This window comes from Lactuca serriola, chromosome 1, assembly GCF_051521515.1.
Source record: "Lactuca serriola cultivar US96UC23 chromosome 1, Lser_US96UC23_V15, whole genome shotgun sequence".
Taxonomy (NCBI): domain Eukaryota; kingdom Viridiplantae; phylum Streptophyta; class Magnoliopsida; order Asterales; family Asteraceae; genus Lactuca; species Lactuca serriola.
In genome coordinates, this window is record NC_136408.1 from 140,729,611 (window position 1) to 140,801,699 (window position 72,089).

At 35.1% G+C, this 72,089-nt stretch overlaps 1 protein-coding gene across 2 annotated transcripts; it reads left to right on the top strand.

The window, feature by feature from the left end:
- Positions 1 to 24,745: 24,745 nt before the first annotated feature.
- On the top strand, positions 24,746 to 36,508 carry LOC145071185 (3-oxoacyl-[acyl-carrier-protein] synthase I, chloroplastic-like). 2 transcript variants are annotated; one of them, XM_079018109.1, is made up of 7 exons: positions 24,746 to 25,382; positions 25,466 to 25,897; positions 26,052 to 26,225; positions 35,825 to 35,938; positions 36,015 to 36,116; positions 36,194 to 36,260; positions 36,365 to 36,508. In XM_079018109.1, exons 1-7 carry the CDS (start codon positions 24,918 to 24,920, stop codon positions 36,430 to 36,432), a joined length of 1,422 nt encoding a protein of 473 aa, XP_078874235.1. In that variant the 5' UTR covers positions 24,746 to 24,917; the 3' UTR covers positions 36,433 to 36,508. The 2 variants fall into 2 exon arrangements, 1 of the variants encoding a protein (XP_078874235.1); XR_013690294.1 differs by lacking the exon at positions 36,365 to 36,508 and having other exon boundaries at positions 36,025 to 36,116.
- Positions 36,509 to 72,089: the final 35,581 nt, after the last annotated feature.

Below are 72,089 nucleotides of genomic sequence, written 5' to 3' on the forward strand. Positions count from 1 at the left end.
CCTGGGGGGGACCTTCAAGGAACTATACATAATGGAATATCCTTTACAAGATCTAGGTCTTCTGATGTCACAGAAAACCTACGTTTTAATTGTACTAAATTTGCTTTTGACTTATCATCCATAGAATCCTAGTATCCTGTGCAAGTTAAAAAAATATATAAATATATATAATATATCATGTTTAACAAAAACAAGGGTTTTCATTGATGTTGAAATAAATAGTAATACCTCCTGATGGTTTAATTGGAGCTGACAAACTATTTCCTAAAGCTCGGTTTGGAATGTTTGAACAGTAGGATCAGTAGAGGTGGTACCACTACATATTAGATCAATTGAAAAGAAAGTTCATCAGATTCAGTAACTAAATAAAGGAAATAAACTGGAATTCAACGAAACTTGAATATTTTAGGGTAAAATAAACAATGCCTGACCGAGTTTGACGATGCAACGAACTGGAGTTTTCAATTTAATATCAGTTTGCTTCGTCTCCATTATACCGCTAACTGTTTCCTGTTACTGACTTGCTTTAGCTCTGTTAAAATAAAAAACCAAGGCTACCGGAAAGTTGCAAATTACAACAAGGTAAAACAGAAAAATAAGAGAAAAACAACTAATACAACACCATATAATAACTCCAAGGAGAACTACGGAATTACAAACTCCACACAGGAGATAGGCCCCAAATGAGATGCCATTAGGAGCACCACTAGATAATATTAAAGGGGAAATATCACTCCAACAAAGCTCTAAATGCTAAATCAATAACAAACTAGGCCCAAACAACTTTCAAAAAATGTAACGACCCAATTTTCACGACCAAAAATTTTGTTTTAAAAACATTACTTTAGAAAATATTAATAACTAAAACATCGTTTGATCAACCATAACATAAAGTGAACCATGTCTGAAACCCAAAACATACAACTAATCAAATATCAGAGTATCAATCCCAGAGAATCTCATAAATGCGGAAACCAGAGAGTGTGTGTGTGACATGCTGCTACCGCGCCGGCTCCTTTCCTCTAGCTGAGGAGGTACCTGAAACCAAAACTGAAAACCGTAAGCACAAAACTTAGTGAGTTCCCCCGTAATACTCCATACCATACAAACATATAACAAACAATGTTCAGCTAGGAGTTACGGGCCTTGCCCACACTCGGGAAGATACGGGCCCTGCCCACACTTCGCTAGCCGAGAGATACGGGCCTCGCCCACACTTGAGAAGATACGGGCCCTACCCACACTTCGCTATCTGGGAAATACGGGCCTCGCCCACACTTGAGAAGATACGGGCCCTACCCACACTTCGCTATCTGGGAGATACGGGCCTAGCCCACACTCCAACCTCGGAGAGATACGGGCCCTGCCCACACTCAACCGCTAACCCATAACATACAAGTATCACACAGACAACAAGTATAAGCAACTCTATCATATTAACACATATATCATACTTGACTAAACCTAGAGATACGGGCTCGACCCACACTCTAGTACTAGCATCTCGTCTACACGGGTCGGCCTTGGTGCCTTAGACCCGTTCCTACTGGAAAGGAAACTCACCTCGAAATAGGCTGCTGGTTTGTGTGGGAATTGGCTGTCTACTGCTGCTGCTGCTGCTAACGTCCCTCGACTGTAATTCCCACAAAAACGATCAGTCAAACACGCTAGATGTTCTTAGGGTAAAATGACCCTTTTACCCCTCACCAAGTCAAAGACCAGGTCAAAGTCAACTTCCAGTTGCCTGGACTCGCCGAGTCCAGAGAGCAACTCGCCGAGTCCATCTCTCACTGATCCGGTCCCTCTCACCAGGTCCCTTTTTCACTCACTGAGTCACCCCTGACTCGCTATCCGGGACTTTGGGGCCAACTCGAGTACCAACTCGCCGAGTTCCTCGAGCAGGTGCTCTGCTTGCTTCCAATCCACACCAAAACACCGCATTCGAGGGTTTGGGGGTTTCGGGACTACGATATACGGTTAATTTCGTGCACAGGTACGAAGGGTTGAGCCTTCGACGCCTAAACCCCTCGTTTTCTGTGGATGTTCATATTACTCGCCGAGTTCGAAGAACTACTCGGCGAGTTCCAGGCAATCTTCATAGGACTCGTCGAGTTTGTTCATCCAACTCGCCGAGACGACGACCATCTTCATAGAACTCGCCGAGTTCCACCTTGGGACTCGCCGAGTCCTTCGACCCACTTCCTGAGTAGGCCAGATCTAGGACATGCAACACTTCCAGACCACAGATCCATGGTCCTAGGGTTCATTTACCACGTAAAGTTGTAAACTTTACGTGCATGCATGGCCCTATGAGCTCAAACATGCACTTCCAAGCTATACAAAAGGTCCTATGCTCATTGGGGACTTCCACTACCTCAACCACAGAGACTTTATGCTACCATGAAGTCCAAAAGGTCCACATTCGAAGTTCTTGCAGAACATTAGCCATAAACACATAGAGATTTAGGTTTTTAGGGCTTAAAACCTATTTTCTTAGGGACAAAAGGGGACTAACGAGCTAAAGATCAAGTTAGGGTCTTTTCTACCTGAATAGAGGCCTTTCACAGAGTAGATTCTGGATCTCCTTCCCTTCTTGCACTCTTCAATCTTCTCCTTCTTCTCTTAAGCCCCAAATCACCTTCAAAATGTTAACAATCACCCACAAGGGCACAAAGGAGGCTAGGGTTTCGTTCTATAGGTCTCTGGGAGTGCTAAGGGAAGTGGAGGCTGGGTTAGGTCGATTAAATAGGGTGCAAATACCCGGGTTAGGGTTTAAGTCCAAACAGGGTCTACTCACCGAGTCCATCGGACCTACTCGCCGAGTAGACCGAGTAAATCCCGTGTCTAGTCCCGCTTCTACTCGGCGAGTCTGTCCCTCAACTCGCCGAGTCCAAGGCTAATTATGCAAAATAAAGAGATTTAATAACCACGAATACATACCAGAAATCAGGTGCTACAAATCTCCCCCACTTATTTTAGACTTCGTCCTCGAAGTCTGCTGCTCGATCCTGAAACAGCTCGGTATATTGCTCCATCATCTCGTCCACCGGCTCCCAAGTCCATTCCGAACCCTTGCGGTGCTGCCATTGCACCTTCACTAGCTCCACCCTCTTGTTACTCAAATCCTTTGACTTCCTGTCGAGGATTGCGACTGGGCGCTCGATGTAATTCAGACTGTCATCAACCTGAATATCCTCCAACGGCACTACCGCTGAATCGTCCACCAAGCACTTTCGCAGCTGAGAGACATGGAAAGTGATGTGGATCTGGCTGAGCTCGGCTGGCAGATCCAACCTATACGCCACCTTGCCCACCTGGGCTACAACCCTGAACGGTCCGATGAACCTCGGGCCCAATTTGCCCCGCTTCCTGAATTGGATGACGCCTTTCCAAGGCGACAGCTTCAGGAGAACCATATCCCCGACTCGAAACTCCAAGTCGGATTGACGCTTGTCGGCGTAACTTTTCTGCCGACTCTGAGCTGTCTGAAGCCTGCTCCGGACCTGCTGAATCCTCTCGGTCGTCTTGAGCACCACTTCGGTGCTCCCCATGACTCTCTGGCCAACTTCACCCCAGCATATCAGGGTCCTGCACCTTCGTCCGTACAACAACTCAAATGGAGGACGATCAATACTCGCGTGGTAGCTGTTGTTGTATGAGAACTCGGCTAGGGGAAGATAGGTATCCCAGCTACCACCGAAGTCTAGCACGCACACCCGCAGCATATCCTCCAGAGTCTGGATGGTCTGCTCGCTCTGACCATCCGTCTGTGGGTGAAAGGCAGTGCTAAAATGCAGACGAGTGCCCAACTCGTCATGGAATCTCTTCCAAAATCTGGAAGTAAAACGCACATCCCTGTCCGAGATCACCGATACTGGTACCCGATGTCGTGCCACAATCTCCCTGATATAGATGTCGGCCAATTTCTTGGCCGATATGCCCTCTTGAATCGGAATAAAGTGAGCACTCTTGGTCAATCTATCCACGATGACCCAAATCGAATCCACTCCACGTGCAGTCCTAGGAAGCTTCGTGATAAAATCCATCGTGATATCTTCCCATTTCCACAGTGGAATATCCAACGGCTGCATCTTGCCATGCGGTCTCTGATGTTCGGCCTTGACCTTCCTGCAGGTCAAACACCGTTCGACGTACCATGCCACATCCCGCTTCATGCAGGGCCACCAGTAATCCAGACGAAGATCCCTATACATCTTCGTCGCCCCGGGATGAATAGAGAATCGGGACTTGTGCGCCTCCTCCATCAAAGTCTGGCGCACACCCCCGTGATACGGCACCCATACCCTACGGTGCAATGTCAATAATCCTCGGCTATCATAGTCAAAGGAGGAAACCTGACCCACCACACGCTCGCTCTTCCGATGTTCCTCCTTGATAGCCTCCTGCTGAGCCTCCCGAATTTGCTCCAACAGGGGAGTCACCACGGTCATCCTCAAGCAGACGTCCCTGATCGGCACCGCCTTGCGGCTGAGCGCATCGGCCACCACGTTGGCCTTTCCCGAGTGGTAAAGGATCTCGCAATCATAATCCTTCACCACATCCAACCACCGATGCTGCCTCATGTTCAGATTTGGCTGATCCATGAGGTACCTCAAACTCTTGTGGTCCGTGTAGATGGTACATCAAACCCCGTAGAGGTAATGTCGCCAAATCTTGAGGGCAAAAACCACCGCCCCCAACTCCAAATCATGCGTCGGGTAGTTCGCCTCGTGAGGCTTGAGCTGCCTCGAAGCGTAGGCAATAACATGCCCCCTCTGCATCAGTACCGCGCCCAACCCAGAAATGGATGCATCAAAATAAACCACAAAATCGTCCACGCCCTCTGGCAGGGGTAAGATTGGCGCCTTGCACAATCTCTGTCTCAGCGTCTCAAATGCAACCTGCTGCTCGGGCCCCCACCGAAAGACCACGGCTTTCTTCGTCAGCCGCGTCAGGGGCACGGCTATCTTGGAGAAATCCTGAATAAATCTCCGATAGTAGCCTGCTAATCCTAGGAAACTCCGAATGTCAGATGGAGACTTCGGAACCTCCCATCTCATCACGGCCTCGACCATAGCGCGTCCGAAACGCGGTCTTCTGCATATCCTCCTCCCTGACCCTCATCTGATGATAACCCGAACGCAAATCAATCTTGGAGAACCAAGATGCTCCCTGAAGCTGGTCAAAGAGGTCACCAATCCTCGGAAGCGGGTAACGGTTCTTCACCGTTACCTTGTTCAGCTCCCGATAATCTATACACATCCGGTGCGACCCATCCTTCTTCTTCACAAACAGAATCGGGGCTCCCCAGGGTGAACTGCTCGGACGAATAAACCCCTTGTCTAGCAGCTCCTGCAGCTGCGTAGACAACTCCTGCATCTCGGGAGGAGCCAACCGATACGGTGCCTTGGCTATCGAAGCCGCACCAGGAACGAGGTCAATCCGGAACTCCACCTGTCGCTCCGGAGGTATCCCAGGAAGCTCCTCTAGGAAAACATCTACAAAGTCTCGGACCACCGGAACCTCACTCACTGTCGCCTTACCCGCCTCCCGGGTATCCATCACATACGCGACATATCCTGCGCATCCCTGCTGAAGGTAGCGCCTAGCACTCGCTGCTGAAGATACAGCGGGTCCATACTGGGGCCTCTCACCATGAATCACTAACTCTCCCCCGCTTGGGGTCCTGACCCGCACTAGCTGCTGCGCGCAATCTATCACAGCCCCATTAGGGCTCAGCCAATCCATGCCTATAATCACCTTGTTCCCACGCAACGGTATGGGAACCAAATCTACCAAATAGCACTCCTCGAATAAACGCAGCACGCAATCTCGAAATACCATCGATGCTCGCACCGATCGATCATCAGCAATCTCCACCTCCAAAGGGCAATCTAACTTGCTTGATGGCTCATGAAACTTCTTGCTAAGCGCAAGGGAAACGAATGATCGGGATGCACCCGAATCAAATAACACCTGAACTGGGAGGCCGTTCACATGGAACGATCCTAATGCATACATATACATACAGAGCACATATCAATAACATAACATCATAAAAATAAGATAGAGGGAAAGAGTCATACCCGTCACCACATCGGGTGCGGCGCGTGCCTCCTCAGTAGTCAGCTGGAATGCTCGGCTCCTCACCACTGGAGCCTCTGCCTTGCCCTGCCGGCCATCCGTGATCCGCAGGGTCGCTGGAGCTGGCGCCTTCACCGGCGCTGAAACTATCAACTGGGGGCAATTGGCCTTCTTGTGGCCCCTCTAGTTGCAGTGAAAACACAGCAACTCCGATGTCTGAATAACTGAAACTGGAGTAGTACAATCCCTGCTAAAGTGCCCTGACTTGCCGCACTTGTAGCAGCCTACTGATCCCATCCTACATGCCCCCACGTGCGTCCTGCCGCATTTCCCGCAGCGGCTCGGTCCTGACTGGCCTTTCGGCCTACTATCTGATCCCTTGGGCTTCTTCCCCGAAGCCCCTCCTGCCTGACCCTCCTCTAACTTCTGTTTCCGGATGTGCTCCAAATCTATCTCCCTCTCCCTTGCCCTGGCAATCATGGAATCCAAGGTAGAGCAAGCCGAAAAGCTAACGTGCTCCCGGATGTCAGCTCGTAGCATATCATGATAACGAGTCCTACTCATGTCCTCGTCACCAGCATACTGGGGCACCAACAAATCCCTCTCCCGGAACTTGACGGTGATCTCCGCCACAGTCTCCGTCGTCTGCCTCATGTCTAGAAACTCCCTGGCCAGCTGCTGAAGCTCGACAGCCGGCGCAAACTCTGCCCTGAACCTGGTCACAAAGTCCGACCAGGCCATCGCCTCGATAGCTGAGGCTCCCAACGAGTCACCCATGGACTCCCACCAATCCCGGGCTCGGTCCCGTAAACATCCTGCTGCATACCTCACCTTCGACCCCTCGGGGCAGAAGCTAGTCAACTGGGCAGACTCGATGTCTGCAATCCATCGCCTGGCAGCAATGGGGTCCTTCACCCCATGGAAATCCGGCGCACCACTTCCCCTGAAGTCCTTAAAGGACAGTGTGCGAGATCCCGACTGGCCAGATGCCATGTCGCTCCTGAACGCCCTGAGGCGATCCTCCATCAACTCGATGATCCCTTCCTTGATCGACCCGAAGATAATGGGAGTCGACTCAAGAATACCCCTGGTGATCTCTGACGCGATGAACTCGCGTAGTCCCTCATCAACCGGCTCGGAACCTGATCCCAAACCTGACCCCTCTCCTGAACCGCCATCTACCGGCCTCGATCGAAGTACCACCATTCTGCAATACATAAATGTCAATCATTAGTGATACTAACACTCCTTGAGGGATCGCATCTACCACAAGTTCCCTGGTCTCATCTTGGCCTCCCTTGGTTCGGGTACGGATCCTCTGCTTTCAGTAGTACGGGCCCATACTACCTTCCACATCTATCCGTACCTTTTCCAAGGTATGCCTTGACTCTACCAGATCCCCCTCACTATTGCTGATCACTGCTATACTCATCCTAGGCTTGCCCTAGGGAAATCTCTAATTCCACCCTAGCCAGTCCTCAGCTGCTGCAGGCCTCCTTGTAATGCTAATTAGCCATTACCCGAGTACCATCACATGTGACGAGGCTCAGATAATCCTTCGAGTACCCGACTCGTCCCTACAACGGTTGGACTCAAACAAGAGCTGCGCAGTAGGATCAAATCTGGCACTCTAAGATTATTCAACCCTGATCACATGTGACGTGACGCATTCGCCTAATGGCTAACTCCCATTATTCAGAGTCCCACGTAGAACAAAGCAAGCATCATTCAGATAAGGGTAACAAGCTCAATCAACTCTATCTGCTTTCAAGAACTGAGCTAGCATAAAGTGCTAAGCTCATACTACCAGGCATAACCTAATCAGGCTATCCTACTTACTGTCTACTCAATAACTAGCATGCAATTTCTCATACAACTGAAACACCAAAAAGCAGGCACATAAGGCATCACCCCTAGATCCTTGGTCCTATTCTAGCATGCTGTTCTACAAAAGCTGATAAACACAACATAAACTTGTATGGGTACTTTGGGGAATACTTACTTGAGCTCGGCCGGTCGCGCACATCACACACTCCGTTCTTTCTCAAAACTCTTTTCTCAATTTTAGAAAACATTTTCTTTTTAGAAAATCTTCTAATCGCTCGATTTGAGTTCAGACACTCCCGAAGGTGTGTCCGAATCCCTCAAACCAGGGCTCTGATACCAACTTGTAACGACCCAATTTTCACGATCAAAAATTTTGTTTTAAAAACATTACTTTAGAAAATATTAATAACTAAAACATTGTTTGATCAACCATAACATAAAGTGAACCATGTCTGAAACCCAAAACATACAACTAATCAAATATCAGAGTATCAATCCCAGAGAATCTCATAAATGCGGAAACCAGAGAGTGTGTGTGTGACATGCTGCTACCGCGCCAGCTCCTTTCCTCTAGCTGAGGAGGTACCTGAAACCAAAACTGAAAACCGTAAGCACAAAACTTAGTGAGTTCCCCCGTAATACTCCATACCATACAAACATATAACAACCAATGTTCAGCTAGGAGTTACGGGCCTTGCCCACACTCGGGAAGATACGGGCCCTGCCCACACTTTGCTAGCCGAGAGATACGGGCCTCGCCCACACTTGAGAAGATACGGGCCCTACCCACACTTCGCTATCTGGGAGATACGGGCCTAGCCCACACTCCAACCTCGGAGAGATACGGGCCCTGCTCACACTCAACCGCTAACCCATAAAATACAAGTATCACGCAGACAACAAGTATAAGCAACTCTATCATATTAACACATATATCATACTTGACTAAACCTAGAGATACGGGCTCGACCCACACGCTAGTACTAGCATCTCGTCTACACGGGTCGGCCTTGGTGCCTTAGACCCGTTCCTACTGGAAAGGAAACTCACCTCGAAAATAGGCTGCTGGTCTGTGTGGGAATTGGCTGTCTACTGCTGCTGCTGCTGCTAACGTCCCTCGACTGTAATTCCCACAAAAACGATCAGTCAAACACGCTAGATGTTCTTAGGGTAAAATGACCCTTTTACCCCTCACCAAGTCAAAGACCAGGTGAAAGTCAACTTCCAGTTGGCTGGACTCACCGAGTCCAGAGAGCAACTCGCCGAGTCCATCTCTCACTGATCCGGTCCCTCTCACCAGGTCCCTGTTTCACTCACTGAGTCACCCCTGACTCGCTATCCGGGACTTTGGGGCCGACTCGAGTACCAACTCGCCGAGTTCCTCGAGCAGGTGCTCTGCTTGCTTCCAATCCACACCAAAACACCCCATTCGAGGGTTTGGGGGTTTCGGGACTACGATATACGGTTAATTTCGTGCACAGGTACGAAGGGTTGAGCCTTCGACGCCTAAACCCCTTGTTTTCTGTGGATGTTCATATTACTCGCCGAGTTCGAAGAACTACTCGGCGAGTTCCAGACAATCTTCATAGGACTCGCCGAGTTTGTTCATCCAACTCGCCGAGTCGACAACCATCTTCATAGAACTCGCCGAGTTCCACCTTAGGACTCGCCGAGTCCTTCGACCCACTTCCTGAGTAGGCCAGATCTAGGACATGCAACACTTCCAGACCACAGATCCATGGTCCTAGGGTTCATTTACCACGTAAAGTTGTAAACTTTACGTGCATGCATGGCCCTATGAGCTCAAACATGCACTTCCAAGCTATACAAAAGGTCCTATGCTCATTGGGGACTTCCACTACCTCAACCACAGAGACTTTATGCTACCATGAAGTCCAAAAGGTCCACATTCGAAGTTCTTGCAGAACATTAGCCATAAACACATAGAGATTTAGGTTTTTAGGGCTTAAAACCTCTTTTCTTAGGGACAAAAGGGGACTAACGAGCTAAAGATCAAGTTAGGGTCTTTTGTACCTGAATAGAGGCCTTTCACAGAGTAGATTCTGGATCTCCTTCCCTTCTTGCACTCTTCAATCTTCTCCTTCTTCTCTTAAGCCCCAAATCACCTTCAAAATGTTAACAATCACCCACAAGGGCACAAAGGAGGCTAGGGTTTCGTTCTACAGGTCTCTGGGAGTGCTAAGGGAAGTGGAGGCTGGGTTAGGTCGATTAAATAGGGTGCAAATACCCGGGTTAGGGTTTAAGTCCAAACAGGGTCTACTCGCCGAGTCCATCGGACCTACTCGCCAAGTAGACCGAGTAAATCCCGTGTCTAGTCCCGCTTCTACTCGACGAGTCTGTCCCTCAACTCGCCGAGTCCAAGGCTAATTATGCAAAATAAAGAGATTTAATAACCACGAATACATACCAGGAATCAGGTGCTACAAAAAAGCTCCAGGGGCAAAAATGTCATAAAATGGCAAGAGACAGCAGGGTGCAATGTATGAACTGGGAAATAAACACAAAATCTTTGAAGCTAGCACCTGGAGACGATATCCATAAATAGAAATATCCATGAAGCTTATCAAATAAAGATGTAACAGAGGCAAACACAGATGATGTATAAGAACTCCAAGTTCTTGTTTGATTAGAAATAGAAGCATCAATATCATGCGGGTCAGAATTTGGAATGAGAAGAACAGAAAAGATTTTGTGTCCACTAAAACATATTTCAACATCTAGATGAAACATTAGTTTCAAAAGTTGAAGAAGAAGATCCTCAGGGATCTCCAAGTGGAACCATCTTCTATTGCAAGTTCTGCAACTTACAAAGCATAATAATCAATTATAAATAAAATAAAGGCTTACAGCTCCTATAAAAGGTTCAGATTAGAAAATGAAGGTGGTATTGAACCATCAAAAGAATTCCCCTCAAACCTCCTATAGGAACATCAAACATAAATTATATTTAAAAAGTTCATAGTGAAAGCATGTAAATAATCTAAATGCTTGCTTACAAGGGTACAAATGACCTAATTTTTTTAAAAGAACTCTAGAACTGATACGTACAGTGTAATAAACAAAGTACCGTTGAAGGCCCTCCATCATCTTCCACTGCCCTTACTTCCTCCGGTGACAATTTCGAACATAACCTAAAGATTCCTGAAAAAACAGAAGAATTAAAACCCTAAATCATACAATCGAAGTTTAGGGTTTACAAAATTCGTCGGCTGTAAATCACCCAAAAAAACTGTAAAATAACATGCAGCTTAAGAAGCAATTAGCGTTAATTTTGAATTGGGGAAACAAACCTTAGTTCTTTTTTCTTCGCCATGGAAAAGCACACAAACGGAAGGATGTGTATGATGTTTTCCTTCAAGATCTTCGCCTTCATGGATTATAACAGCAATCAAGCCGCCGCCCTCCCGAGTTCCCACCGGAGCTTTCTGCATCACACTAACTTCTTCAACGCCAGTCAGCATCTGGTCTTCTCCGAAGGGTTTGTACATGAATTCAACCACGATTTGACCTCGTGATTTATCATATGCAAATCATTGAGATCCATGTTCTTGAGTAGATTGTGAGTCAGGGTTTTCGGTTCTTCGAGAGTTAGATCTTTCAAAGGTACACGATTCATCCCCATTATATCATGCTTCCCTACTGATTCCTAATCGAAAACCATGATTTCTAGAGCTTGAACTTCAAGAGGGGGAAGGAAGGAAGCATCATAACTAGGGCAAGAGGGTAACAAAAATGGAGGATAAAAAAGAAGGCGGGTTTTCAAAATTTTGGGGATTTCATTTACCCCAGTATCTACTAAAACCCTGGCCTAGCACGTGCTAGAGAGAAGGGAGGTGGTGATGGCTTAGGGTTTACAGAGAGACGAGAGGTAGAGAATGAAGGGAGATCTAGAGGAGAGAGTATCAGAGAGAGGAGAGTGGATTGCAAGGATGAAAGATAGATAGAAGATAGAAAAAACAAGGCGGGTTTTCAAAATTTTGGGGATTTCGTTTCCCCCTTGTCTACTAAAAGCGTGTTTCATTAAAATTATAAAGCGACAGGTAAAGACGACGCACGTTTAAGATAAAGCGCCCTCCGTGTTTTTAATTTTTTTTCTTGAGACACTAAATTAAGGGCACGCAGTAATGCGTGATGTAAATCCTAAAATTTTTTGAAGAGATGACACTATTTTAAGGGCATGTCCTTTTGCGTATCATTAATCAGCGCGTGTCGTAAAAAGCACGTCATTAAAGTTCTATTTTTTAGTAGTGCAAAAGCATAAAGCTAACGATGGATACGACTAGTCCGAGTCATGGTGGGATGTGCCAGGGGGTGGTGCTGAGGAAGTGGATGCTGCCTGAAACCTATCGCTCCGTGTCTCAGAGTCGAGTCTCCTACCTCACCTGGCTCATGTGGAACTCTCGGATAACCTCTCGCGTTTCCTGCTCCACCCGCTCAACCCTAGGCCGCATCTGGTGCATCTGATCGGCGGTGCTCTGAGCCAGATCGCTAGTATCCCGCAATCGTCTCACCACGACTGGAAGTGCGCGATCAGCCGGTCCTCCCTCCCTCTAGTCATAGAACTCACGTGCCACGCCAAACGGGGTTCGCTGTCCCTGTTGCCTACTCCACCTCCAAATGTCGATACCCCAAGGAGGTGTAGGGCCACTTAGACCCATTCGGTGAGCCGGCACCCTCACTGGGTATGGTGGGTTGATGACTTCGGACTCTGCGTCCGAATCATCATTGATGTCGTCACCAGACTCTACTTCACCATCATCTGCCGCAGGTTTTGCAGGTTCCTCAATTTCTTCTTCCTCTTCCTCAAGGTCCTCTTCAGGTTCTTCTTCAGGATCCTCTTCAGGGTCCTCGTAAGATTCTTCTAGCCATCCATTATTTCCCTGATTGGGTAAGTATGGATCTCTAAGGTAGTGGAAACCGACCATACGGACTACACAAGAGTGCATATATAAGTCATATTTTAATTACTCTCATAGTATTTTTAGTTATTTGTGTTTGGATCCCTAGAGTTTTTTTATTTTATTTTGGAGAGTGGGGTAGGCTTTTGGATTCATTTCCTACTATGATTATTCCCGAACACATGTTGGTCACATTCTGAATAAATATAGTTGATCAAGCTATATTTATCCCTAATATAACTACATAATTGCCCAGGTTAAATCATAGTGTTCAATTTCCTCTAGAAGCTTTTATTAAGTATTGTTAGGTTATTATCCTAATATACGCACATAAGTGTGAAATTTTTGTTTTGTTCAAAGTTATTTAGTTCCATAAACATTGCTCTGATACCAACCTGTCACACCCCTGAACCAGACGGCGAAAACGTCCGAGGGCTCGGGTGACTTAAATTGAAATATCATCACAATGAATATACATAAAACATAACATAAACATCACCCTGCATTAATACATTACAACTGACCTTGTTCACATGAAGTACATTGTTTAGATGACATATTTCAAAACATAAATTGTCTTGGTAACTAACATTTCACAAAAGAAATTTCCCGAGACACAATTGGAGGTTCTTCAGTCTAACGATTTCCTGAGAATACAAGTTATTTTGAAAACATCAGCATATATAATGTTGGTGAGTTCATAAGCATGTTTGATATAAAACTAGTTTGTATTGTTTGTAAAACCCAGAAAATCTGATATTTTCTGTAACAAAAACTGTTTGCGAAAAAGATGTGATGATCCCATAAGTGCATATGTATGTGATTTTCTAAACATGTAAAAGTGATTGTTCTTCAAAATTGATTCTTGTATTATAGTTGTTGTATGTAGAAGTGAATAATGTCGTTTCACCAGAAAACCCGATGTTTTGCAATTTAAATGGTATGATGGTTTTGTACTATTGTATGAATCACTTTGCATCGTCATCGTATATGAATATGATTTCCCATGAATACTAAAATGGTAATGGATCTCTATGTGAGTCGTTATAACCATGCATAATAATGACTAATTCGCCTGTCTTAGCATTTTTCCAAACGCCGGTTTTGATCAAAATTTTGTCACCCTAGACTGGCCGAGTCTAACTGTAGCGAACAGCTCAGGTGTGGGGGAGTCACCCCCGTATAGCTCTATACACAAACTCTCGCTCTCCCTCCAGGAGACTCTTGTTATAACTACAGACTACGACCGACACTTATTGGTGCCACCCATTATTTCTCACTAAATCCCATGAAATTGAATAATCCTTGTTTTACAACCCGAATGATGTTTACGTGAATATGAAGTAAGCCTAACAGACATGAAAGAGGACAACGGTGGCCCACTAATCATGTATGTTATTATAGGCCGTCAAGTATGCGATAGACACGTTATCCCATCAAGCATATGATTGATTTGGACCATACTAGCAATGCAATTGGGCCTCTAAGGCCCAATAGCATGTAAAAGCCATTGAGGGTCCATTAGGCATGTAATTGGGTCACCGGAAGCCCAATAAACATGTATTATTTATGTCGTTTACCCGTTTTGTATGTTAATAATGTCGTAAGATTTGTTTAACACGAAGCTTTTAATCATAAAGTTATAACATTCGTCAATCATTTTATAACGATATTATAGATTTATAAAAGTATGCATTTTTAAATCCATAAGTTATAAAATTTTATATTTATGGCCCAATTGTTTTAATAATAGCATACCTGACCCAAAAATATTTGTTTGACCAATTCAGCCCCTTTTTCACATAATATTACGATTTCAGCCATTTTTAGCAAAATGACATTTTAGGTCGTTAAATTATTTTTCTTGACATTTTCGGCCCAAACACAAATTAAATTGTAATTTCAGCTCATAATATAATCTTCAGGCAGTTTCAGTCCCTTATATGGAAATATTTGCATTTATGGTCCAAATTTCCGCAAATTTCATAATCTTGGCCCAAAATCAAAAAACTTTGCATTATTAGTCCAATTTGGCAATAAAATCATTTTCAAACCCTGAAATTTATTTATTTATGTTTTAGACTCATACTTTTATGAATTTACAATTTCCGCCCTAAAACTCTTCATTTTCGCAAGTTTGGACCTAAAAATCCGTGAGGCCCAAATATAAGCCCATTAAGTAAAATATTATATTTTTGGTCATTTGAAAAGTATTATTTTTATAAAAATCAGCTTTTATATAAATAAATACTTTATAGCCCTCATAAAACCGAAAATTATGAACTTTCAACCCAATCTTTGTTATTTTTGCAAAAATGACACTTGTAAAGATCTTGGTCTTTGATTTTCACTTATTAAACTTAAGGACACTTAGATTTATGTTGTATGTTGTTTATTATATTTTTTTTATGGATCTTTCACATTTTAGCAATAGATCTCGAAATATCTTAAATATTAACACATTATCACAACATAAACCAAAGAAATCACATATAACATGCAAATACACATAGATCAACACGTAACACTTGTATTCTCCCCCAAAAAACAAGTAAAATCCAAAAACAAGGAGGTATGAACTCACCTTTGCTTGTTGTTCTCGATTTTTGAAGAAGAATGGAAGAAGATGGTGTTGTTTTTGGTTCTAGCAAGCTCCTTGAGTGGATTTCGAACTTAGATGGGTTCTAGGGAGCATGATCACGAAATTAAGGCGGTAAAAAGAATGAATGAGTTCAAAAAGAAAGTATGTTACTTAGATTTGTAAGATCTTACCACTAGAGTGTAACTTGAACTGATTTTTGGTTGAAACCTCCTTAAAATGCTTCTAAGTCTCGAAGTTTCTTGATGAAAGAGGAGATGTGTTCTTGAATGTATACTTAGAAGGAGTTTGATAAAATGTCTGTGTGTGTGTGTTGATTCTCGGCCGAGAGCGATAAAGAGAGAGAGATGGGAGGATTTCCAAGTGGGTTATTGCATGATGGATTAGGATCATAATCTAGATACATGAGGTATAATTAGTATGGAAATACCATATGTAAAAATGAGGTGTCAACCTCTTTCCCATGCAAATTTCTCTTTTTTTTACACATGGGCCGAAATGGGCTAATTAAGGAAAGAGGTGAAATTGGTTTGGCCCAATCCTCTCTTCAGTTGGAAATTATGAAGCACATAAATAAAATTTTCGGCCCATTTGGCCTTTAAGGTAGTTCACAAGTCAATTGTATAGAAGAATGGGGTTTATAGTCCTTTAGGGTTTGTGTAAATCAATTATAGCCTAATAAGGCCCATTAGGGTAAACCATTTCATTTTAGGCCCATGATGGCCCAAAAGGTTAGGTTTTATGAGTGTGCATCCAATTAGATCCCAATTAAGAGTTCTAAGCCCAAAACAGTCGAATTGGAAGCTTATTGGCCCATTAAGCACAATAAGAAAATCCTCGTCCATAATGGACTTAAACCGGGATTTTTAGGGTTTTCAATTTGTAGTTGACTATTTGAAGTGTTTGTATAGAGTTTTTGGGCTTTTCAGTTGTATTCTGATGGAAGTTTGTTTTCATTGAATAAACATCACACTTGTTTTCAAGTCATGGTTACAATTGTTGCCATGGTTAATGTTTACAAAAACATAGAATTTCCTGGTTGTGACAATCATCAAACGAAACTTCGAAATTAAGGTTAGAAAAACATCAAATAATTTTTAAAATTTTTTATTCATATAATTCTCTATCAATCTACTATTTTTTTAGTTTTAAATAATCAAAGTATCATTTTTTAGCATTTTAAAAAAAAAGCTATCTTGTATGCACTACAACTGTTTGATGAAATGCATAAACTAAATTACCACGTTATATTCACATATGAATATGTTTTCGAACCTAAATCAATATATGATTATTAAAACACAAAACAGATATGCAAGTCTGTTTTGTGAATACACATTGTAATATTCATATGTGAATATATTGTCTAATATTCATATATGAATATACCATATAATATTCATAAGTGAATATATCATCTAATATTTGTAAGTTAATATACTATGTAATAGTCGCATGTGATATACTATGTAATACTATGTAATATTCACATATGAAGATACCATCTAATATTCATAAGTGAATATATCATTTAATATTCTCAAGTAAATATACTATGTAATATTCACAAGTGAATGCATCGTTTAATATTTTAATATGAATATATACTGTATCATATTCACAAGTTTATATATTATATATAATTCATATGTGAATATACTATGTAAATCTCTATTATTATGAACTAACAATATATTTTTAACATTTTTGATGTTTATTTAGATGTTTTTCCAAACATGGTTATAACTCAATGAATGAATAATATTTCAATCAATGGTTAGTTCATAATCTCATTGGTTAACGATCGCTTGACGTAATTGAGAATACATCATTGATAAAGACCATATATTTTTATATTAATGTATAAATGTTATACAATTTAATATATTCTTCATTTTGATCGTATTAAATTCAAATGTGAATGATATTCATTAACCAATACAATGTTATTTGTCTTAGTATAATGTTGAATTTACATTTAAAATAATATTGTTACAATATACAAAAAAACTATTCACAAACCAATTCTTATAGTGTATTACTAGATTATGACCCACGTTAAACGCGGAGAACATAAATTAAATACATATTACATCAATAAGTGACATTATCTTAGGTGAAATTTTAATAAAAAAAATGTTCGATTATTTTTAGACTTTTTGAACCAAACTTATTAAATAAAAATATTTAATATCTATATTAGAGTAATTTAGTTTTTTAATACAATAATTTCTAACATAAATGATCCATGTGATGCGACTTATTGATTAAAACATATTGTGTAGTAGCGTTATGAATTGACTTTGTCAGGTGTACCAATTTCCATGGAGGCTTACATGACTCTTTTCATATTGGCCATAATAAGTTATTATATGTACCATCAACATTAAATTCTGTAAAGAATTTCGATAAAGATTACAGTTTAAGTGTATTGTCATAACCATAAACATCAAATTCAGATATTTTAATTTGGTAAAATTATAAAGTACTGTTTCCTTATAAGAATTAAAATATGATTTTTCAGGCTACACCCGATCACATATACATATCTTGTAATCAAAGAAATTATTACAAAAAAAACATGTTATGAACAAAAATATAATATTAGTTTCATAATTTACCAAATGTTAACACTAATAAATAATAATGGCTTTTCACAAATTTTGCATTTTGATCACTGCATCCAACTAACAAATGAAATTCAGTTTAGAGGATTGATTCAAGAAGTGCATCCATGACTTTTTGTAGCCAAATTTGAGGAAATGCTAAGACCTACCAAGATATGAAGGAACAGTCTATGAGGCTACAAATGGTTTCTGGAGGGAAATAGAAATTCAAAATCGTTAGCACATATTTTTCATACCTGCTTCAATTATTAAATTTAGATCAAACTTGTCAAAATCAAATTACAAAAAAAAAAAAACCCTGAAATATAACCTAGCAATCAAACAACATATTTTTCATACAAATAAATATCACAAATCCACAATTTATACTTTATATAATATTCTTAAATTATATCTTACCTTTTCATCTTTAATGGTTACTAACACCTCTTTCTGTCTTATTGTTGTGACACACATGTATATCAAAAATAAGAGAAAGAAATTTAGAGAACGAATGTTGATAGAGTGATCATTCATTGAAAACGCAACATAATTATTCATAGAGACGCTAGGATTCTTCTATAGACCGCTAGAAGATCTATATAGTGACAACCTATATGACTTCTATGAGAACGCACCATTTAAAGTAACAGATTTGATTAATGTAAATGAAAAATCATTTGGAATACTTACCAATTGTGATTGTTTCTACTTGAATGTGAACATTAACATTCCTGTAGAGAAATAGAATTTCAAATTAATCCTATATAGTCAAATCAACAAACATGACAACACAAAAAGAAACCTAAATTGATATATAACCAATTAGGTTTTGTTGAACAACTTTTTCAATTTATCAAAATTTTATTTTATTACAAACCTACATGAGTAATCAATAATCTTAAGCAAGTGAAGGAAGTAATTGTTAATTTAAAGCTAGTAAAAAATACAATATTGTGAAATTGCTTATAATTTGCATGTTTGTTTATTGTCCTGGAGGTACCCAACCACTTGGACATGTATTATTGTTTGATTAATTAGTGCATTAATTACATTATAGAATATGAAATTTAACAATTGTTCAAATTCATTTACACTTGATTTATTAATAGAAAATTGACAAATTTATAGTCATAAAAGTATGCTTAATTCAATAAGTTTTTATCAAAATTAGTAGAAAACCGAGTTTCTTGAATAAACAAATCAAATACACAAAAACGATATAAATAAAAAACAAAGAATTGAGCAAAGAACATTTGAAGATCATGTCAGAGAGGTATGACCAATATGATCTTTTTGACACTTTTCAATATAGTCATGGTTAATGTTTTCTTATCTTCAAGATGATAAGTACAAGTGAGTAGAGAAAACAAATTTATAAGCATAAAAATATGCTTAATTCAACAAATTTGTTATCAAAGTTAATGGAAAATATTTTTCTTTTCAAAATACTCAATTATTAAGTATGTAGGATATTACTACTAAGGTATTTAGAGTTTTGCATCCTCCTCTAGCTTCAATACAAACATCAACTAATGCTCATCATTTTCAAGTAAAATTCTCTGCAATTTAAACTTAAATATAGTAAATATAATCAATAACATTATAAAAAAGGGTAATTTAAGAATAAATACATACAATTATTGAGTTAGATAGTTGGAAATCGAGCAATTGTAATTTAACATATATCAAACCGATTATTACTTTCAAAACTTGAGGTATTTACTATATTAATAAGATTTAAATTCAAGATGACTGTTTTTCCCTTGATGAATTTTGGTACCATCGATCTACATTGAAAATGAAATAGAATAATTATGAAGATATATCATGTTGATTTGCAAACATATAGGATGGTCAGTGCATAAATTACAACTTTAAATTTGGAGAGGATTTGAATTTTAAATTTTATTTTAGGGATAAAGGAAATTGGTGAAGGTTTGAGCGGAAACGTTAATAGACAACGTGTTTGACCAAACATTGGTTAATATGACATAAAAAATTTGATCTAAAGGTGGAAAATGTATAAGTAAAACACAATCAAAAGTCTTTATTGTTTTAGATGATGGAATAAAGTTTCTCTTTTAAACATAGATGTCAATCTTCTATTTAGTAAATGTAAACCTCTTAGTGTTCGTCTCTCTCTAGCATCATTGTAATGAGTTTTATTATTTAATTATATAAAATTGTATGATATCATTAATATATAAAAATAATTATATTTCAATGGTAAATATTACTAATAAATTTATAAATAATTTCACAAGAAATATAAATAATTGTTTTATAACGGTGAAAAGATTTATAAAAGTTTACAATTTTCTAAAAAGTGGTAGTTTTCTAATATTTATATTGAGGTTGTAATGAATAACATTGTAGCAATGCTGAAATATTCACATTCAAATGAAATAATAGAGTAAAATATGATTAAATATCTCAATTCATCTGAGTTTAAACTTAAAAGGAAAATAGATGAATAATTCAGCATTTCATAAAACCCAAAATATATTCAACTGATCAAAATTCTAACCCAAAAACGAATAGTATGAAATAAAGTCATCAAAAATCAAACCCCAGAACCAAATAGTATGTAAACAAAATATGAAATGATTAATATTCAAATCACTCAACTACTCAAACAAAATCATGAAAATAAGATATTATTTATCTTGCTTTGGAATTAACAGTTTTGGCTTGCCTTCTCTAGAAGTACGATTTGTCATTGATGTTGATGGTCATTTATTTGAGGACATGGTTGTCAGATTATCAACATCGTAAACATCTTACCAGTTGTGTTTTAATTCTTCATGTCCATATATTTTTTTAAAGGATGTCCACTTAGTTAATGGACTTGTTGTAGTGTTTTTATCAAGATTCGAAGCGGGTCTGGCATTATCACCAGTAAACGAAATAACATCCTAAATGTAGAAAATAAATTCATATGTCAATCTAAAAGTTAATAATATTTGAAGGTTTTTAAAATATTAGATTTAGTTATATTATATTTTGAAACCTTCGAATTTAATCTGTCTTGAGATCCGACTTTTGCCAATAAAACATTAAACAAATTGGAGTTTGGCGCCTACATTTGTAGTACATAGAAATATGTTAGTTGGTCAACTGAAATATAAAAAACAAAATTTAATAAGTGTAATGTTTGTAATATTCTTCGTAAAAGAATGTTTCCTGTTCGATGTTAATTTTTTTTCCAATTCAACAATGATTGTATTATCAACAATAAAGTTTGAGATCGTATAATCATCAACTTTGTTCTTCAAATCATAATGTGAAATTTGAATTTGAACACCAACTTTTTATCGAAAAATACATTTAAAGCAAATGGATAAATTTCCATATTACCCTCCTAAAAATAAAAAAAAATGGTTATAAAAATAGATAGACAAAAGGTAAAAAATTAGTTTTATATAAATGAAGTTAATATCGATATCCTCATTAAAGTTTTGAAGCAACTCTTGTGCAGTTTTTCTAGAAGTTTCTTTGTTTCACGATAAAATAATATAAGTGACACCACACCGGTAAAGTCTTGTACTTGAATGTCGATTTTGAAACTAAAGCCATTGATATAAACAAATACAGTAATATAAAATTAGAAAATTCAACTAAAGAGTATAATAATATGTATAAAAGAATTATTGAAAAACTTAGAACAAGATATATGTATTTGTTTATGCAAGTTGAAGTGTAACAACAAAAAACTTATTTATCTTGCTTTTGGTCCGTTCCACGAGTTTTGCCATCATACGTTAAAATGACTTTTATGGCTTTCTCTTGACAAACATGAGTCAACATATTAAAAAAAATTAATATAAATGATATAATTTTGTTTCTATAACTAAATGAATGAAACTAATATACTAAAAGTATATTAATTAATTTTTTTATGAGCTCTCAACAGGAATATAGTAATAACAGGTAATAAGAATAAAGTAATATAAGAAATTGTAGAAGAAGGAGAAAAGAGTAAAGAAAGAACCTATAAAAAATTATAGAATAAGACCGTTAAAGAAGAGCACTGTAAATCATACGATTCAATTCAAAATCGTAAGAAGAACAACTTCAATTTAATCGTATATATAGGTTGTTTTTCAATAAGGAAATCATTATCTTCCAAAAAAAAATGGGATCCTAAAATATCATCTTGGAGATTTTCGGTTATTCATCTAGAAAAAAATGATATGATTTATATTGAATCAAAATTTCAAATTAATTGACTTGCTTAATTAATGAGTTTTAAATTCAAAACCATTATCTCAAATTGATTTATTTTACGTGGGATATACCGGGAGATAAACTATAAATAATATTGACATTATTTTTTACTCTTAAATATTTTGCTAATTTAATAGGATTAGATTAGATTTTATAGGTTAATGACCAAATTAATGATATGCTTATTTAATGAGTTTTTTCAAAAAAAATAAATAAAAATTAAACGGGTTTGAATTTTGAAGCCAGGAGCTATAAATAAGAGAGTTAAATTAAGAACAATATTAGTTAGAGAAACTAATATCTCATATATAAATAGAATTATATGGTATAATTGATAATGTAATTATTGAATTTAAAGATTCTATAATTAAATGTAATTGTGTTTGAATTTTATTTGAAGAAGATGATGTCATCAATCTAATCTAATGGTGGAAAACATAGAATTGAAATTGAATCAAGGGTTCTGATTGCTTTATTGATGAATTAAGGGTTCTGTTTTAGTAATATTTAGAGATTTATTTTTATATATAAAGGTTGTATGTACAAAATAAATAAATGAACATGTATAGTTTAGTCACATAAATAAAAATAACAGATTATAATTATAGTTTTACTAGCTGGATTGAAGTTAGTAACATCATCAATAAATATGTCGTAATGATTTTTAAACTTTATTCATATATGAATAAATAACATGTCATGATGATGCCATCACTAGTAGGAATGAAAATTTAGTGACATCATCAAAAAAAAATTTCCGCAATGAAGTTTAGCCTCAGAATTGGACAAAATTCGCATATTTGATTTAAAATGGTGCGATTTACAGAATTCACAGCTTTGCTGTGACATACGGTGTTTTTCGGCCATTCGGGACTGTTTAGGGCCTCAAAATGACGTTTTTCTATTTTTATAGTTTTCTGAAAAAAGTTGTCATTTATTCACAAATGAATATAACATTAATAAAAAAAAATATGCTTATATGATTATTTTATTAACCTAAAAGATTAGTTGTATGTGAATAAATATATATTCTTATCAAATACTTTTTTTTATCTTTAATTTTATATATTTTGTAGTTCTCATTTTTATTGACAGTTTTATTCATTTGTGAATAATACACACACACACACACACACACACACATATATATATATATATATATATATATATATATATATATATATATATATATATATATATATATATATATATTCATTTGTGAATATTACATATGTTCACATGTGGATATAATTATTATATGTTATTTACATATAAATTACAAATTTTCTTACGACCTCAAAACGACATATTTTTTATTTTCCAAAAAAATACTTTATCCTTTATGAATATTACATATATTCATTTGTGAATATTACATGTATTCACATTTGAAAATAATTTTTTATATGTTATTCACATTTGAATTACATAGTTGCTCTGTGTTTTTAAAAGACATACATTGATTCTCGTGTAAAGACATATACATTTGTGAATATTACGTGACATATTTAGTTTATGCATTTCCTCGAACATTTGGCATGCAAATAAATTAACTTATATAATTATGATAATAAAAATTATCAATTGAAGCCAATAATTACAACACAAATCAAATCCTATCAAAATCGATCAATAATCAGTAGGTTTAGATCAAAAATTTGAAAAACAATCTATAAAAAATAAAGTTTTTCAAGCCTGACAATCGATTTTTAATAAATTCTTCAAATATATGGTTATGTTGATGTATTTTCGATTGCTATCTGTTGTTTGATATTGGTAAATCTTCGATTGATGAAGTTTCAATGACTGGTGATCGCTAAATAATGTGACATTGATAAATATGGATTATGTTTAACAATTTTGCTTTACATCAACGAAACTGGACAAGATTAAATCACGACTTACACTTAATAGTACAAATAAACGTTTATGATGATGAATCACTACATTTTGATGAAATAACGAAGATTTTTGATAAAGAATTTGATGTTTTTATGAAGTGTCGATGTTTTTTTATGATGAGCGGATGACGTTGATATTTTTTTTTACGAAGAACAGATGACGTTGATGAAAAAAAGATGATGTTGATGGAAAACATATGATGTTGTTGAAGAACAGAGGAACGATCCAGATTAATGAATAACATATGGTGTTTATGAAGAAAAGATGAACGATTCAGAAGAACAGTGTATCCTTAATGACTTAATCTAAATGTGTTTACATATATAAAAATGATTAGCTGAGAATGATTCCCTCATTCTCAAACTTTTATATATATATATATATATATATATATATATATATATATATATATATATATATATATATATATATATATATATATATATATATATATATATATATATAAAATGAACGTGTTCATATGTTTTTGTTTTAAAATTGGTTTGGGCCCCTACTCTTAGTGGTCGTATAAATCCGTAGTAGATGATCTTATGCTGTTACAAATATATGACTTTTCATCTTAAGTTGATTCTCTCTCTCACTTTTTCTCTTTCTCTCTATTTATATATACACAAACCAACAAACACGCATAGCGATACCACACTCTGAAGTTCTTGAAACCTGATTTAAAATTCTCGGATCATTTTAACAATTTAACCATCTTGATCATACATCAAGCTCTATACAGTTATGGAAGCTCATGCTCTTCTCCAGACATCACCTTCTCCGTGGGTGTCCCTAACTGGCCCACCAAGAAAGCAATCTCTTTTCATTATTGACAGATTACCAGCACGTACCACTGCTATACGTACCCATCTATTATCTAACCATGCTTCTATAACAGCTCCTAAACGGGAAAAAGATCCAAAAAAACGGGTAGTTATAACGGGTATGGGTCTTGTCTCTGTGTTTGGGAACGACGTTGATACATACTATGAAAGATTATTAGCTGGAGAGAGTGGAATCAGTTTAATTGATCGATTCGATACCTCCAATCTCCCCACACGTATTGGTGGCCAAATTCGAGGATTCCAAACACATGACTTCATTGATCGCAAAGTTGACCTCGGACTTGATGATTGTCAACGATATTGCATTGTTGCAGGGAAAAAAGCTCTTGAAAATGCTGCTCTTGGAGTCAATAAACGCTCAAAGGTTCTTCATTCATCAAAATTTCTATGTCGTCAAATATAAAGTCCAATGGTTAATTTAATGACGATGTTTTCTGACATGTACAGATTGATAAGGAGCGTGCTGGGGTGCTTATTGGATCAGGAATGGGAGGTGTTAGTGTATTTTCTGACGCTGTAGAGTCTCTAATAGATGGAGGTTATGAAAAAATATCACCTTTATTTACACCTTATTACATAACAAACATGGGTTCAGCGTTACTTGCGATTGATCTTGGATATATGGGACCAAGCTACTCCATTTCAGCTGCTTGTGCGACATCTAATTTTTGCTTCTATGCGGCTGCTAATCATATCCGTGAAGGTGATGCTGATTTGATGATAGCTGGTGGCGTCGAAGCTTCTTGTATTCCAGTTGGATTTGGAGGTTTTGCTGCATGTAATGCTTTGTCTAAGAGAAATAATGATCCCAAGACTGCTTCTAGACCATGGGATATGGATAGAGATGGAATCGTGATGGGTGAAGGTGCTGGTGTTTTGGTAAACTTACCACCCATGTTGGACTTCACTGTCTATAAATTGTATTAAGACCACAATCATAATGATGATGGAGAAAAGCAAAACTTTTTTTTTCTAGCTGTTTCTACTTGAAGATCAATCTGGTTTTATATATATTTTATATTTCTTTTCTTAGGTGATGGAGAGTTTAGAACATGCAATGAAAAGGGATGCTCCGATACTTGCTGAATACTTGGGAGGTGCAGTAAATTGTGATGCTTATCATGTAACTAATCCACGATCTGATGGGCTTTGTCTTTCGTATTGCATACAAAGCTGCCTTATTAATGCTGGTGTGTCGGCAGAAGAGGTATGTTTCACTTAATTCCTCCGAGTTTGTTTGTTTGTTAATTTGTTTGTTTTTTTTTTGTCGAACAAGTCATATTTTAGGGAAATTTAAATTAACTAAGAGCACCCACTATGCCATTTTCTCAAATGTCCATAAAAACCGTGAACGGATGAACCGCTTCACAAATTTCAATACTCATAGTAGAATGCTTATGGTTATGTGGCATAAAATGTACTAAAGGGTGTTTGGACAGAAAAAAAGTGTTTATTGTTTATGGTTTATTCCTAAGTGTAATTGTTTGGATAGATATCCTTAAAAGTCAGGTGGTTATTGTTGTAATAATAAGCTAAATAAGTTGATTTTAATAAGCAGTTTCAATTAAAAAATCAAAGAATATTTTATAAATAGTTAAAAAAAATAAATTGTAGTGATAAATGCAAAAATTAAATTGTAATATCTATTTAACTAAAATATTTCCTAAAAATATTTTTATAATCGTTAAAAATTTTCAAATAAGTAGCTTAAAATAACCTACAATAATAATAGTTAAAAATAACTCTATATAAATGATTATATTGTTAATTTTAAAATAAAAAAATAATGTTTGATGTTTTAAATAATTATAATTATAGAAATTAAAACATTATGAAAAAAAATTTTTAAAAATTAATTAACAATAAAAAAAGTATAAATAACATTAAACAATATATTATATTTAATTTTATTAATGTGTAGCTCGTGGATAAAAGTTATTCAAACGATTGAGATAATGCAGTTATAATAGATGTATATATTATCATATAATTCAAAATAAATAATATATTATATTAATTTAGTATATGAATTATTATATCAAGTTTAACAACAACGTTATTGTTATATTTAAAAAAACATATATTTTTAAAGACTTCAACAATATGAGTGTTTTTGCGCAACGTGTGGGCATTCGCCTACTATACTTATAAAAGATGCATTTTTACTTACACCACATTTATTTGAAACTTCCATGACTTTTCAATTTTTTTCTAATAATAATTATAAATTGGTTATTAATGTTAAATTAATGTAAAAACTAAATTCTAATCATATATTAACTAAAGTACAATATTACAAAAATCACATTTTACTTCTATTTATGACATTATGACTTTAACTTTTTAATGTATTGTACTTAACTTATTAGCTTAAATAGGTTGTCTTATATGAGTAGTTATCATTTTAAAGTCACAAATTTTATATAATTTATGATTTTATACAAAATAGTTAAATTTTAATTCTAATATAATGTCAAACAGTTAACTTAAATCAATATTTCAGTTCAATTTGAAAAAAATCATGAGAAAAATTTATTAATAGTTAAAAGTTATAAGGTAGAATGCTAGACCTAAATTGTAATCCTAAATAAACAAAAAAAAACCATTAAACTATTTTTTGTAATCATTAAGAGTTTTTAAATAAATAGCTTAAAAATAACATAAAATAATAATAGTTAAAATTAATATTATATAAAAAATTATAATGTTATCTTTAAAAATACAAAAAATATTTGTTGTTTTAGATAATTATAATCAAAGAAACTAACAATATTCATCAAATAAATTTTAAAAAATTTAAATTTCTAAAACCAATTAAAATAATTAAGAGTTTACAAATACATTATTTTATATAACATACAACAATAATAGTTAAAAGTAACATTATATACAAAATTTATATTGTCACCTTTAAAAATAATAACAATGTTTATGTTTTAAATAATTACAATGATAAAAATTAAAATCTTAAGCAAATAAACATTTAAAAATTAATTAATTATAACAAAACTATAAATATCATAAAACCATATGTTATAGTTAATTTTATTCATGAGTAGCCGATAGATAGAGACCATTGAGACAATCAAGATTATATAATTTTAAAAAATGTCTACACTATCATTTAATTTAAAACAAATAATGTTTATACCAATTTATTATAAGATTTATTATATAAGATCTAACAACATCCTTCATATATTAAAAAAAATATTTGTAAATATTTCAAATACATTCTTGTAATTTGCGCAATACGCGGGTGTTCGCCTAGTATACTTATAAAGAAAACATTTTTTCCTTTCACCACATTTATTTGAAAGTCCAATTACTTTTCAATTTCTCTTTAATAATGATTATAAGTTGGTTAATAAGTTTAAATATATATCTAAGATAAAATGTAATCATATATAAACTAAATTTTAATATTAAAATAATATATTTACTTTTACTTATAAAGTTATGTTTTTAACATTAACATATAATACTTAATATATTAGTTTTAAAATGTTGTATATAAAACATTATCATTTTAAAATATTGTTACTTTTAAAAACAAAAAACAATGTCTAGTGTTTTAAATAATTATAATGATAGAAATTAAAACGTTAAGTTAACAAATTTTAAAAAATTAATTAACAATAACAACAAGTATATATAACATTAAACTATATATCATTTTTTATTTTTATACATGAGTAACCGGCAGGTAGATGTCATTGAAACGATTGAGATTATACAGTTTTAGTATATGTATATATTATCGTATAATTCAAAATAATCAATATATAATAGCAACTTAACATACGAATTAGTATATCAAATTTAACAATAACATTATTGTTATATTTAAGAAAACATATATTTGTAAAGATTTCAACTATATAAGCGTTTTTGCGCAACGCGCGGACACTTGCCTAGTTATTAAGAAATTTACACAAATGGTCCTTAAAACATACAACACGAACCCTTACCTTATAGACTAAATTATACTTATATCGTTTTGTATTTTGTATTTATATATTTCGTCTTTACCAAATTTGTATATGCACTTAGACATACATGTATCACTAACAGACAGTTTCGAAGCTAAAAGATTATTAGCGGCGACTGTGACTGGATTGTGAGTCGAAAAACTCTTCTTGCTAATTGTGAGCGACGGATTTAGTGACAGATTAGCTATGACACAAATTACCCAAAAAATATTTGAGAACGTTTGGATTTCATTGCTAATTTCCGCAGTTAATCTGTTGGCGATTAGCTCATGCAACTAGTAAATTTCGTAGTTAATCCACAATTAATTATGTGTAAGTGAGAGACAATCTATTCCATTGAATATGTTGCTATTCTATAAGCAAAATTCAAAAATGAAATTCAATGTTTATACCCCCAAAATCAAATGATTATTTATGACTATGAAATAAATATTAATATTCAACTAACAAACAATTTCAAGTATCAAAACCAAATCATAAAAATCAAAATTTTCAAATTCTAATTAGATGGGTAAGTTATTTCCTTGGATACTCTTTAAGATTTCGGTATGCATCTTGGTGAATTCTTGTTTTTTGACCTCAGTTTTTTCACGTTCCAGCTTCGGCTCTTCCTTCGTCTACTCACTGACCAATAAGCTACAAATATGAAAACAAAACACTATAAACATATAGTAGCTACTATTAAAAAATATTAATAAAAAGTCCTAAAGAAACTATATGATATAAAACTATCATTCTGGCATAAAATCATATAGCAACATGGAGAAATGTTTACCGGGTTATGTAAAACATGACACATGCACGATCCACAAAGATTGGGACTGGTTATTCTGTATTTTGTAGAATTATCAACAATAATAATTGTAAGAGACACATGATTTGAAAAACACAAATATATGACTTATAACTAGGATTTACATATGCAGATTCCAAAGAGGGCAAAACTTACCCTCCAAAAGATGTCATGATAAAAATATATAGTTTTTTTAGTATATCTTATTAAATTATTTTTCAAAATCAAACATGTCACGATAAAATAATGGGGTTAAGTGCAAGAAATGACAACCGACTATTATTAATTTTTTTTTTATCATAGATAGAGCGACCACATGTGAAAATGTGGGATATTGGATGGAGAATTTCAACCTAAACCTATTTGAAAACAAAAATTGTAAAATTCATGAATAAATGGAACACTAATTACCACTCCTTCATTAGACCCGTAGAAAGCTAACCAGCATCAAGCAAAATCAATTTGAAAGTACATTTATGATTAAAAAAGTAGTTATATATTATCAAAAAGTTCCAAACTTATATATAAAACGAACCAATTTGAGGCTTAAAAATCATTGAACAGAAGTTGATTGGGATCTTAGATAAGTACCCATGTTCCGATATAAAACATGAACAAAAACCCAAAATTACTTGACTAAGCATTAAAAATAGGAGTTTCTAGTAGAGATTGAGGTGGTGAAGTTAGTAGAAAATGATGGTAAGGTCCTTCATGAACTTACACTATAAACATATAAATACAAATCAAACAGGAGAGATAACACTATGAACATATACAAATACAAATAAAAAAGGAAAGTTAATTTTTCGTTAATTCTCTAATGGATGGATTAGGCCTGTTTATTATACTGATTAGAATCCCTATTAATTAGGGTTGTAAAGGAACTGAAAATTCAACGAACTGTTCACGAAGTGTTCATGAACAGTACGACAAGAAGTTCGTTTTATTTAATATATGAAAGAACATGGACACAAATTCTTGCTCACTTAGTTAAATCAATGAACATGAACATCGGTCCCATTCGTTTGATTATGTTTGTGAACGATCGTTTATGCCCGTTCATATAAGTTCCTTTTATGTTTATATATGCTTAATTGTGTTTAATTACATTACTATATTATATGTTCATATATATATATATATATATATATATATATATACATATATATATATATATATATATATATATATATATATATATTCAGTTATGTTTGTTTATATTCGTTCTTTTATATGTTCGTTCGTTTAGCATATTCATGAACAAGAACGAATAAACATGAACAATGTAATTTGTTAAACAAAGGAACATGAACAAAAAAACTCGTTCATTTATCAGTTTGTGTTTGTTCATTTTATTCGACTAACTTAAAAAAACGAACATGAATAAGAACTCGTTCGTCTTTGTTTGGTTCGTTTATAGCCATACTACTTATTTAAATATCAAACACTTACACATGGTATAAACTCATATATTCCATAAATTTCTATTTTGAGTTGAGTCTTCTAGTATTATAAAAAATTTGTTGTTGTATAGTAAATCTGAGCAATGTAAGAGTTGTTTTCAACAACTTTGTTTTTTTTTTCAACATTCCAATGGGTATACCCATCATGTGTCAAGTTCTTATTTAGCTTCACCAAGGCTGTGAAAAGAAAGAATAATCTAGTTTCATATCATTGACCATCTTGCTTTTGAATAAAAGCATTCAAATTCACTCAAATTACCTAAGTAGGTGGTGGTTGTTTAAACTAATAAAACAATTCCTCTATCTTCTATAAGATAATAAATGAAATTGAACTAGTAGGAAGAATAGACATTTTGAGAAAAAATAAATTCATAAAATGCCACTTTTTATTGATTTGTGATTACAAGATGTAGCTGGGAGAGAGGTTTATGATTATGAGAAAAAATAATTTCATACTCTGGATAAAGAAAGAAATAATCATACTTATAGTGAAGACGACCAAAATCATAATTACAAATAAGAGATATATGGTTATGAGCGCAAAGAGCTTATCAAACTTATCATGTAATGATGTCGTTCAAGCCCACATTAACGAAATCAACTCGCCTAGATGACTTAATCACTTTCAATCAAAAGAGAGCATTGGATTTGTCGAACCTTGAATCTCATACCAACACGACCTTGAACACACAATTGTACTCGTCTTTTGGTAACCTAGACATCTCCTTCTCTCTCAATCTACATTCACACAAAGGTAATTATTGTTACCTATAGAACTAAAAAACATGAAGAAACAAAAAATAGACCAGATATTGAGAGCAGTTCCAAATCTTAGACAAAAAAAACTTAATATCAAACAATTAGAATAGAAAACTCCTAAAAGTAATAAAAAAAATACATGTTTCGTCATCCAACTTGTTGGATCCATACTTTTCTTGTAACTAGAGAGCAAGAATCCCATTCCATTAAAAATTATTGAAAATATCCAATAATGTCCATTTATAAATATATAAATCACAATAGAGGAAACCACATATCAACAAAAGAAATAAAATCAGAAAAAGAAAGGGTGAATATGTGTGCGAATAGGCTGAAATCGACAATAATGGTAGTAGAGGTAGTCATTATCGATGGGCAGCTGGAATCGATGATGATGGAGTTGGGGAGGCCATAGTTAATGGTCTGGCGGGGTGCTAACTGAAATTAGGTTAAGAATATAGCTATTTCAGAGTTGAGGAGGCCACAGTTAATGCTAGTATTGAATATTAATTATCACAATTATAATTACATAAAAGTATAAACACGTAATTCACATCAAATTATTAAAATTCATAAATTATAGTACAAATTAAATATGGAATTACAAGATTAACTATAAATGAAATTACAAAACAATAAAACAAAAACATAGCCTACGTCATGTTGAATATTGATTGAAAATCTGAACAATGTATTATACTATGAATCGGATGGTGGCATGGTCCACTTCTATAAGCTTCAAAAAGATGAAAGTGCCCATTTTCTTGTGAATTTGGTTTGAATGCCTCTAACAACAATGGGCTAAAGGTTTTGAAACGTCTCATCTCATCGTTCAATTTAAAACCAATGAATAATTAACTTGGGGAAGTGGTACAAATCCAACATTATATTATTGTTTGTATGTTATAGTGGTGTACATGTAATTGACAATGGAAATAAATAATCTTCTATATGTTGAAAATTTGAAAAGACATGTGAACATGGAAATCATTCCATTTACCACTTACTACATGTGTATATACATTGAAAATGATGGACAACATAGGTACTTTATGTGGTTGTATCAAGGTTTGAAGCTTTGCAATGCTCTAACAAGATCGTTTTGAAACAATAAAAGACATTTACGAACACTTCACAAACACACACACACACACACACACACACATATATATATATATATATATATATATATATATATATATATATATATATAGAAAACATCATAATGGTCCCTGTGGTTACCCAAAATCTGAAGTTTAGTCCACGTGGTTTAGAAACCTCATAGATGGTCCCTGTGTGTTTCAAAACTTTTGATGCTTGGTCCTTTTTGTTAACTCCGTTAAGTTTGTCCATTAACTGAAGGGTATTTTTGTCATTTAACAACAACTGGGACCATTTATCATGTTTTCATGTATTTTTTTAAAAAAGAAAAAATTAAACATAATTAAATATATAAAAGGTCTCTCTCTCTCTCTCTCTCTCTCTCTCTCCAAACACATACATACACTAGATCCCCACTCATATTCTTCCCCTACCTAACCATTCACCTTCATCGATCCTTGCTTCCTAATCTAATCATCCATCGATTGACTGTTGGTGAACCAAACCTCCCACCATTGGCGTTACTGATTCCCACCTCCTCCGATAGCTCTATCGCCTCTGATGTCCAGTGGCCCCGTCTAAAAGCTTCATCGCTTCCCCGTCATTGCTCGTCGGATATCATAGCATCACCGGAAATCTTTCTTCATCCTCATCGGATTTCAAGTCGGAAGCCTCTCTTCATTCCACTAGATTTCAATTTCAAAACCAATTAATCTTTCTTCATCCCCACTAGAAAAACCTCCTAAGATACCAATGTTGTTGTGGCGGTTGTTCTGTCTGGTGGAGTTGTGAATTTGATGGCTAATTGCATCGCTGGTGGAGGGTTTATGGTTGTTCGATCTGTGTAAATGTTGGAAACCCTAGCATTTGATTTCAGAGAAACTGCTTTGGCGGCTTCCAAAATAGGTTTAATCGATTTCATTAATTGGGGGTTTTGCCTAATTTCGTTTTCGACTTGTTGAAGCAATGATCTCCGATTTTTTACTGTTTTTGCATCTGATAGTTTTGAAGGTCTAAGTTCTAGTGTAGTATGAACTTTTGATTGGTTTAATGAATGAGATGGTTGTTTTTGCTCATTATTGATTGGGTACTCACATGGGAGAAAAAAATGAACAATTTCAATGAAGAAGATGAAGAATACGGTATTAGTAAAGATAATGGCGGTGGTGAAGGTTATGTGGTGGTTTGGTAGGTGGAAGTAACGATGGCTATGGTGTTTTGTAGTGTTGGAATTGAGAAATAAGGGTGGTGATTTTGGTCTAATGATGACAGTGGTGATGGTGGACGGTGGTGGCGATGGTGGTGGTAATGGCAGACAAAGAGTAGGATAAGGTGGGGGTATGGCTATGGTGTATGTATGAGAGAGAAAGAGAGAGGGAGGGGGGGGAGAGAGACCTTGGATATTAAATTTAATTTCAAAAAAAATAAAAGAAACGAAAACCTCATCAAAGGTCCCTAGATAGTTAAATGACAGAAATACCCTTCATTTAACGGTGAAAAGCTAACAGAGTTAGCAAAAAAGGACCAGACATCAAAAGTTTTGAAAGCACAAGAATCATCTATGAGGTTTTTAAACCACGAGGAATAAATTTCAGATTTTGGGAAACTACAGGGACCATTTATGATGTTTTTTCATATATATATATATATATATATATATATATATATATATATATATATCCTTATTTTAATAAAGAAATAAGTTGATTGTCCTTTTGGCATGTATTACCTTATTAGGCCTTATATTAATGTCATGTCACATGTCAATTTATTGATTATAATTTATCAATTTCAAATTTCAAAATTTAAATTGTCCACTTTAATTACATTAAATTAAATAACATTAAAATAAAAGTTAAAATTAAATTAAATAAAATTAATACAGATTATAAGGTCACGTACTTATTTAAATCAATGACTATAACTTTATATAACTACAAAAATAATATCTTTTAATTAATAATTGACTAATAATTTTGAGTTTTTACTATGAAAGTTTAATTAATTTTGTAACCGTGATATATATATATATATATATATATATATATATATATATTAGGATTTTAATCCTGCAAAGCAATATATGTAGGAGATAGACCATAGTGTTAGTGCCTCTTTGAATTACAACTTACTTTTAAATTATATTCGTAACCTAATTTTGGTTTATGTTTCATTCCAAAGATTTATATATTATAAGTTTCTTCATTAGATCTTCTATGTCATTGTCTCCAACATTACAATACATTCATCGATTAGTTCATAACTAGCGTGTCACACACATAATCATTCTAATCTTCTTCAAAACTGCCTAATGAATTAATAATAAACCTTGAGATGGTATAATATGCTTGTAGAGAAAATTAGTAAAGAAGAAGATGAAAGACTAGATGTAAATATTAAAAAGATTTAAGAATAGTGGATATAAAAAATATTGTTATAAATCTAGTTTTTCTATAAAATAAAAAAGTTGAACTTGTTCTTGGTATCTTATTTGAAATATAAATTAAAAAATAAGAATGCGAGACCAATTTATAATCTTTGAAAAAATATTATGGATAATGAGGTTAAGTTTATGAATCTTAAAGGTATATATATGATATGGCTTGCTACAAAAACCAATGGTAGTGTTGTGAAGCTCTATATGAGTTCTAACATTGGTGATGTTCAAATATCTCAAGAAACTAAATAATTTTTGCAGGTAAACTACGTTAATGCACATGCCACTTCATCTGTGGTTGGTGATCCCATTGAATTAAAATCGCTTATGAACGTATTCAAGAACACTTCATGGACAAAAATCAATGCCACCAAGGTAAACACAATGATCGTCTAAGTTATCTCTATAACATGAAGTCTATATTGAAATTATCTTCTTATATGTTGTTCAGTCAATGATAGGTCATTGCATGGGCGCAGCTGGAAGTCTAGAAGCCATTGCTACAATTAAAGCTATTCAAACAGGATGGTTACATCCTACCATCAATCAATTTGTATGTGATACCAATATTCTAATCGTTATACACTGCTCTTTTATTCTTAAATTCTTGTGTTTTGGTTGCAAATGTAGAACCTAGAACCAAGGGTGGAGTTTGACACTGTTGCAAATCAAAAGCAACAACATGAGATTAACGTTGGTGAGTTTTTTTTTTTTTTTTTTTTTTTTTTTTTTAAATTTACCTTGCGTTTGGAATATTCCACGATTTTTTAATTTCACTAAATCAATGTTTTGGATATGCAGCTATTTCAAATTCAATGGGTTTTGGTGGACACAACTCTGTTGTAGCGTTTACTGCATTCAAATCTTGATAAAATCATTGAGAATATCTCCATTATCAATAAAGAATAGTTTATGGTGTTTAAGGCATGTATCGATTTGTCAAAATATGCAATAGAATTATAAAATAATATAAAATTTAAATAAGTAATAAGAGTTCAAAGCCATATTCTTTTTAGCATTTTAAACTAATACCATTTTTTTTTTTTTTTTTTTTTTAAATGGCAAACCACCCATGTCTCCACCGAGACTTGAACCCCTGACCTCTCATATGAGATGATCACTCTATACCGCTAGGTCATTGACCATTTGGTATCATTATAAATTATGTATTTTATGAACAAAGTTTAATATATTGAGAGAAAACACATCTTAGAGATTGGAAACATGACGTTTAATACAAATAGAAAAAAAAACAAACCTAAACAATACAAATGAAAAAAAAAATATAAAATATGAGCATATAATAAAATCTTCAAAAACATAAAAAAACTAAAACAAAAAAAAAGTAATTATAATAGCATGAAATTTAGAGAGATTTGACTTTTAGTCAAATATTGATCAAAAGGAAAAATGGTCATTAATGAGAATTTAGTAAGTTTATGAAGTTTTGAGTACATGAAAATAACCAAGATGAGTTTATGTCACTAATATGAGGTTAAAAGAGTAAGTTGAAGAGAAGGAATGCATAAGAAGATGAATTTTGGCCAAAAAGGATAAAATGAGAAATTTTATGTTTTAGGGACAACTTTATGACTTAATAGGTGAAGACCCGTATTAAGTCAGTAAGAAATGAATTATCAGATTTGTAGATCATATGAACACTTTTGTATGGATATAAAGATCATGGAAAGCGTGTTAGAAACGAAGAAGTTCTGCGTGTTAGAAGATGGGATAAAAGTTGATCCCAAAGTTGGAATGAAATCAACAATGTAGTTTGTTGGCCTCCACGGTGTGGTGGATAACTTGCCACGGTGTGGCGGCATATATACGTTACAATTTATCTCAAATTCAAATGGCCATCACGACGTGGTGAGGCCTTTCATCACAACACAATGTCAAAAAAAATTAAACACTTGATACACCTTCCTTCTCACCAAAATACTCCCTCTCTGTTATAAAAAGGAGATCCAAAGATTTTGAGGAAACGGGATGATCAAGTGGCATGAAAAAGTGCTATAAGAAAGGATTTAACATCAAAAGCCCCTAAGGTAATCATCTCCTCCATTTTCAAGCTAGTAGAGCTCTAATGGCGATTTATAGAATTGAACTACAAATGAGATTGCTCTAAGGAAGCTTGTTATTGATGTCATTAAAAGTGTTTAAGAGCTTTCAACAAGTTTTATATGTGATTTCTAAGGTGTAATCTGTATAAAGGGACAACAAAAGCAACAATTTTAATCCTTAATAGGCCCAGAAATCGAATCTATACACAACCTGTCAGTCACAACCCTTGTAGATCTTAGACACCCTTGTAGATCTTTGATTGATTGATCAGAGCTTAAGAGTGCAATGTATCACTCCTCTTTTGTAGTCACACCCAAGGAACTCAGATCAACAACATCCAATAACAACCCATATAACAAACACCATGAATGAAGTCTCCGAAATCCAGATATGTTGGAATAGCAGATACCACTTCTTGGTAATGAGGATACCATAATTTGGTGTCATGATTTTGAGGGTTTTAGGAATGAAGAGGTATGACCGAATTTTTATTAGGGTTTTGAGTAAAACTCATCATCATAATTCGTCCAAGGAGCCCTCTATTTTTAGGGAAGGATAGATAACCCTAATAGATAATTATCTAGTAAACTAATAATTATCCATATAAATGATAATTATTTTATTGCTTAATTATCCTCCAGAACATTCCATAACTTCTACATTTCATCTAATTAACTGAAGACTATTAATTAATTAACCAATGAAGTCCCTATATTTTTCCATGTCATTTGTTTCTTATTTATGTCCTTGTGTGTAACCCAAAAGGACTCTAATATTAATAGTAATATTACCAATTCTTCTAACTGTGTTGGGACTACGGAAATCATTCTCCATCACTCCCACTTACAGAGGTTACCAAAACTATTTGGTCTAATATTCACTTGTAATAAGTAGAGAGTAGACATTCAAATGTACTTGTCATACTCACAACATAGAGTTGTGATATAGACCTTAGATAAGTGATCAAATAATCCTTTGTATCTTCAAAATATATATATATATATATATATATATGAACATGATACATGAATATAGTCAATCTTAAACATTCAGGATTCTATTTTTCGAAAACGACTGTGTCAATAAAAAGCAATCTGCATAACTGATCCATCAATTCAGTGTGAGCATGACCATGCAAGTTTAATGTTAATACCAAATTATTAAGGGGCCCAAAAATATTGAATCCAACTATTTAAAAAATAAAGTGAGTAAATAAACTTTGATACATAGATTACACCTATTCCTCATGTCATATTTAGTCAAATGTATATGATTTCCATTTACAGATAACGTTGGGGAGAAACCAAGACAAAACATATTGTAGGAGAAAATATCATGTATCTCCATTTGAAGAATATATGTTATTACCCTCTTAGAATTACTTGTGACATAATGAATGAAGTTATCTCTAAATTTGGGTTACTCCAAAACCTTAAAATCTCCATTTAAAGTAATCATGAGTATTGGTCACAAGCTTTTTAATGTTTATCCCCATGAACAATTTCATCACTACTTACTTCTACAAGTAGGACTGATTCTAGAGGTTTGAATGGAACAAAGTGATGGCCTAAATGAAATGACGAACTCCATCAAATATTAAGTTCTCCACTTAATAATCACTGGTTGAAATAGAGACTACAACTACGTTATTTCCTAAATAAAAAAAATAAACTAAACATGCTCAAGTTAATACACATGTATATCTAATGACATTAGATCTTTATGTGACTATTAACCTTGGTTGGTGACTTTAGTTTAAAAGAATGAATCGCCAAGATTCTCTTCAGTTGACTATGATGTCCTCACAATCATGAATGTTTACTTTCTAAGTATTTACCATGTCATCTTATGTGACTTGAGATTTTTACTCGAGGTAAAGTCACTTTTTAGTTACAAGAACCTTCACCATCAATTATTGAATACAACACCAGCGTTACTAAAGAATTTCTTTTAGTCACATAGTTTGTCTTTACAATCTAACTAACCACAATATACTTTATGCTTATTATGAAATCCAATTAGGTGTATTACTTTAGCACTCTTCCAAGCTAATACTTTATTATTCATTAAGAGCACGAACTCCAACAGCTAAATCGGAACATCTTTATCAGTAAGGAACTCACTATTAATGTAACTCTTTCATCCATTTCTTCTACACTAACAAGATTATATTTTTGTCTTTTTAGGATTCCAAAGAATATTCTTGGTTCTTGATTTCTTGATTATAGCCAAAATGATCTTATACGACTTGTCATGCACAAGGCATACAAGTCATTAGATGCAAAACAAATTATGAATTTTATTAGCACGCACTCTTTAGGAATTATGTATCTCGAGTTTCCCTGACATTCCAAGTATTTGGCTTAAATTAATAATTCAGTTAGATCTATCTCCATAGACTCTATGTATGGTTTCTTGGTCCCCCCATGTGCATCATAGCGAGACAATTCCTAAGCTATGTAAAACTTTTACACCTAGCAATGTTAGGACATTATTTCCTATTTTAATATAAGGGACAACAACGTTGCCACTATCTTTCACATTTATATGGACTATGTTTTGTTTCTTGTAATTAAAATTTTGAATTCGTCATTAAAGCAGATGATCCGAACATGAGATGCTTGTTAGAATCTATAAACGGACTTCTTGAGCCTATATATCTTTCACAACCATCTTGGTTTATATATATATATATATATATATATATATATATATATATATATATATATATATATGTGTGTGTATTCCTAACCATGTTTTTCAGCTTTTGAGCATCTGCAAACACTATATGGTTTTAACACCCATTGTTGGATCATTTCAAATTTCAAACATACATGGATTGAATCTCATTCCTTATGGCTTCCTATAATTTTGGCTTATTAGGCCTTCCATAGCTTCCGATAGATGATAGAATCTGATCACAATCTATATGTGACTCATTTCCCATATGACATGGAGTCAGTAAGGTCCATGAAATCGGCTATTAGATCTATGTGGAAGAGGTAGATGGATGTTGTTTTCCTTAATATGTTTTAACCTTTAATTAAGTGATCATGCTGTTTTTTGGCTCTACGTTAATTGATTCTCGAGTCTTATCAAGATAATTGTGGCTCCCACTAGCTCTTTTGGATATCAACTCTCTTTTTCGAATAACTTCCATTAGAGAAACAAATACTTTGTTTTCAGAGGGTTTCCAAAAGCATAGTTAGGACTTCCAGTGAAATAACCTATCTCATAGAGAGTTTAATAAAACTTTCAGAGATTGTAAAAGACCAAGAACTCTTATAACACTTATTCATGATATAACCCATGAACCATTTCTAAGCACAATACGAATCACTAGTAACAAATCAGGAAATGGTTTATTTCTCTATCCAACAATACTATTTATGTGTCATAATCTGGAAAATCTTAGATCCAGCAAGTCTAAACCCTAACCGTGTATAAGTGAAACAACATTGTAACCTTGTTGCATTGTATCATCTATAGCCTTAGGGGCATGATTATAAGTTAGTAGCTAAGTATGAATTGAAACCCATTTGGTTTAAGATAATATAAGTCAACATAAGTCAAATGCCTAAGGTTTAAACCAAAAAGTAATACCCTATATAAGGGTTTTTGGTCATAGGATTCTAGAACAAGTAGTTTTCAGTCCAAGGAATTAATCCAAAAGTAGTTTTCGATTTTATATCAAGTTCAAAAGGTGTTTTCGGTTTAGGATGATCGAAATCATCCTTTGTGAGACCGAAATCACATCCACAAGCCCATCAAGGACTGAAACCACAATGTTATATATATGTGTTTAGCCGTAAACTCAATTATTTCACAATTCTCAAACTGAAAACACCCTCATTTTGCTCTCAAAACTCATTCATAATCACTACAAGAAAAAGACCCTTTTACGATGCGCAAACCACGACACTCATTGATTTATGTTACGCAAAAGAGAGTGACATTAAAAAAGTGTCATCTTTTCAAAAAAGTTAAGGATTTAAGTCATGCATCATTGCGTGCCCTTAAATTAGTGTCATAAGAAAAAAAAAATTAAGAACACGGAGGCCGCTGTATCTTAAATGGGCGTCTTCTATAAGTGTCGCTTTATAATTTTAATGAACGCGCGTGTTTAGTAGATACGGGCGAAAATGAAATCCCCAAAATTTTGAAAACCCGACTTGTTTTTTGCTACCTTCTATCTTTCATCTTCGCAATCGATTCTCCCCTCTCCCTCCTCTCATATCCGCTTCACCACCATTGAACCCTAAAAAATCAATCCACATTTCATGCTTATGTGATTCTCTCCTCTTCGGCTCTCCAATCTCCGATTTCACTCTAAAAACATCGATTGAACTCCTCCCTTCACCTATCTTCTACCAAAAATAAATGTTGATTGCAACCACCTTCAAGCACGATGCCTCTCAGCTACACATCCAGAACAAGAACATACATCACTCTTAAACACCCCCTTAGCTTCTTCATTATTCTCGACGTCATGTGGTTTCTAGGGCTCGAAGCAACCTCCTCAATATTACATTGAAAATCATTTCCCCATCACATCACTGACCCTTTTGGAGCTATATCTAGGATTTGAATCAACATTTAACCTTTTCAACAAGTCGGCCTTAAAATCCCCTGGATCGCCTCACATGTTTCCTACTATTTTAGCCGTGATTCATTGGCTTGGACATATTGCAATGTATAACGAGCACCTTGCAAATTCCACGCAGTCACACTCGATTTCTGGCGACAACATGTTCATCTATACTCTGAATACTTACCTGCTTTACATAAGGGGTGACGACGATGCAATTGAAAGGGAAGATGAAAATTTCATGGAGAAGTTACACCAGGTATTAATCACTTTTCTTCGTATAATCAAAATACCTAAAAATTAGTTTACTCAGGTTAATTTGGGTTCCTGAAACGCTGATAATAGGAGAAAATCTCTTTTGAGGAGAATATATAGGTCAAATCATGAGATGTGAAGGATTTGGAGGCAAAACCGGAGACAATGAAGTCTGGGCCATCAGAGTTTGATCCGGGAGGAAACAGTGTTTTCCTACATTCATGGTACTCCTTCGGGTCAATTTCAAATTAACTTGCTCCAATGTTTTCGTAGGATTGAAACCCATAATCTCTAAAACCTTTGATGTTTCATGAGGAACCCAACAACTCTTCCCCATAGTCACAGGGATCGCTCTATCAGCCATGATCCATGTTCTAAACGTTTCGTTCCCAATCATGGTATGTTATCATTCTGATCGTAGGCGGAAACGTACTTCGGTACGGAAACTCAACGACCCCACTGAATGGCAAAATCGATTGCTGGAACGTGTTTTTAGCGAACGGATTTGGTCTAATACGTGATTGGGATCGCCAATTTGGAGTTTGGGTCGCCAATTTTGCGTTTTTGGAACGCCAATTTGGTACCCTGGTACCAACGTTTTGTCTAATTGGTCTCAAAATCTACCAGTTTTGCTATTGATTTTTTTATTTTCCTTATAAATTAGGATTCAATTGAAGCAACTGGTATGATTGAATTTATTGATTATACTCAATTTATTGATTTCAATCGGTTCACAACTTCACATTAGTTAATGAATCACTTAATTGATTTCAGATTTCAAATGCCCATTAGGCAATTTCACATCTGCAACTAATTAGAAATAATTAATTTGTTGGGTCAAGGAATACATGGCCGAATTTTATTGCTTAGCACACAAGCTTAATTTCAAGTTATTAATGTTCCTGCTTTTTTTTTACTATTCCTGTTCTGGTGTTAATGTTCTTGTTGTTGATTTTACTTTTAGGACAGATCTTAAAGCTGGAAGGGGAAATTTCATACATTCCAGTGTTCATGGATATTAACAACAAACTGGGGAATGAAGAAGGTAATCACTACTTGTTGGATGATATTTTTTTAGGCATGCCTTTATCTTTACTACTTCCATTGTGTTCCCTTTTTCAATACCAAACTCCTGCCATGATCAAACCTTTGAGAATGCTTTATTACAGTGAGCTTCAAATATCTATAGATGGGTTTTCTGATTTGAGTGTTGTGGCAGAAAGTGAATTAGGGGTTGTTTTTCTTGTACCATGTTACCTCTTAATATACCAATTATTTTATAACTTTTTTTTTCCTTTATATAAGTTTAACTTTTTTTTAATGCTCTTTTAGGTAAGATTGAACGAATTAATAACTACTGGAGTAAAGGCAGCACAGACAAACGGATTATCTAATAAAAACCATGGATGGTTGATGGGGCTGGACTTCAAATTAATGCTAGAGACCTTCTACCTACACTGGTAAAATATTTATTTAATAGGTAATTTAGGCTGGAAAAATATTTAATATTTATTTAACTAGTTTAATATGTGATTAATAGGTAAAGCTGACTAAAAAAGTTACTGAACAAGTGAGACTTCTAGCAGGTCACTACGTACCCCAGCTTGCTTCTCTCATTCTCTCAGAAAACAAGAAAATTAACGGAACAAACATTAATCTTCGTGGGATTGCGGTAAGTAGTTAGCAGACGAAACAAGACAAAACAAGTCTTGTCACATGTAACAGACGCCACATAAGCACGAATACAACCAATGGCTGTTTTGTATTGTGATTGTGCAGATTGTGAATGCTGTGATAGATGACAATGCAACTGATGAAGGGATTTATGATTACTACTGGACACATGCTCTAAACTATGATGAGACAAATGCAGGGATCAACGAGTATTGTGGCTGTGGTTCTGGGAATTTCTCAGCAGAGTGTTTTCATTATCAAAGCTAATCAGGTAGTGAATATGGTGAGATTGATATTTACAACATCTATGCACCATTCTGTGATGGAAGTATCCAGAAACATGGAATTAGTGTCTGGATATACAGGTAACTCAATCTAGTCTAACACCCAATCAGTTATTTTCTCAGTGTGGCCTTATTTTCTCAATTATTTATTAAACATACACAAAAGAAACATACATTTGATTGATGATGAATTCGCAGTGGTGACACAGATGGACGAGTCCTAGTAACATCCTCAAGGTAGGTACTCTGTAAACAAGTTGAAGCTTCCAGTAGAGAATGCTTGGAGACCATGGTACAATAAAAAAGAGGTACGTAGTGATTTGAAGTCTGAAAAATTAAATATATAAAAATATATGTACTGTAATACCCAAATTTAATGTGTGATAGGTTGGAGGATATGTAATTCCCTAATGGAGTACCTCTTGTGGGTAGTTCAGTAAAACCTGATGTTCTAGAAAAGGAAAGAGAAGGTATTCTCTCTGCAAATTTTGATTAATAAATAGCAATGTTTAATGTTCAAAGAAATCTTGTTGGTTTATAATGTCATATTATTAGTTAAAAAGAAAATTAATGTGAGCAGGTGATTTTGGGAGGTCACAACCTGCATCTGATGCACTGTCAAAAGGTGCTTGGTATGCATCAGTGTAGTATCAAAAATGTCCGTGGAAGTAACAGTTCCCCTTGTTAATATCCTTAAGATTTTCTTTCTTTTTTGTTTAGGTCTTGAAGAGAGAAATAGATGTCCAACAACTTCGGTGGTATGGCTACTGTTTATTTTCCATGATACCAGTTAACATTTGGTATGAATCCCTAGAACCCTAGTTGAAGTGCTAGAAGGGAAAAGTCTAAGAGACAATGGCTGGAGGAACTAGCTAAAATTTCAGAAAAGGTAATCTATATTTTAAAGATGATTGTCAACAAAGTTAATAGAAACTTGATATTTCATGTCATTTTTATTTCTTCCAATCTCAAACTGCAGCCCTATACTCATGTAACCAGAAATGTCTAAAGACAAAATCAAATATAAATATTCGTCATTTTTCCAATCCTCAAACTGCAGCCTTATTTCCTCCAATGTATATTTTCTCAATTTTAGCTAAAGCATGATCATCTAGATGGTCCCTCTCCTTTCCTTTTTCCAATTCTACCCTTATAAACTAATATAAATATTCGTCATCATCATCATTGTTTGTTTTTTTGTTTTTTTTCTTTCAGAGGTGAGCAAACAAATGTTGGAACTATACGAACAAAACAAAGTGGCACCAGCTCAGACAAGTGAAGTGGTTGACGGGACTACATGTGGCGGGGTGAATCAAAAGGGGGTTGCTGCCACGAGAGCTGTTGGATATTTTTTGATGAAATGCTTTGGTTAGATCTTTTTTCCATAGAAGACTAAGTGAACTGCTTGAATTCTAGAGAATATGAAGGCTGCAATTTCAGGTAATTGATTACAAAATGTGTCTCATAGAGGCAGGAAAGTAATACATCAAACAAGGGTATATAAGGAATGTGGTAGTATCAAATTAGTCGCTAAAGAATCAAAAATCATAAGCAATTTTACCCTACTTATCAATCTAATAATCCTATAATGGAAATTATAAGTAGGTTAATAAAAAAAATACATTGTATTTATGTATAATAATGAGTTTTTTTTAATTGTGGGGTTACATATATTGGTAGATTTGGGCCAGATATTGCATTTGTTCGAGAGGAATTTGGTAGAAGGTCAGCAACAAGTATATTTAGTGGGAAGAAACCCATTGCAGCTGCTGTGAGTCTCTCAATTGCATCAATTCAAACTACATTTTGTTATTTTGTAGCTTTGAATACCGATTGAGGGTTAGTCTTGGACCTGTTGGAGACTTGCTGTTAACATCTCGTGTCAGAAATACAAACACAAATCGAAAACCATTTTCTTTCACTGTTGCATATAAAACCTATTTTTCTGTTTCCGATATCAGGTATTCGGTTTTTTCGTTCTGTTCCATGTATATATTACATATAATCATGTTAGAATTTGGTTTATATTAGTTCCTATCAAATGGACTTAATATCATGTTTTTTATTATTACATCATCTTAGTTGTTCCCAATAGAATGGTGTAGCTGTGTGTTTTCAAAAAGGATTTCATTCTCTTGTTGCAGTGAAATCTGTGTAGAAGGATTGAAGACACTGAAATTAAGCACAAGGTACAACCAACATTCAAGACTCTTATTTTAGATCAGATCACAAATTCACAATATATTTATGTGTCTTTGTTATACATATAGATAAGGAAGGTAGATCAGACTTGGGACATGGAGGCTGATGAAGGAGACAATTACACACATATTCCAGTAAGAAACATAGTTGGATGATTATTTGATAGTTTCATAGGAATGTATAACCCATGTTAGCAATGTATTATTTTTGTTTAACATTTGAATGATTATTTGTATGACATATTATAATTTGTGCAATTTATTTTATTTTTTGTGTATGAAATTTTATTTTATATTATGTAATGGATTGTATTTTTTGTATATAATATTTTATTTCTATTATGAGACATTAAATGAAAATTTAATTTAAAATCTATAAATAATATGTTTTTTAAACATTTAAAATTATGATACGCAAAAATGTGTGTCATCTTCATTTATGACATGGCCTTTCTTGACAGGGCTTTCTTGATACGCATCGCGTGTCATTAACACGCGCGTCGTAAGGTTACGACACGCGAATGCGTGTCGTCTTCCTTTATTACAGGACCTTCCTTGATACGCATTGTGTATCGTAAACGCGCGTCATAATTGCGCGTCATAAATGAGCGTCGTAAATGCGCGTCGTCTCTCTTTATGACAGGGCCTTCCTTGACGCGCATTTGCGCGTCGTCTGAGCCTTTTACGACGCGCAATGAGCGTCGTAAAAGGCTGTTTTTCTAGTAGTGAATCCTCTCCACTATCATACGAAATCATCATATCTTCAAGTGAGTTTACCTAGATTCCTTCAAATCTTCATATTTCCATCAAGAACATTCATAAGGGTCTTCAAATCTTCTTATTTTCACCCAAGAACACCAAGAACACCTTCAAATAATTCCCAATAATTTTTTTAAGTATTTCTTACATAATTTAGTGTTCTCGAACACTTAAGATTATTATTTAAATTATTTCAATAATTTAAATATGATATCATGTATAAATATTAATAGGATACGGCTACATTCACGTATTCTAACCCGAGGATCATCGCTATCATTTCACTACCCACCCAAGAACATTCATTCGAGCTGAGTTCATATTCTTACGTTTTGACTATTTTTCAATGTTTTTAGGGGGAATACAAGTAAAACACTAAGAAATCTTGTGTTAACATTTAAATGATTTCAAGCTATTTCATTTTATTCAAACTATTTTAAATTATTTCATACTGCTTAAATTATTTCAACTTTTGTTTTTCACAATATATATATATATATATATATATATATATATATATATATATATATATATATATATATATATATAATTAAGACTTTTAAAAGGCTTAGGACTAGTGTTTCCGCCTTAACTGTTGTTCCTTGTTTGGTTGTGAGCTTAAGGAAGAACCACTTGTCCGACTGCCTTTTCAATCTGAATTATATATGACTTATATATATATATATATATATATATATATATATATATATATATATATATGAGTATAAAACTTATTTAAATAAACTTTAAACCTTTTGTAATATGTTGAGCAAAAGGGTATCTTTCTCAAATATTTCACTACTGTTTATACAAGATGTTACTTTACAAAGGTTTTCAATACATACAGAACATACATATTAATTATAATATGTATAGTTTAGGGAACTTACATACTATTCTACTAAGTTAGATAACAATACAAGAACGAACATATAAACTATAATAGGTATAGTTTATCATACATACTAGGTTTTCTCTATGAAAAGAGTAATAAAACTGATTTATCATTACTAAATGGCTTTTCATTATACTACACGTAATCGTCAGTATAGCTTTGTGAGACATACCTTCAAGTACTTATCTAAGTGCCAATGAAAGCCCTGATTATATAACCAGAGTCACTTGGAGGGAGAGCGTTAATTTGTGTATAAATCTATACTTACAATCCTGCACATAAACCGTTAGCTACAGTTTGGCCGGCAGGCCTGGGGTGGCAAATATCATAACTATTCCGACACCTGAAGAATGTCGTATCAGGCCATCCTAGGTCATCAAGTATGGTTATAAAAAATCACAATTTAGTATTAACAATATGATTAGTGTATGAATACATAAACAATGGTACATAGTTTTTTTAATAATAAAACTTCAAAACAAGAGTCTAGAGTACGATTGGTGAATCCAGGAACATACATTCGAACTCGAATGACATAAAGGACTCTTATTGCTAATCCTATGATTTTTTAGTTTATAAATCAGATTTGTATATAAATGATATCCGATGGGCAGTGGAATGTGTGATTTCCGCCTCATTTCCAGTTCCTTGTTTGGTTGTGGGCTTAGGGCAGAACTACACAACTGATTGTCCATTTGATATTGATTATATATAACTTGTATACACTAAGAAATCATAGGAGGAACCGATATGGGTCATACTACTACATACAAGTACAATACACTATTTTCTGACATAAAAACTTACATTTCAGGAAACATTTATTTTATGGTTTTATGTGGGTTAAGACTACATCATACTATTTCAGAGTACAATAACATTTACACATTTTGGTCTTTGTATATTAAGACTACAATACAGTTACAACAGGAAATATAGGATTTTCTTGATGAACACACTGGCATTTTTAAAGAACAAAGAACATACCTTTTCTTATAAAATGCTTATGAACTCACCAACGTAAATGTTGATACACTTTCAAAATCACTTGTATTCTCAGGAAACCAGTAGACAGGTACACTTGTAGGTTTTTGAGAAGACGGAGTATCATAGCGTCATGTGTTATAGTTTTGCTATTACATTTTTTGGTGTTATATAAAAAATGATATAAACACAATGTAAACTTTATATTATCAATGTAATGGTTGTTTCATTGATTACTATTATTCAATTGTTGTGATACTGTACATGACGTCATCCGCCCCCAAACATTTCCGCCGTTCCGGTTGGGGGTTTGACATTATGGCTATACTTTGGTTTGAGACATGTTTTCACACTATTTCACAATTCCATTAGATGATGGTTAAGCTTTCGATCAATATTCTCACTATCCTATTGGATTTGAGTTTCTTATCTTTTGCCCAACTGACTCTTAAGTTCGTTTTGTGATCAATCTTAATGGACAATTAGCCTGGACTAATTCCAACAAATGATATCATCATGAAGTGATTTTTTATCATTTATCTTGATACTGTGAGATCTATATGTAACGACCCAAAAATCGAGGGTTAAAATTTTATTTTTATTATAGTCAAAACACAGATATCTTTTAAATCCAAGCTTTCCAAAAAAATTTCTAATTAAAAAAATCTATCAGAGTTCATTCCAACCCAGAATCAAATATTGCGGAAAACACTAGTGTGTGCGCTAGGATCAAGTCGAGCCCTTCCTTTCCAACCTAATGATACCTGAAACCATAAACAAAATTGTAAGCGCGAAGCATAGTGATTTCCCCAGAGCATACCCCACAAAATCCACATAATCACACAATCCATACCAATCACATAAGCCATATAAGCTACATATAAGGATGTCATGGAAACCCTCCAAGGTCTTACACCGGGTGCCATGAGAACCCCCACATGGTCTTAGCCAACTACCATATAACCTATACATAAAACATATAAGGATTCCATATAAACCATATATAAAAACATATATGGATGCCCTGGAAAACCTCCAAGGTCTTACTCGGGGTGCCATGGGAACCCCCACAAGGTCCTAGCCAAAGGATGCCATGGAAACCCTCCAAGGTCTTCCATCCAAGTGCCTTGGGAACCCCCGGAGGTCTTTACTAAGGATCCCATGGAAACCCTCCAAGGTCTTACATCCTAGTGCTCGGGAACCCCCAAGGTCTTTACTAAGGATGCCATGGAAACCATCCTAGGTCTTACACCCAAGTGCCTCGGGAACCCACTGAGGTCTTTAACGCAAGTATAACAATGAGAACTGGCATACCACATACCACATAATAAACTAGCATACCACATACTTAACTACCATATCACATACTCAACTAGCATTCCACATAACACATAATGGGCCGACCCTGGTGCCTTCGACCTATTGGTACGGTGAGGAGACTCTCCTCGAATGCCGAAGCTTCCTGAAAGTAATCCTTAGTTGTTGCCTTCTCCACTTCTAGGAGCTACCAATATCAAATGACACCCAATTAGCAATGCGGTTCTAATCCATAACTATAACTTCATACCCGGGGTAAAAATACCATTTCACCCCTACTTATCCCTATCCAACACTATGGACCAGCGATATTTCGAAAGGCCCAAAGACCAATTAATCAACTAATGGACCAATTTTCAAAATTAGGCCTAAACAAACCTAAGACCCACTCAAGGTCATGAGGCCCAAGCAGATCCCAAACATATAGTTCTTAGACAAATGAAACCATCCAACCGAACCAAAGCCCATTTCAAGAGTCCAAGTCCAAGAGCCCACAAAATCCCACTGATGAGACGAATGCGCCGCGTTCCCTGGTGGAGCGCTGAGCGTTCGTCGCTTGACTAAGGATCGGGACCGCCTGCCAGAATGTGTCAAGTTCTGGGGATGAACGCACAAAGATCCTGACCATTGACCCTACCCCAACATCTTAATACCTTAAGTCCAATGTCCAAATCCTAAAAATAGCTTCATATCAGTAACTTAATCCATAAAGTTGACAACTTGGCACCTTTGCATGGTCTAAAAGGACCCAATCATGATTTCAAGCATTCTAACTCTATAAAGAGGCAAAGATGCAAGCTTTCACCTTAAGATCTTAGTCCAAACTTCTAGTTCTATTTGAAAGGGACTTGTTAATTCATAAAGTTTCCAACCTCATGACTTCGCATAACTCAATGGGACCCAAATAAAAACCCTAAGTCCCAAACTTCATCAAATGACTACCAAATCATGCATGGAAGGTTTTTAGCTATGAAGATCTAAACTTTATGATTCTATAACCTCAACAAGGACCAAATGTGAAGCTCAAAGGTCATGGAGTAACTTCTAATCACAAGAACCACCTCAAAGGGACCAAAACCATAACATAATACAACTTATCTAGATCTACATGAAAGAGTTGTCAAGAGAAGATAGATCTAGGTGCACAAATCCTGGATCCAAAAGCTCCAAGTCAAGCATTGACCCCTCAAGAAGTTTCTTCTTCTTCCTAAAGCACCAAAACACTAATAAATCACCATAAAGCTCAAGAAATGCACAAATGGAGGCTAGGGTTTTTTTTCTTAGGGTTAGAGAAGATGCAGGCTAAAGAATGGAAGAGGTTTGAGTCAAAAATGATGCATATAAAGGGGCCAAACACTAAAAACGAAGCTTTGAAATAGTGCAATGAATGCCCTACGTTCCCATGTTGGCACACGTCCATTTCCCTTTTGAACGCCATGTGTTCCCACTGGTACACCATGCATACCTGAGTTGGCCCAAAACCCTTCTAACTTCAAATGGTCATAACTGTTGCATCCTTTCTCCGTTTTCGATGTTTTTTATATCCATGAAAAGGTAACAAGAAGCCCTACACTTCTATAAACTTTTTTACCCTGAAAACCAATCGAAATAAAATCCAAAACTCATAAAAAGGCTGAACTAACGCCTTTACCGATACCCTTGGGATTCGAAACACAAACCGAACACCAAGATCACCTAAGCTATATCATTCACCTCCAAATTAGCCCGAAAGCAATTATTCAAGGGCTCTAAGTCTACTAATACTCACTCCTAGATCATTACCCTGCAATGGGAAATGATTCGAGACAGGGTGCTACAACTCTCCCCCACTTAAATTAGATTTCATCCTCGAAATCATTCCTTACCATCTTCAACACATCCAACAATCTGGTGAGTACCTCCACAACCTGTAATAATACAGATCTCCCAAGGCAACCGAAACCAACCCTAAAAGGACTTATCAAAACTGAACTTGAACGAACCTTAGACCCTTACAGAAGACGACGTCTACCTTTTTTGAAATCTGAATTCTCAATTTTCACTGACGTTCTGATAGACCACCCGAACTGAACCGCTATCAAACTATTTCCTTTAAAGAACCAGCCTAAACAAAATACTATCCACCTATAATACATGGAGGATTCCAAAAGAACAAAATTACTTATCATGTGCGGCTGCAGACCGTTCAACTTGACAGGAGGTTCAAATAATTCTTCGAGTAAAGGATTCACCCATGAACCGGTTAGACTCTGACGAGACTTGCGCAAGAGTGTCTAATCAAACACTCAGAAATTATTTAATCCAGCTGTAAACAAATTAGCATATACCCCGAATGACAAGCAATTCCTCAAATGGATCCCAAATCACTGAAACCACTCTAACTCATTTTGCTGCCACATAGCTTCTTTCCTTAAAAGCAACCGGGACCTCCCTGGTCCCAACTTGTCTGCCAACTGCCCGAAACATCGGAAACCTACGTGATTGATGAGCCAAAATACATAGACATAGCAGCCTCACATGCCTTGCTGAAATGAATTCCGAATGGTAAGATTTTCTCAACAACACCTTGTTACCAAAACTTCTGATAAAAGAATGAATGTTCCATGACTCACCGCAACCTCATATCATAAATCACCAAAAACCCATCTTTTCCTTATCCTAAACATATCATCGCTTTATTTACAGATAGAACCATCCGAAGACACACCATAATGGCTCATCCGACATCATACTAAACCCATACCTTACTCTTGAACCTTGAGATTGATGCCCTTGACATAAAGATATCTCCATCCTTATCCATCTGAAACGAAAATTTTGCACTGAACACGCACAGACTCCAATTTAGGATCTTACCCAAAACCGAATCGGTAATCCGCTAGTATCTCGAGATCTACGAATCTGCTTTTGCACCACAATTTCCCGACATCCCTTACTTGACCGATAAATAAATACCCTTAAACCAATTCCCGAGACTACTAGTCTTGTACCTGGTCAACCATCAGGTTACAAAGATGAAATATCAAGGCTACCTAACCTAAACCCCACTTTGTCACATATCGGTTATCCACTTGATCCTGCAACTCAAGATCCAAACCCTTAACCCCACGTTCTCTACTAGTTCTATCCCGAATTTCCATAATCATTTGGGCTCGCCCACGAACACCAAAGATCCTCAATCCTAAAATAGAGAATAATTTCTCGACAAACCTGGCCAACATGCCCAAAGCAGGAGCTGATTCCCATTTCCATGCTTGTGACCACCACATAAGTAGTCTACTTTAAACTGATGAATGCTACGATCCTATCACAACCAAACACTACTTCCATCTAACCATGCTTACTACCCATGGCCTTACCACAATCAAACTATCACAACCTTGCACCTCTCAATCCGAATCCTATATCCCATCAGGAGTTCTGATCACACCTACGGATTACCACTACTTACTAAGAAGGGTTAAGGCGATACTGACTGGCGATGGGGAGTTTCTTGAACTACCACCAACACAACTTAGGCCTAAGCGGCCACCTATTTCTCCCCCACTTGGGCTCGACAATGCTCTTCCGCCTCTTATACCTTATGGTCCTCCGATCCATTTCCATCACTATACATGACCTGCCCAAATCCTGCTCCGAACAACACAAGCGCCCCATTGCTAGCCAAACGGAATGATCACTCAAATCTGGATATCCTAAAGAATACTCTTGTAATCTTAACCAATCGGATGATCCTAATCCCTTCCTAAGCCACCCTTTTACCAAAGAACTCTGAAGGCGAATACAAATTTACCACCATCTCACTGTTGTCTAGGGACTGGTAAATGCTACGGGCTACCCCGTAGTCTCATAACCCTCATCACTCACCACAACTGTCCAAAACCATACCACCAATCCGTCAGATCGGACATGCCCAAATTCGAGCACCCACTCTCAATATCACCTGCTGACACGATCAATTCTTCTATGCTTGTAGCAACCATAAATCCATCAAACGGTTTCCCGCACGTGCTGCACTGTATCCGGCCCTGCTGGCCTTTCGAAAGCTGACATGAAATCTTGGGTCTCTTCTCAGAACTGTCCAATATATGCACCTGATTTGGTCCCCTCTTCCCAATGTGCGCCAAATCAGTCTCCCGCTCTCGGGATCTAGAAATCATATCATTCAGGGTCTCGCACACTGATACACTCACCAACTCCTTCGTCAATGGCTGAACTGCGATAACTGGAGCAACCTCTGCCCTAAACCGGGATACAAACTACTCTCAAGAATTGGTCTCCAATCCTAAAAGCACAATAGATCGCACAATCGATCCTTTCCACTTGATACAAGAGATCCAAGGTGAACTGAACCTTAGCTCTTAAGGGGTAGGTACTAGTGCCGAAAACACTTTCCATCTCCTTAATCCAACGCGAAGTCAAACCCCTGATAGTCCTTCCACTAACTGGCTCACCACCGGAGTCGAGACCAAACCCTGGTCCTTCCCCATGCATGCTTATCCTCATCTTGCAAAGCAACTATTCCCATGATCAAAGCATAACCCCGAATTCTCCTTCCGATAAGATTGTTAGATTCTCCAAGACTCTCACCGATTCGATTATGGATCCTGTGCTTTCAGTAGTACGGGCCCAATACTATCTTCCAGACATATCCATACTTTCCTCAGCAATCCTCCTGAATCCTCTAAGTGACCTACTCCACTAATGCACCAAATATCCACTAAACGGCAGCACGATACCCACCGAAGCAACTCCTGGGCTCCCAACCTTACCGAAGCGCCTCACTATCTTACTAGAGCATATCCCAGGCTTTCCTCGGTTCCCAACCTCACCGTACCATCATCTGCTGAATAACTTCCCATGATGCCAACCATCCACCTCCTGAATATCATCATATTCACTTAGTATCAGACTCCCATCAGTCAAGCATTCCACAAAGCACAAAGCAAGCAGCATTCGTGCAGTATCTCTCCGATCCAAAGAACTATCATAGGACATTCACCACACATGCCACAACTCATGCTATCCACATCCACCCTCACTGCTGATTGGCTTAGGCATGCAAATTATACATAGAACGTGATCTAATAGATTGTCGAATAATAAACTCTACCCTAGGAGCACAACCAAACAAGGAACAAGAAATAAGGACAAATCAATTATTCTATGGCTATAAGATCCTAACCGTGTACAATTTTTAAAGAATAAACTTAATAGTTACTAATACTAATAATCATTCCCATTCCAGCATAGCACCCAATACCTGCAAGGCTACAATCATCACATATCAGGCCAATCTATCGCTGACTAATCACCACTAGCATGCAAGTCTACCAACTGATACAACATACGTACAAAGCCATCTCTCCTAGCCCAAACTAGCATGCGATTCACAGATTGATAAATTGAGTCATAACAGATAGCATATATGGATATTTTGGGGAAAACATACTTGAGTTTGGCCGATTGCATGCACCACACCCTTTCTTGTCTTAGAAAACTCTTTCCTTGAAAAAAAATTCTTTTGAAAACTTTACAGATTCTCAGTTTGAGTTCAGACACACCCGTAAGTATATCTGAATCCCTAAAAACCAAGGTTCTGATACCAACTTGTAAATAACCAAAAATCGATGGTAAAAATTACATTTTGATTATAGTCAAAACACACATATCTTTTATATCCAAGCTTTCCAAAAACATTTCTAAATAAAAACATTTATCAGAGTTCATCCCAAAATCAAATATTGGGGAAAACATGGGTGTGTACGCTGCGTTCAAGTTGGGACCTTCCTTTCCAAACCGAAGACAGTTGAAACCATAAACAAGACTGTAAGCACAAAGCTTAGTGAGCTCCCCAGAGCATACCCCACATAATCCACATAGTCACATAAACCATACCAATCACATAATCCATATAAGCTACATATAAGGATGCATGGAAACCCTACAAGATCTTACACCGGGTGCCATGAGAACCCCCACATGGTCTTAGCCCACTACCATATAACCAATACATACAACATATAAGGATTCTGTATAAACCATACATACAAACTTATAAGGATGACCTGGAAACGCTCCAGGGTCTTACATCAGGTGCCATGGGAACCCCCACATGGTCTTAGCCCAAGGATGCCATAGAAACCCTCCAAGGTCTTACACCCAAGTGCCATAGGAACACCCCGTGTTCTTTAATAAGGATGCCATGGAACCCTCCAAGGTCTTGCACCGTAGTGCCTCGGCAACCCCCCGAGGTCTTTACTAAGGATTCCATGGAAACCCTCCAAGGTCTTACACCCAAGTGCCTCGGGAACCCACCGAGGTCTTTCATGCAACTATCACAAAGACAACTAGCATACTACATACCACATAATCAACTACCATATCACATTCTCAACTGGCATATCACATACTCAATTAGCATTCCATGTAACACATAATGGGACGACGTTGGTGCCTTTAATCCATTGGTATGGTGAGGAGACTCACCTTGAATGCAGCAGCTTCCTGAAAGAAGTCCATAGATGCTGCGCTGTCCACTTCACGGAGCTACCAATATCAAATGACACCCAATTAGAAATAGGGTTCTAATCCATAACTATAACTTCATACCCGAGGTAAAAAGACCATTTTACCCCTACCTATCGTTGTCCAACACTATGGCCCAACTATAATCTGAAACACCTAAAGGCCAATTAATCAACCAATGGCCCAATTTTCCAATTTTGGCCCAAACCAACCTAACGCCCACTCTGGGTCCTAGGGCCCAACCAGAGCCCAAACAGATAGTTCTTAACCCAAAGAAACAATCCTGGCCAACCAAAGCCGATTTCAAGAGTTCAAGTCGAAAATCCCATAAAAGCCCACAGATGAGACGAACGCGCCTCGTTCCCTGGTGGAGTGTTGGGCGTTCGTCGCCTGACTGAGGATTGTGACCGCCTACCAGAACGTGTCGCGTTCCCGAAATGAACACACGACGTTCTCGACCATTGACCAAAATTTACCCCAACATCTTAATACCTTAAGTCCAACATCTGAATCCTCAAAATAGCTTCATATCAGTAACTTAATCCATAAAGTTGACAACTTAGCACCTTTGCATGGTCCAAAAGGACCCAATCATGATTTCAAGCATTCTAACTCTATGAAGTGGCCAAGATGCAAGCTTTTACCATAAGATCTTATTCCAAAAATCCAGATCTGATTAAAAGGGACTTCTTAAGTCATAAAGTTTCCAACTTTATTACTTAGCATAACTCAGCGGGACACAAATCAAAACCCTAAGTCCCAAACTTCATCAAATGACTAGCAAACCATGCACAAAAAGTCTTTACCTATCAAGATCCAAAATTTATGATTCCATAACCTCAACAAGGACAAAATATGAAGCTCAAAGGTCATGGAGTAACTTCTACTCAGAAGAACCAACTCAAAGGGACCAAAACCATAACAAAATACCACTTATCTTGATCTACATGAAAGAGTTGTCAAGGTTGAGACTTTATACCTCCAGAAGATAGATCTAGGTGCACAAATCCTGGATCCAAAAGCTCGAAGTTAAGAAATTACCCCTCAAGAAGTTACATCTTCTTCCTCAATCACCAAAACACTCATAAATCACCATAAAGCTCAAAAAAAGCACAAATGCAGGCTAGGGTTTCATTCTTAGGGTTAGAGAGGATGGAGACTGAAGAATGTAAAAGAGATTTGGGTCCATAATGATTCTTATAAAGGGGCCAAACCCTAAAAACGAAGCTTTGAAACATCGCAGCGAACGCCCTACATTCCCTCAGGGAACGCCCTATGCTCCCAAGTTGGCCCGCGTCTATTTCCCTTTTGAACACCATGCGTTCCCACCTGGTTCGCCATGCGTACCTGATTTGGCCCAAAACCCTTCTAACTTCAAATGGTGATAACTTTTGCATCCTTTATCCGTTTTCAACGTTCTTTATATCCATGAAAATGTAACAGAAGCCCTACACTTCTATCAACTTTATTTAGCCTGAAAACCAACTGAAATAAAATCCAAAATTCATAAAAGGCGTGAACCAACGCCTTTACAGATACCTTTGGGCTCCGAATCACAAACCGAATACCCAGATCACCTAAACTACATCATTCACATCCAAATTAGCCTGAAATCAATTCTTCAAGGTTTTTAAGTCTACTAACACTCACTCCTTGATCATTACCCCGTAATGGGGAACGATTCGAAATAGGGCGTTACATTATATTAGTCAGAAGACTTATGATCTAATGACTTCCAAAATTCTATCCAATTAAATATTTGGTGATGCACTTCTTATCAAAATATTCAAGACGATGACCTAAACATTTATATATGTAATAGTATCAACATGCATCATGGTTAATATAAATGTCCTATTAGTGTAAACTAATTCCAACAAATACTCTGCCACTAGATGGTATCAGTGTTATCATTCTTGACAACTAAGATTTGCATTTATCATAAGACTTACGGTCAAATGAATTCCAAAATCCTACGATTGGATATTTTGCAATGTAACTCCTATTCATATGTCCAAGAAGATGACTCCATAATTGGATTTAATCCAAAAACAAATCTCAATTGAACTATTGTTACTATACTAGTTTCAAAGATTTTATGAATTATTTTTAAAATAATAATACATGTGAAACAGTCTATATTTAAATAAGCTAGACCTATCTTACAACACACTATATAAAAAGTTTCAATCATTAGACAGTAGACTTAACATTTAAGAGAAAAATTCATCTTATGATCCTAAGGATAAGAAATAGACTCGACTGATTTCCTTGATCATAATCACTTCTCTATGTTACAGTCTATTAATTACTTTTGGTCACTGCACATTCTTACAAATGTTAGTACTCATCCTTTGGTGAAATAATTAAGGATTTGAAGTAACATAGTAATGGTACTATGGATTCATTATTCTGATTATATGCTAAAACCTGGAAGAACGAGTTGACTCTTGATCGTTTAAAATTATTTTGGGGCCTCATAAACCACGATCAATCAACTCTTCTTTAGGTTTCTGTCTACATCAGATACTTTAGGTACTTGTGCTTTTCTTAGTCCTTTTCTTGTCTTAGTAACCAATTATCCTATTAAAAAATATCTCAGAATATGCCTACATGTTTTCCTTCACATTCTATGTTGTGGTTGGGTATACTAACTTTAAACACCCTTTTGCCTATGGAAAAGTTACTTTCTTGTTCTTGAAACATATTTCATGATAGCTGATCATATGAGGATTTGAAGCTTTGAGTTCTACTCTTGGCCATGTTAGGGCCAAAGATACTCAACATGCAATGTAGTTCCACGATGGAGCTTTCCAAATAGCTTATACTAGAATCACCTGATAATATGCACTAGTTGGTTAGTTGGTTATGTCACGATAGTAAGCTCCCAAGACAACAGAATTGAATACTGCTTTAATTGGTATATTTAATATTTGCTAAGATGGATAATTCCAAGTTGCTCAGATTGAATCAAAATTACCTGATTATATGTACAAGTTTTCCAGTTGGTTATATTTCCATAGTCAACACCTAACCAGATGGAATTCCATGTTACGTTAATGATATCGATGTACTAAGTGTATTTGATAATTGCTCCTTCCTATAGCTAAAGATACAATATTTCTTTTTATTTAAGAGAGCTACTCTCAAACCATGAACAAGATTGATCAATCCTTCTAGCTTGTCCTTTTATAGGTTTTATAGCATTTAACTTTTAGTGGATACTTTTAAGACATCATTCGATTATGGTTTCATCCTAGTTTATTTTGTTGATCATTAAAGAATAAGTACCCAATTATCAAATTATTTCAAATAAGGATAGGATCCGTATTTCACTCCATGATGTGAAGTGGATTAGGTAAAAATCACACCAAGAAGCTATTTAGGTAAGCAACCAATTACCAATCTCAATCATTATGAGATTCCTACATCTTGCGAGATTTATTAACATTATGTCAATAAGATTTTAATCTCTTCTTATGCTTATTTAGCATTCATGATTGGATTAGCCGAGGTTCATGAATCTAAATGGTGAATCGACCATGATATTCGACTCAAGTAACACATGAGAATCATGATTACCATATACCATACTTCGATAATTCTCATTTGATGCTAGTAAACCACCCATTCGACTCAAACCCTTTTCGTAACTCTACTCACAAAATGAAAGATGGAGGTGAGGATGGCGAGCAATAAACTCCACTTAAGAGTCGAGCTCATTAGGAATCAAAGATACATCCTTAAACTTTCTTTTTAGCATTTAGAGTATGGGATCCTAGTGGTGGTGATACTAACAATTCTTTTGAAATGGGAGGAAACAACTTTCATATTTGAATGTTATATATATAAATTCAAGCTTAACATATATATATATATATATATATATATATATATATATATATATATATATATATATTGTAATTTAAACAATTTAAATTTTAAGGACTACTAATTCTAATTGAACATGCCAGGACACAATGCCAATAATTAATACATTCAATAAAGATCTAATTATTTGACTTTTAATTAATTAATTAAAAAATCGATTACCTAATTAAACGAAGAGGAATATGTTTTCCAACTTTGGTAAAATTAACAAATTTGCATGTTGAATTTAATTGAGACATATTACTTAAGGGGCAAGCAACGAGCCAACAAATATTAAAAAACGAAAACTATGAGTAGTGTCACTACATCGTGGTAGCATAGCCATCACATCACGTTGTCATGAAGAGAAATAGACTCTCCACGTCATGGAGGAGGACCTACAACGACGTGGTGATAGAAAAGATTCAAGAATCATCTATTTTTCAATTGTTTAGTTTCTTAAACAATTAACAGCATTGAATACTTATAAACTAGATAAAATATAATTAGGAAAACTCAATTACACACACAATAATGGAAAACCTAAAGTGAAATAGACGTCCACAAACCTCTTTGATACCACTGGTGGGTTTTGAGGATCTTTAGACAACATTATTGGGACAGCGGAAGCAATAATTTTAATCCAAAATAAGCCCAAAAATCGTATATGTGCACAAGATATCAGTTTCAACTTGATTATGCAATAATAGATACGTTTTAGGGTTCTTAAAAACCCGTGTAGATCTTTGATTGGTTGATGAGAGCTTAAGAGTCCAATGTTGAACTCCTCTTTTGTAGTTGCACACAAGGAATTCAGATCACCAACATCCACCAACTAACCATGCAACGAACACCATGAAAGAAGGCTCCAAAGTCTGGATCTGCTGGAACAGCAGGTACCACGTCGTAGCAATGAAGCCACCATGACGTGGTGTCATGATTTTGAGGCTTTCGGGAATGAATAGGCAGGACCGAATTTTTACTAGGGTTTTAAGTAAGAGTCATCATCATAAGGGACTTGACATGTTGTGTGTGTATGTATGTTGGATCTTGAGGAACTAAGTGAATGTCATCAAGTTATTAGATGTAGACAGATTAAGAGTATATGTTCAAAATCATTTGATAGAGCATGTATGTATATTTAGAGTATGTATGAGATATACGTTTAGAAACGTATATTTGATCATGGATGTATACCTAGAGTATGTAAGGATTGATGAGAAGGGTATTTGCGAAATACCTAAGAAATGGTAGAAAGGGACAAAATATGATTATATACATTATATTCATATAAAAGGGTAAGTATGTATGTGTAGATGTAGTTGGTATTATGTCGAATTGTTTAGTCATGTTTAGTTGTGATATGTTGAATAGGTAGTTATCATGTTATCGAGTAGTCTATAAATAATGAGTGGTCTGATGTACTCGTTATGTAATGTATTTACTAGACATGTTATTGAATAGCATTGTGATGTCAAGTCCTAGTGTTTTTATTTTATTTTATTCCGTGAGTACCCTATAAATAGCATAAGTACTGTAGGGCGTCGTAACACCTTGAGCACTTATGTACTCAAACTTACTTTGTGCTAATTCTATAAATAATGAGTTGAAACTAGACCTTATTTAGATCTTTGTGTTCTTTAATCTGATACACTGTCGATTGTTCAAAACATAAATCAAGACATATTTTCAATTAGTGTCAGAGAACATATTAATTAAATAATTTTGTTCGTGCTTTCACTTTATTGAGTCGATTATGCGTTTGTTTTGCTAATCACTTAAACCATGATTTAAATTTTCCTAATTTGATCATATTTTTCTATCAAATTTAACTCAAACTGATGGAAAATATCAACATCAATACCATGATGAAGTTCAACATCTTGCTTGAATATGGAACCAAGGTTCCAATGTTGATCCCTAAGTAGTATGATCAATGGGATGATCGTATGTAAGACTATCTCAACGGTATCGATGTGGATCTTTGGAGATTCGTAAAGACTGGACCATATATTGTGCTGATTTAGTTCAAGATGTTGGTAATGCTAGAGCTACCGAGGATATGATCACACAAGGAAATAAGAAGAAAGAAAATGAAAAAGATGTCTTTGTGAGCTGTGTGGAGATCTTGCACTTGTTGCTTAAAATTACATTCAATGTTGCAAGACATCAAATGAGATCTGGGATAACTTGAAGGAGAAATATCAAGGCAATAAAAGAAAAAAGAGCTCAATGACGCAATATTAGTTAGAATCGGCCAATTTTAAGTAAAAGGAGAATGACACTATCGAGGCATATTACGATAGGTTTAATGAGCTTATCTTCAAATGCAGCAAATATGGATTTGTTCGTACCAATTTGGAGTCCAATCTTAATTTTGTTTTGGGGATGAGGAAGGAATGGAGAAACATTTGTCTCATGATAAAGACTCATCAGAATTTTGACACCTACTTGTTGTCGAATCTCTATATTCTTAAGGCACACGAGTCGGAGATAAAAGAGATTGTAGAAGAGAACAAAATGAATTTTGGAGGTCTAATGGATTTAGTGTCTAATACAACTGCGAAAGATGTTGATTCTGATGAAGAAGAGAGAAAAGGTGAATAAGGCTTTCTTATCAATGTTGATCATGTAGTTGTTGCCTATTATTCCAATAGCAGGGTGAAGAAGCTCTACAAGAAGCCAATAAGTGGGAATTTCATGAACAATTCAGAGAAGAAGCCAATGACGAATACTGGTGTAGGTCAAAATGTTGTTGTGAATGTAGAGAAGAACATGGAGAATCAGTTGTAGGGTGATTATGGGTCATTACATTAATATTAAAACATTATAAGTGAACCAATATCAATTAAAAATATTAACCACACATCATTCCATTCACATGGTTACTAAGGCTCCTATTGTGAATGGATGTTATCATGTCACCTTAATAAATGTACAACTTTTTATTCCTAACCCATATATTTGTTAACATATTTAATTCAATTATGGCAATGCACCACCTGACTCATTATAAGACACCTATAAAATTTCTTATAAAATCTAAATAAGGTTTAACTTTAATACCATAAAAGTACAAACACAAGTTATATCATCACATGCCAAGATTACAAATAAATAAGTAAAACATGGCATGAGCTAAGTGTTATACTTATCATCGTGTGACCAGATCTTGTATACACTCTCTACTCCTAAGTTAAATATTTAAACGACAAATTGCAGATCTATATGCTCAAGAGTCATTGTAGGACGATATTACTAGATAATATATGATCCTAAAGGGTCACACTAAGAACAACTTGATGCAAATATTTTATTTATAAGAATTTGATCCTTAATAAATAAATATAATTTTTGTAATTAGTTGAACATTATTTATTTCAAGGAAATATGTGTCAATGTTAAGTATCAAAATATAGCATAATATATCATAAGGTATAATTTATTATGTACCAAAAGGGGGGTTTTTTTTTATCTTATATGGATTTATATGTATTTAAAACTTATAAAAATTAAAAGATTTTATATAAAAAAAACTAGCTTCTTCTTTTTATAAATATCCAAGGAGATCATAAAGAGAAAGATGACATTCTTGCATTTGTTTAATCATAAAGTTATGTTCTTACACTTCTAGCTCTTTGTTTCTAGTCATAGATTCTTAAAGCATCAACACTCAATGGGTAAGGACTTGGATTAAGATGATTAAAAGTCTTGCATGTATCTCTTATATAACTAGCCAAAACCACGAAATTTGGTTCCTCACTTCTCTATATTCTCTCTAGTTTTTTTTCTCTTAAAGTGTAAAGATCATAGTAGGAAAAAGTTGATACATTACATAAACTCTCCTTTAGAACAAAAAATGTGTTTTGTTAATAAAGGTTTAAGAGTATTATTATTACAAGAAAGGCTGTCATCCATGTCAAGTTGAAGAACTGTTGGTGTTGCTAACAAATGTGGGGTTGTATTCTTTTCTTTCGATGGTCGTGTTAATCTTTTGATGTTTACAAAATGATCATTGATGGGTTAAATTGATTTTAGTTTATTCATATATAAAATGTTTCTGTTGCTAATTACATAAAATTTTCCCTTATAGATATATTATTATTGAATAAAAACCCAACATCTAACATATATATATATATATATATATATATATATATATATATATATATATATATATATATATATATATATATATATAAGGTTAAGTTCAAATGAGAACACATTTTAATGTGAGAACGTGAGAACACTACTTTATGTTACTATTCTATTATGAATTTAATATGTATAGTATTGTAGTAATTATAATATGAATATATTCAATTTTATATTGCTATACTACTATAAAATTTATATATATGTGTAGTAATTTAGTAAATTCTAATGTGAATGTTAAATATGTGATTGTCCATATATTATGTGTAGTAATTTAGTAAATTCTAATGTGATTGTTCGTATATTTGTTAATGAATAATGTCATATCGTTGTATATACAAAAATTCATAGTAGAATAGTAACATAAGTAGTGTTCTCACGTTCTCACATTAAATAGTGTTCTTATTTGAACTTAACCCTCTCTCTCTATATATATATATATATATATATATATATATATATATATATATATATATATATATATATATATATATATATAATTCAAAATTTAAAAACTAAAATTTTTGGTTGAAAAAGAAATTTAAAAATGAAACAAAATAATTTTTGGGGTTAAAAGTGTTAAATTTTCGAAAGTGTGGAACCTTATAGGAGTCTTTAAGAAAAAAAAAACGCGAGTGATGAACTAAGGAGGAGCTTAGAGGAGTTGGTAAGATGCATGTTCGATCAACCAAAGGTTACGGGTTCGATCCCCGACAACCCCCAAATTAGTTTCCTTTTTTTTTTATTGAAGCGCCGATACAAGCCGTAGTCTAAGCCGCGTTGCCGAGCAATCCTCCAAGCCGCGGTCCACCAAGCCCAATTCCGAGCCGAGGGGTAGACGATCCCAGCCATAATCCATCGAGCCGCAATCCGCCGACAATAAACTCCGACGACCGTAAACACGTTTACGACCGTAAACTCTTCAAGGGCCGTAAACACAGCTTCCGATCGTGAAAAAAACGACGTTTTTCACCATTTTTGCTCCAAAAGTCGATCAAAAATTCGTTTTTACCAAAAACGCAAGAAACAAACCCCCCCTAATTTTTAAAGATCTATCCAAAAACGCAAGAATCTTCCTAAAATAAGAACAAATCTGCTCCAGATCTGACAAAATTGACTGATACAATCCAAGCTCTGATACCAATTGTAAGTCCCTAATCTGCTCGTGTATCAGTCAGATCCGTTTGATGGTGCGGAATCCCAATCAAACGGATGATGTCAGATCAAATAGAAGAGAATGAGAAGAAGATGACAATGAAACTTGTATGTATTGATATGAATGAAGATCCGGATACAAGATTCACACAATAAAACACACTATCTTTTCTCTCTCTCTCTCTCTCTCTCTCTCTCTCTAGAACCCCTTCTTATGCACACACTTAAGCTCCTCTAGTGTTCATCAATACATTCCTCACACCCCTCACCCCTATATATATATATATATATATATATATATATATATATATATATATATATATATACATGAGAAAAATGGGTCGTAAATGGGTTTACGGCCGGGCCATAAATAGGGTTTACGGCCGTAAACACCCACCTGGCCATAAACCTGACCGTAAACTCATAAAATATTACAGAAAAACACAATTCCCCAGAAAAGCAAAGTATAAACCATATTTTTTTACCCAACACATAATCTTAGTCTTTCCATCAAATATGACAATGTATTTCTGTTTTATACGCGAATAATAATTTTTTTTGTCATTTTTATATCTGTCTATTCTTCCATGAGATATTTTAACTTACACATATAAAATCATCATTTCTGTGACTTATAATATCAAGTTGTGTTATTACAACAATCTACTTATAATCTTGTGATTTGTCTTAGTAATTATATTCATATTTCACATATGATATAAATATATCATCTTTTAACAATCTACTTTAACTTAAAAGATTTACTGGTAATTTATCACATTTTTAGATTGATATTCCATAAACTTTTGACCAATAATAAAGTATGATGCTATTTTGAATATGAAACTTGAAAATCTTCAAAACTTTAATAGACATGCATATATTCTCCTCCAAATATTAAAACCATAAAATATAGGTCGTAGAAACACACATTCGATGCGAGATTTCGATCTATGTTCATTTTGGTGAAGCTTTTCGTGAAAAACCGAAGTTCAACAATTCTTGAAGTTTGAAAAGATTTCGGGACTATTTTTTAACAAATCAAATTGATGGTCTTATTTTTGAAATGATTTAAATCAAAATGATTATTTTAAATTTTGTATACGGATTGGAAGGGTTGATTCGAACAATAACCAGGAATGGAGGGTTAGTTTTGATCATCTAATTCAAGTGGGGTTGTTTGTCAAACAATTAAATACAAAAGGGGAAAGGGTCCCCGTTTCTTACTTCTTATCTGATCGAGAAATGGAATGAACAGATAGAAAGCTGAGGAAGAACATGAGCATAAATCAAAGGCGTTAGGGCTTTGATTCTCGTCTGATCGGGAAGAAATTCACGAAGGGGAAGACTCTTGTTTTTCATTTACATGTCAACCATATACTTAGCTGAAGGGGCAGACCCATGTTCTTCATTTACACACCAACTCTTTATTTCTTGGTTCTATTTCATCTCCTATCGGCTCTTATAATTAATGGAAAAGATAACTACACAATGTTTTAATCTGCTTCAAATGAAAAGGTAATACACGGAAGCTATTTGATGAAATGAACGAAAGAGATATGTTGTTCCAAACTTAATGTTATATAGGTATTTTAGTATGTGTTTTATGGGTTCCTTTAGAATTGTTTAGAAGATGGAGGTTGAAGGGTTGGAGCTACATGAGAACAAAAATATATATCACGTTCAAGAATTTTTTAGATGTAAATTATATTATATTTAGCTATTTTCGTTTGTGAATAAGAGTAGATTCATTTCTGATTACATGTATTCATTTGTGAAGAAATTTATTGATACTGAAAACATATATTATGTTCTATTATTTTTTAGATGTAAATTATATTCTATTTAGTTATATTCGTTTGTGAATAAAAGTATATTTATTTTGTTATTACATCCATTTATTTGTGAAAAAAGGATAAAACTTTAGACAATTTTTTTTTTAATTTCGATTCATGAATAAAAAGCATTGTATTCATGTTGTTTAGGAATCGTTTGTGAATAAAAGTTTATATTCATTTGTGATTGTGAATAGAAGTGTATTAAATTGTTATGAAGGTGGATTAGTTTTTGAAGACAAAACTCATTTTATTCACAAACGATTCCCAAAACAAGATGAAGAGGTCACAATTTATTTTTGGATATATATATATATATATATATATATATATATATATATATATATATATATATATATATATATATATATATATATATTCCATTAACCAAAAAAAAGAACTATTAATTTTTCTAGGTTGTTAAAATCATTATTCCTAGATTTTAGGAAATCATAAATTAATATTATTAAGTTACAATTTAAAATAAATATAAAGTTAGTAATGTACCCATATATGATGATTGATCTAGAATTGTTCTCGCGTTCTCAACATTTTAGGTGTTTTTATTTGAGCCTATATATATATATATATATATATATATATATATATATATATATATATATATCTGTGTGTGTGTGTGTGTGCGTGTGTGTGTGTGTGTGTGCGTGTGTGTGTGTGTGTGTGTATATATATATATATATATATAGTTCAAATGAGAACACTATTTAATGTGAGAACGTGAAAACACTGCTTTATGTTACTATTCTACTATGAATTTAATATGTATTGTATTGTAGTAATTATAATATGAATATATTCAACTTTATATTGGTATTCTACTATAAAATTTATAAATATATGTAGTAATTTAGTAAATTCTAATGTGAATGTTAAATATGTGATTGTTAATATATTCGTTGATGAATAATGACATAAAGTTGTACATACAAAATTTTAATGTGAATACCAATGTGTGATTGTTCATATATTTGTTGATGAATAATGTCATGTCGTTGTATATACAAAATTCATAGTAGAATAGTAACATAAAGTAGTGTTCTCACGTTATCACATTAAAAAGTGTTCTCATTTGAACTTAACCCTATATATATACATATATTACTTAAAATTTTGAATTTGACTTTTAAAATTTGACCTTTGACTTTCTCGTTTCACTTTTAAATTTTCAAATTTAGCTTTTCGGTTTGACTTTTAAGTTTGACTTTTGAGTCTGACTTTTTAAATTTGACTTTTAAGGTTGACTTTTGAGGTTTATAGTCAAAGGGCATTTTATATTTAAGTTTGACTTCTAGTTATGTTTTTAAATGGTTTTTGAGGTCTACAAGGGAATTGAAGACATGAAAGAGAGTCGTCAGGATATGTTAAGAAAAAATTTCAACATGTTCGATTGTATCCCTGGAAGCTCAGTTGCAGCGATTTACCACACTCACTGAGTTGAATATAGCTGGGATCTTCTTGACCAAATCTGAGATAAACAAAAAGCTGCTTAATGCACTTCCGAAATCGTGGGATATGAACGTGGCTGACATCAAAAAGACAAAAGATCTCAATCGTCTTAGTCTTGCTGATATAATTGAAGAACTTGACGCTTTGAATTGTCGAAAAACAATGAGTTCCGCAAACATTCCGGTCAATGAAGTTTCATGTTCTCAATCATATGAAGTTTCATGTTCTCAATCATGTGAAGCTACGATTAAACTTCTTCGTGAACATAATGATTTATTATAAAGGGAAGTTGAGGACCTGAGATATGAAGGATATCAACTCAGGAAAGGACAGAGACCCCTGAAGGCCCAGTTAGAAACAAAAATAAAGGATTTTAAGAGAATTCAGACAGAATATAGTGAAAAATATGAACTGTATGACTATTATAGCACTTGGTTCTTGGTACGTGTTCTTTTATTAAATCTTTTAATATTTTGCATTTGGCCTTGGACTCGGCGAGTTGAAGGATCAACTCGCCGAGTAGAAGCGGGATGAGGCACGAAGTTAAGTTGTGGACTCAAGGAGTCGAGTCCCGGACTCGGCGAGTAGACCCTGTTTGGGCAAAAATCCTAATCCGAGGGTTTGCACCCTATTTAAACACCTTAACTCGGTCTCCTTAGTCCCATTTCCTCCCAGAAGACCCCCATATCAAACCCTAGCCATTATTGAAGTAATCTAAGGCTTTTGGAGTGATTTTGGTGCTTTTGTGATCCAATTAAGGAAGGAAAAGCCTGAAGGATCAAGAGGAGGCTAGAAGGATTCGGTTTTGAGCATCATTTGCTGACTTCAGAAGGTATAAAGTCTATACCTTGCTTTCTCTTTTGATATACCCCATTTTGTGGAGTTTTAGGGCTTTTCTAAGCCATTTTGGCCACCAACCATGATTGCAAGCATGGTTTGAGGTTGATGTTTCGGATCTAGGTCCTTTGAGGGGTTACAAGGCAGAAAGAAGTGGCTTTTTCACTCAAGGAAGGCCCCATGCATTGTGAGAGCTTGTTTTAGGACCTTTTGAGCTTAAAGTCCCATGCAATCATGTAAATGTTGTAACTTTACGTGCTAGATCGATTGTAGAAGCATAGATCTACATTTTGATCAAGTGTTGTACATCAGAAAGCGAAGATTCAGTGAGTGGTTGTGATCAACTCGGCGAGTCCGTTCTTGGACTCGGTGAGTCCAAGGTTATGTCCCATATCAGTTGAGGGTCATAAGGACCCAGTTGAGTGTGGAAAGGTTTTAAGGGGGTCCCAAGGGGTGACCCAACGTTCTAGACTAAGCCATTGTTCTGGAAGTTCATGGGACTCGGCGATTGCATGAATAGACTCGGCGAGTCCAAGGCAATCTTCTTAAGAATGAAGATGAACTCAGTCGATGTTCATTTAGAAGGAAAACTCGTCGAGTCATCGCCTAACTCGACGAGTAGAGATTGGTATGAGGTCTAATGGAAGGATAGAGACTCGGCGAGTTGGCGAGCCAACTCGGCGAGTCAGGTCAACTAGAAGTTGACTTTGACATTGACTTGGTCAAGGGGGTAAAATGGTCATTTTACCCTAAGAGTAGATGTCAGTTCTGACTAAGTGTTTTATGGGAATTTTAGCCGGAGTATTTCCAGAGCAGCAGCAGTCAGAGGATTCCCGCACAGTTCAGCAACTACTACGAGGTGAGTTACCTTCCAGTAGCGGTGGGTCTATGACCACAATGCCGGCCCACCAGTAGGGATCGTATGCTAGATGTTTGTCTTTGTGTTATTCATTTGTGTTGTTACTACCTGATATGTTATATGCTAGCGTGATATGGTATGTGATAGTGATAGAGTTCGTTCGTTAGGACCGAAGGGTAGGTTAGGCACCCCTAATATGCCTAACAGTATGTTATGAAATGTTTAGCTGCTAGCATGATATGTTACATGAGATAGAGTTAGTAGGAGGTGAAGAGTCCCTGAGATTCGGTTGTTAGGACCGAAGGGTAGGTCGGACACCCCAGATATGTCTGACAATAGATTATACTATGATATCTGTGATAGTAGTAGTAGGGGTGAAATAGTCCCCAAGGTTCGGTTGTTAGGTCCAAAGGGTAGTCAGCACCCCAGAATGGCTCGACATGGTTAGGTCAGTGCCCCAGAATGGCTTGACACGGGAAGGTCGGCACCCCAGAATGGCCGTACGGGTAGGTCGGCACCCCAGAATGGTCATACCAGGTTGGTCGGGCACCCTAGAAATGCCTGGTAGTATGTAGGTGATATGATTGTATGGTATGTGGTACGATGGGGGAACTGACTAAGCTTCGTGCTTATGGTTTTTAGTTTTGGTTTCGGGTACCTCTTTAGCGAATGGGAAGGAGTTGGCACGGTAGCGGCACATCATACACACACATATTGGTTTTCCGGATTATGAGATGTTCTGGGATTATTCTGATAATATTATTATTTTCATGTTTTGGGATTTCAGTCACGAGATATG

What these genes read in the sequence shown, in the direction of transcription:
- LOC145071185 (XM_079018109.1), top strand. Translation starts at nt 24,918, where the DNA reads ATGGAAGCTCATGCTCTTCTCCAGACATCACCTTCTCCGTGGGTGTCC. An exon ending in CTGGTGTGTCGGCAGAAGAG is followed by an intron (nt 26,226 to 35,824) that starts GTATGTTTCACT and finishes TAATTTTTGCAG; the next exon opens with GTAAACTACGTTAATGCACA. An exon ending in CAAAAATCAATGCCACCAAG is followed by an intron (nt 35,939 to 36,014) that starts GTAAACACAATG and finishes TATGTTGTTCAG; the next exon opens with TCAATGATAGGTCATTGCAT.